Source organism: Oncorhynchus nerka, linkage group LG25 (assembly GCF_034236695.1).
Source record: "Oncorhynchus nerka isolate Pitt River linkage group LG25, Oner_Uvic_2.0, whole genome shotgun sequence".
NCBI classification, from domain to species: domain Eukaryota; kingdom Metazoa; phylum Chordata; class Actinopteri; order Salmoniformes; family Salmonidae; genus Oncorhynchus; species Oncorhynchus nerka.
The window spans coordinates 7,611,528-7,683,616 of NC_088420.1; positions in this window are offsets into that span (position 1 = coordinate 7,611,528).

Below are 72,089 nucleotides of genomic sequence, written 5' to 3' on the forward strand. Positions count from 1 at the left end.
CAAAATGGAGTCGTGGTCAGCTTTTCCGAAAGGAGGGCGGGGCAGGGCCTTATATGCGTCGCGGAAGTTGGAATAGCAATGATCCAAGGTCTTTCCCGCCCTGGTTGCGCAATCGATATGCTGATAAAATTTAGGGAGTCTTGTTTTCAGATTAGCCTTGTTAAAATCCCCAGCTACAATGAATGCAGCCTCCGGATATATGGATTCCAGTTTGCAAAGAGTCAAATAAAGTTCGTTCAGAGCCATCGATGTGTCTGCTTGGGGGGGAATATATACGGCTGTGATTATAATCGAAGAGAATTCCCTTGGTAGATAATGCGGTCTACATTTGATTGTGAGGAATTCTAAATCAGGTGAACAGAAGGACTTGAGTTCCTGTATGTTGTTTTGGCCACACCAAGTCACGTTAACCATAAAGCATACGCCCCCGCCCCTCTTCTTACCAGAAAGATGTTTGTTTCTGTCGGCGCGATGCATGGAGAAACCAGCTGGCTGCACCGTCTCCGATAGCGTCTCTCCAGTGAGCCATGTTTCCGTGAAGCAAAGAACGTTACAGTCTCTGATGTCCCTCTGGAATGCTACCCTTGCTCGGATTTCATCAACCTTGTTGTCAAGAGACTGGACATTGGCGAGGAGAATGCTAGGGAGTGGTGCACCATGTGCCCGTCTCCGGAGTCTGACCAGAAGACCGCTTCGTTTTCCCCTTTTTCAAAGTCGTTTTTTGGGGTCGCCGGCTGGGATCCATTCCGTTGTCCTGGGTGAAAGGCAGAACACAGGGTCCGCTTCGCGAAAGTCATATTCTTGGTCGTACTGATGGTGAGTTGACGCTGCTCTTATGTTCAGTAGTTCTTCTCGAATGTATGTAATGAAACCTAAGATGACCTGGGGTACCAATGTAAGAAATAATACGTAAAAAAAACAAAAAAATGCATAGTTTCCTAGGAACGCGAAGCGAGGCGGCCATCTCTGTCGGCGCCGGAACAGCAGCATTGTGGTGGTAATAAATCAGATCAATATATGAGGGGAATCAGTTGTTAGCCAGGGGATGGAAGCTGTTCAGGAGTCTGTTGGTCTGAGCCTTGATCCACCGGTACCGCCTGCCAGACAGGAGCACGGAGAACAGTCCATGTCTCGGGTAGCTGGAAGCTTTGGCGATGTTATGGGCCTTTCTCAGACACGTCCTGGATGGCTGGGAGCTCACCCCCAGTGATGCGCTGGGACTTTTGGTCAAGGGTGATGCAGGTGCCATACCAGACTGTGATACAACCACCTACACCATGCTCTCGATGGTGCAGCTGTATTGTTTCAGTGGGACAAGAGACGTTGCCGTGCCTTCTTTACGACTGTGTTGGTGTGAGAAGACCATGTTAAGTCCTCAGTCATGTGGACACAGAGAGCAACTTGAAGTTCTTGACCCTGTCCACTGCACCCTGTCGATGTGGATGGGGTAGTGCACCCGCCACTGTTCCTATAGTCCACAGTCAGCTTCTTGGTCTTGCAGTCATTGAGGTAGAGGTTGTTGTCCTGGCACCACACTGCCAGGTCTCTGACCTCCTCCCTATAGGCTGTCTCATCGCCGTCGGTGATCAGGCCAAGCACCATCATGTCGTCAGAAAACTTGATGATGGAGTTGGAGTCGTGAGATGCCTGACAAAGCCAGTGATGGAGGTGGTTATCTTCGTCGACGCTGTCGGTGATACCTGCTCCAAGCCCTGTCCTGTATAGCGTTAGCTGATATCTGCCATTCATCCGAATATAATCACACAAAGTGGTACCACTCCCACTTCAACTGGTAACACAATTATTAGTTAATCCTCTGAAGTTAGAGTGGCTTTATATAAAACCATGCACTCACTCACTCACGCACCCTCACACAAACACACAGACACACAGACTCACACACACACACAAACACACACTCACAGTGAACCTGAGAAGGAGACCACTCAGGGTGAGTTTCCCTAAAATATTTCCATCAAACAAAATGACCGCTATAATCTCAGCAAAACATCAACACACAAAGCCAGGATCAATCCCTCTAATCCCTTTGTGTGCAGGGTAGCCGCTAACAGTGGCTCCGCTTTCTATCCTTCTCTATACTCTCTCCCCCTGTCATTTAGCACCTGTTGGAACAAGTGCTTTCACCTGAAAGGAATGGAAGCATTGAAGCCTGCAGGAAGCACAGATTGAGTTTCATTGTTGTGTCTTTCGGTGGCCTGGGTAGTTTATCAGTTAGTGCTGCTGCCTACAGCACACCAATCAGTGTTGGAGTGGGTTCGAATCCAACCCACTGCCTTTGTGGCTCTCTCTCCTACTATCCTTCCTAATGTATTTCCTTTATCCTGCAAAATGTGCTTTAGACACAGAGTGTTGAATGTCGGTGGCAAACTATACAGTATTTAAAATGAATTAACAGATTACAGCGTCAAGGATTTACTGATGTTTTAGGTGTAATTGTGACTTTCCACAACTAATTGAGCACATCATTGATAATTACCCAGGTGTAAAATCAAATTATATATTACATAACATCTATGGTATGAGGAGAAATTGTAACCCAACTAGGGCTTTTAAGTATAATTTACATGGATCATGTTTCAAAGTTTAATGGTGATGGAAATTGACAATTTTAGGAAAACAGATTCTCAGTTTCCATGGCTACGAGCTATAAACTTAACTTGAAGGCAGTGTTATTTGAAGGATTTAAAAATAGTCATTCTAGTAATAGTCATTCTTGTTAACACTGACTAAAGTACCACCTGTTATTTGATTATGGAAAGTGTGTCAGCTTAATATGTTATATCAATGTCATTGAAATCAGATTTTTGGTGAATTAGTGGACAAGTTTTGAATATAAATGGAAAAGTAAATATATTGTGAAGGGGCAGTTTTTAGCCACAGATGGTGTTCAGCCAGCACAGTTATCTTTTTATTAATATATTCTAGGTACAGAATGTGGGGACCAGGCTAGATGTGGGGACCAGGCTACATGTGGGGATGTGGCTAGATGTGGGGACCAGGCTAGATGTGGGGACCTGGCTAGATGTGGGGACCAGGCTACATGTGGGGATGTGGCTAGATGTGGGGACCAGGCTAGATGTGGGGACCAGGCTAGATGTGGGGACCAGGCTACATGTGGGGATGTGGCTAGATGTGGGGACCAGGCTAGATGTGGGGACCAGGCTAGATGTGGGGACCTGGCTAGATGTGGGGACCAGGCTAGATGTGGGGACCTGGCTAGATGTGGGGACCAGGCTAGATATGGGGACCAGGTTAGATGTGGGGACCTGGCTAGATGTGGGGACCTGGCTAGATGTGGGGACCAGGCTAGATGTGGGGACCTGGCTAGATATGGGGACCAAGCTAGATATGGGGACCAGGCTAGATATGGGGACCAGGCTAGATGTGGGGACCAAGCTAGATGTGGGGACCAGGCTAGATGTGGGGACCTGGCTAGATGTGGGAAGCAGGCTAGATGTGGGGACCAGGCTAGATGTGGGGACCTGGCTAGATGTGGGGAGCAGGCTAGGTGTGGGGACCAGGCTAGATGTCGGGACCAGGCTAGATGTCGGGAACAGTCTAGATGTGGGGACCTGGCTAGATGTCGGGACCTGGCTAGATGCAATACTCAATACGTTTCAGAGATGAACTTATCTGGTTAACTCAGATATAGTTCATGGGATGTCAATGGTAGACCATGACCCTGATGTGCGTCATTGTAGCTGTGGATCAGTCACATATTCTAATTATTTTAATGAGGTCAATTGACTGTTAGTTCAAATTGCAGATCTGCTGTTGTACCTTTAAGCTATGAATTAGCATTTCTACACTGCTGTTGAACCTTTAAGCTATGAATTAGCATTTCTACACTGCTGTTGAACCTTTAAGCTATGAATTAGCATTCCTACACTGCTGTTGAACCTTTAAGCTATGAATTAGCATTTCTACACTGCTGTTGAACCTTTAAGCTATGAATTAGCATTTCTACACTGCTGTTGTACCTTTAAGCTATGAATTAGCATTTCTACACTGCTGTTGTAACTTTAAGCTATGAATCAGCGTTTCAACGATGTTCTACTTGTATACTGTTGACATGTACAGTTGAAGTCATAAGTTTACATACACCTTAGCCAAATACATTTAAACTCAGTTTTCACATTTAACCCTAGTAAAAATCCCCTAGCTTATATCAGTTAGGATCACCACTTTAATTTAAGAATGAGCAATGTCAGAATTATAGTAGAGAGAATTATTGATTTCAGCTTTTATTTCATTCACCACATTCCCATTGGGTCAGAAGTATACATGCACTCAGTTAGTATTTGGTAGCATTGCCTTTAAATTGTTAAACTTTAGTTAAAAGTTTCAGGTAGCCTTCCACAAGCTTCCCACAATAAGTTTTGGCCCATTCCTCCTGACAGAGCTGGTGTAACTGAGTAGGTTTTTAGGCCTCCTTGCTTGCACACGCTTTTTAAGTTCTGCTGGCAAATGTTTTATAGGATTGAGGTCAGGGCTTTGTGATGGCCACACCAGTAACTTGACTTGGCTTGGGGTCATATTCCATTTGGAAAACCGATTTGCGACCAAGCTTTAATTTCCTGAATGGTGTCTTGAGATGTTGCTAAAATATAGCCACATAATTTCCCTTCCTCATGACGCCATCTATTTGTGAAGTGCACCAGTCCCTCCTACAGCAAAGCACCCCCACAATATGATGCTGCCACCACCGTGCTTCACGGTTGGGATAGTGTTCTTCGGCTTGCAAGCCTCTCCCTTTTTCCTCCAAACATAACGATGGTCATTATGGGCAAACAGTTCTATTTTTGTTTCATCAGACCAGAGGACATTTCTCCAAAAAGTATGATCTTTGTCCCCATGTGCAGTTGCAAACTGTAGTCTGTATTTTTATGGCAGTTTTGTGGCAGTTTTGGAGCAGTGTCTTCTTCCTTGCTGAGCAGCCTTTTAGGTTATGTCGATATAGGACTCATTTTACTGTGGCTATCGATACTTTTGTACCTGTTTCCTCCAGCATCTTCACAAGGTCCTATGCTGTTGTTCTAGGATTAATTTGCACTTTTTGCACCAAAGTACGTTCATCTCCAGGAGACAGAACGCGTCTCCTTCCTATGCGGAATGATGGCTGCGTGGTCCCATGGTGTTTATACTTGCGTACTATTGTTTGTACAGATGAACGTGGAACCTTCAGGCGTCTGGAAATTGCTCCCAAGGATGAACCAGACTTGTGGAGGTCTACGAATTTTTTTCTGAGGTCTTGGCTGATTTCTTTTGATTTTCCCATGATGTCAAGCCAAGAGGCACTGAGTTTGAAGCTAGGCCTTGTAATACATCCACAGGTACACCTCCAATTGACTCAAATGATGTCAATTAGCCTCTCGGAAGCTTCTAAAGCTATGACATCATTTTCTGGAATTTTCCAAGCTGTTTAAAAGCACAGTCAACTTAGTGTATGTAAACTTCTGACCCACTGGAACTGTGATACAGTGAATTATAAGTGAAATAATCTGTCTGTAAACAATTGTTGGAAAAATGACTTGTGCCATGCACAAAGTAGATGTCAAAACTTGCCAAAACTATAGTTTGTTAACAAGAAATTTGTGGAGTGGTTGAAAAACCAGTGTTAATGACTACAACCTAAGTGAATGTAAACTTCCGACTTCAACTGTATAGGCGATGCTTTGAATAAAATCATAAGTAAACAAATACCAAGCAAACCAAACCTCTCTACCCTGCCTCTCTAACAGTGTATAACCCTAGCCTGTACTACCCTGCTTCTCTAACAGTGTATAACCATGCCCCCTACTACCCTGCCTCTCTAACAGTGTATAACCCTACCCCCTACTACCCTGCCTCTCTAACAGTGTATAACCCTAGCCTGTACTACCCTGCCTCTCTAACAGTGTATAACCCTAGCCTGTACTACCCTGCCTCTCTAACAGTGTATAACCCTAGCCTGTACTACCCTGCCTCTCTAACAGTGTATAACCCTAGCCTGTACTACCCTGCCTCTCTAACAGTGTATAACCCTACCCCCTACTACCCTGCCTCTCTAACAGTGTATAAACCTACCCCCTACTACCCTGCCTCTCTAACAGTGTATAACCCTAGCCTGTACTACCCTGCCTCTCTAACCCTACCCCCTACTACCCTGCCTCTCTAACAGTGTATAACCCTAGCCTGTACTACCCTGCCTCTCTAACAGTGTATAACCCTAGCCTGTACTACCCTGCCTCTCTAACAATGTATAACCCTAGCCTGCCTCTCTAACAGTGTATAACCCTACCCCCTACTACCCTGCCTCTCTAACAGTGTATAACCCTAGCCTGTACTACCCTGCCTCTCTAACAGTGTATAACCCTACCCCCTACTACCCTGCCTCTCTAACCCTACCCCCTACTACCCTGCCTCTCTAACAGTGTATAACCCTACCCCCTACTACCCTGCCTCTCTAACAGTGTATAAACCTACCCCCTACTACCCTGCCTCTCTAACAGTGTATAACCCTACCCTGCCTCTCTAACAGTGTATAACCCTACCCCCTACTACCCTGCCTCTCTAACAGTGTATAACCCTAGCCTGTACTACCCTGCCTCTCTAACCCTACCCCCTACTACCCTGCCTCTCTAACAGTGTATAACCCTAGCCTGTACTACCCTGCCTCTCTAACCCTACCCCCTACTACCCTGCCTCTCTAACAGTGTATAACCCTAGCCTGCCTCTCTAACAGTGTATAACCCTACCCCCTACTACCCTGCCTCTCTAACAGTGTATAACCCTAGCCTGTACTACCCTGCCTCTCTAACAGTGTATAACCCTAGCCTGTACTACCCTGCCTCTCTAACTGTGTATAACCCTAGCCTGTACTACCCTGCCTCTCTAACAGTGTATAACCCTACCCCCTACTACCCTGCCTCTCTAACAGTGTATAACCTTAGCCTGCCTCTCTAACAGTGTATAACCCTAGCCAGCCTCTCTAACAGTGTATAACCCTACCCCCTACTACCCTGCCTCTCTAACAGTGTATAACCCTACCCCCTACTACCCTGCCTCTCTAACAGTGTATAACCCTAGCCTGTACTACCCTGCCTCTCTAACAGTGTATAACCCTAGCCTGTACTACCCTGCCTCTCTAACAGTGTATAACCCTAGCCTGTACTACCCTGCCTCTCTAACAGTGTATAACCCTAGCCTGTACTACCCTGCCTCTCTAACAGTGTATAACCCTAGCCCCTACTACCCTGCCTCTCTAACAGTGTATAACCCTAGCCTGTACTACCCTGCCTCTCTAACCCTACCCCCTACTACCCTGCCTCTCTAACAGTGTATAACCCTACCCCCTACTACCCTGCCTCTCTAACAGTGTATAACCCTACCCCCTACTACCCTGCCTCTCTAACAGTGTATAACCCTAGCCTGTACTACCCTGCCTCTCTAACAGTGTATAACCCTACCCCCTAATACCCTGCCTCTATAACAGTGTATAACCCTACCTCCTACTACCCTGCCTCTCTAACAGTGTATAACCCTAGCCTGTACTACCCTGCCTCTCTAACAGTGTATAACCCTACCCCCTACTACCCTGCCTCTCTAACAGTGTATAACCCTAGCCTGTACTACCCTGCCTCTCTAACAGTGTATAACCCTACCCCCAACTACCCTGCCTCTCTAACAGTGTATAAGCCTGTACTACCCTAGCCTGTACTACCCTGCCTCTCTAACAGTGTATAGTCCTACCCTGCCTCTCTAACAGTGTATAACCCTAGCCTGTACTACCCTGCCTCTCTAACAGTGTATAACCCTAGCCCCTACTACCCTGCCTCTCTAACAGTGTATAACCCTAGCCCCTACTACCCTGCCTCTCTAACAGTGTATAACCCTAGCCTGTACTACCCTGCCTCTCTAACAGTGTATAACCCTAGCCTGTACTACCCTGCCTCTCTAACAGTGTATAACCCTAGCCCCTACTACCCTGCCTCTCTAACAGTGTATAACCCTACCCCCTACTACCCTGCCTCTCTAACAGTGTATAACCCTAGCCTGTACTACCCTGCCTCTCTAACAGTGTATAACCCTAGCCTGTACTACCCTGCCTCTCTAACAGTGTATAACCCTAGCCTGTACTACCCTGCCTCTCTAACAGTGTATAACCCTAGCCTGTACTACCCTGCCTCTCTAACAGTGTATAACCCTACCCCCTACTACCCTGCCTCTCTAACAGTGTATAAACCTACCCCCTACTACCCTGCCTCTCTAACAGTGTATAACCCTAGCCTGTACTACCCTGCCTCTCTAACCCTACCCCCTACTACCCTGCCTCTCTAACAGTGTATAACCCTAGCCTGTACTACCCTGCCTCTCTAACAGTGTATAACCCTAGCCTGTACTACCCTGCCTCTCTAACCCTACCCCCTACTACCCTGCCTCTCTAACAGTGTATAACCCTAGCCTGTACTACCCTGCCTCTCTAACAGTGTATAACCCTACCCCCTACTACCCTGCCTCTCTAACAGTGTATAACCCTAGCCTGTACTACCCTGCCTCTCTAACAGTGTATAACCCTAGCCTGTACTACCCTGCTTCTCTAACAGTGTATAACCCTACCCCCTACTACCCTGCCTCTCTAACAGTGTATAAGCCTGTACTACCCTAGCCTGTACTACCCTGCCTCTCTAACAGTGTATAGTCCTACCCTGCCTCTCTAACAGTGTATAACCCTAGCCTGTACTACCCTGCCTCTCTAACAGTGTATAACCCTAGCCCCTACTACCCTGCCTCTCTAACAGTGTATAACCCTAGCCCCTACTACCCTGCCTCTCTAACAGTGTATAACCCTAGCCTGTACTACCCTGGCTCTCTAACAGTGTATAACCCTAGCCTGTACTACCCTGCCTCTCTAACAGTGTATAACCCTAGCCCCTACTACCCTGCCTCTAACAGTGTATAACCCTAGCCCCTACTACCCTGCCTCTCTAACAGTGTATAACCCTAGCCTGTACTACCCTGCCTCTCTAACAGTGTATAACCCTAGCCCCTACTACCCTGCCTCTCTAACAGTGTATAACCCTAGCCCCTACTACCCTGCCTCTCTAACAGTGTATAAACCTAGCCTGTACTACCCTGCCTCTCTAACAGTGTATAACCCTAGCCTGTACTACCCTGCCTCTCTAACAGTGTATAACCCTAGCCCCTACTACCCTGCCTCTCTAACAGTGTATAACCCTAGCCTGTACTACCCTGCCTCTCTAACCCTAACCCCCTACTACCCTGCCTCTCTAACAGTGTATAACCCTAGCCCCTACTACCCTGCCTCTCTAACAGTGTATAACCCTACCCCCTACTACCCTGCCTCTCTAACAGTGTATAACCCTAGCCTGTACTACCCTGCCTCTCTAACAGTGTATAACCCTACCCCCTAATACCCTGCCTCTATAACAGTGTATAACCCTACCCCCTACTACCCTGCCTCTCTAACAGTGTATAACCCTAGCCTGTACTACCCTGCCTCTCTAACAGTGTATAACCCTACCCCCTACTACCCTGCCTCTCTAACAGTGTATAACCCTAGCCTGTACTACCCTGCCTCTCTAACAGTGTATAACCCTACCCCCAACTACCCTGCCTCTCTAACAGTGTATAAGCCTGTACTACCCTAGCCTGTACTACCCTGCCTCTCTAACAGTGTATAGTCCTACCCTGCCTCTCTAACAGTGTATAACCCTAGCCTGTACTACCCTGCCTCTCTAACAGTGTATAACCCTAGCCCCTACTACCCTGCCTCTCTAACAGTGTATAACCCTAGCCCCTACTACCCTGCCTCTCTAACAGTGTATAACCCTAGCCTGTACTACCCTGCCTCTCTAACAGTGTATAACCCTAGCCTGTACTACCCTGCCTCTCTAACAGTGTATAACCCTAGCCCCTACTACCCTGCCTCTCTAACAGTGTATAACCCTACCCCCTACTACCCTGCCTCTCTAACAGTGTATAACCCTAGCCTGTACTACCCTGCCTCTCTAACAGTGTATAACCCTAGCCTGTACTACCCTGCCTCTCTAACAGTGTATAACCCTAGCCTGTACTACCCTGCCTCTCTAACAGTGTATAACCCTAGCCTGTACTACCCTGCTTCTCTAACAGTGTATAACCCTACCCCCTACTACCCTGCCTCTCTAACAGTGTATAAACCTACCCCCTACTACCCTGCCTCTCTAACAGTGTATAACCCTAGCCTGTACTACCCTGCCTCTCTAACCCTACCCCCTACTACCCTGCCTCTCTAACAGTGTTTAACCCTAGCCTGTACTACCCTGCCTCTCTAACAGTGTATAACCCTAGCCTGTACTACCCTGCCTCTCTAACCCTACCCCCTACTACCCTGCCTCTCTAACAGTGTATAACCCTAGCCTGTACTACCCTGCCTCTCTAACAGTGTATAACCCTACCCCTACTACCCTGCCTCTCTAACAGTGTATAACCCTAGCCTGTACTACCCTGCCTCTCTAACAGTGTATAACCCTAGCCTGTACTACCCTGCTTCTCTAACAGTGTATAACCCTACCCCCTACTACCCTGCCTCTCTAACAGTGTATAAGCCTGTACTACCCTAGCCTGTACTACCCTGCCTCTCTAACAGTGTATAGTCCTACCCTGCCTCTCTAACAGTGTATAACCCTAGCCTGTACTACCCTGCCTCTCTAACAGTGTATAACCCTAGCCCCTACTACCCTGCCTCTCTAACAGTGTATAACCCTAGCCCCTACTACCCTGTCTCTATAACAGTGTATAACCCTAGCCTGTACTACCCTGGCTCTCTAACAGTGTATAACCCTAGCCTGTACTACCCTGCCTCTCTAACAGTGTATAACCCTAGCCCCTACTACCCTGCCTCTCTAACAGTGTATAACCCTAGCCCCTACTACCCTGCCTCTCTAACAGTGTATAACCCTAGCCTGTACTACCCTGCCTCTCTAACAGTGTATAACCCTAGCCTGTACTACCCTGCCTCTCTAACCCTACCCCTACTACCCTGCCTCTCTAACAGTGTATAACCCTAGCCTGTACTACCCTGCCTCTCTAACAGTGTATAACCCTAGCCTGTACTACCCTGCCTCTCTAACCCTACCCCTACTACCCTGCCTCTCTAACAGTGTATAACCCTAGCCTGTACTACCCTGCCTCTCTAACAGTGTATAACCCTACCCCCTACTACCCTGCCTCTCTAACAGTGTATAACCCTAGCCTGTACTACCCTGCCTCTCTAACAGTGTATAACCCTAGCCCCTACTACCCTGCCTCTCTAACAGTGTATAACCCTAGCCCCTACTACCCTGTCTCTATAACAGTGTATAACCCTAGCCTGTACTACCCTGGCTCTCTAACAGTGTATAACCCTAGCCTGTACTACCCTGCCTCTCTAACAGTGTATAACCCTAGCCCCTACTACCCTGCCTCTCTAACAGTGTATAACCCTAGCCCCTACTACCCTGCCTCTCTAACAGTGTATAACCCTAGCCTGTACTACCCTGCCTCTCTAACAGTGTATAACCCTAGCCTGTACTACCCTGCCTCTCTAACCCTACCCCCTACTACCCTGCCTCTCTAACAGTGTATAACCCTAGCCTGTACTACCCTGCCTCTCTAACAGTGTATAACCCTAGCCTGTACTACCCTGCCTCTCTAACCCTACCCCCTACTACCCTGCCTCTCTAACAGTGTATAACCCTAGCCTGTACTACCCTGCCTCTCTAACAGTGTATAACCCTAGCCCCTACTACCCTGCCTCTCTAACAGTGTATAACCCTAGCCTGTACTACCCTGCCTCTCTAACAGTGTATAACCCTAGCCTGTACTACCCTGCTTCTCTAACAGTGTATAACCCTACCCCTACTACCCTGCCTCTCTAACAGTGTATAAGCCTGTACTACCCTAGCCTGTACTACCCTGCCTCTCTAACAGTGTATAGTCCTACCCTGCCTCTCTAACAGTGTATAACCCTAGCCTGTACTACCTGCCTCTCTAACAGTGTATAACCCTAGCCCCTACTACCCTGCCTCTCTAACAGTGTATAACCCTAGCCCCTACTACCCTGTCTCTATAACAGTGTATAACCCTAGCCTGTACTACCCTGGCTCTCTAACAGTGTATAACCCTAGCCTGTACTACCCTGCCTCTCTAACAGTGTATAACCCTAGCCCCTACTACCCTGCCTCTCTAACAGTGTATAACCCTAGCCCCTACTACCCTGCCTCTCTAACAGTGTATAACCCTAGCCTGTACTACCCTGCCTCTCTAACAGTGTATAACCCTAGCCCCTACTACCCTGCCTCTCTAACAGTGTATAACCCTAGCCCCTACTACCCTGCCTCTCTAACAGTGTATAACCCTAGCCCCTACTACCCTGCCTCTCTAACAGTGTATAACCCTACCCCCTACTACCCTGCCTCTCTAACAGTGTATAACCCTAGCCTGTACTACCCTGCCTCTCTAACAGTGTATAACCCTAGCCTGTACTACCCTGCCTCTCTAACAGTGTATAACCCTAACCTGTACTACCCTGCCTCTCTAACAGTGTATAACCCTAGCCTGTACTACCCTGCCTCTCTAACAGTGTATAACCCTACCCCCTACTACCCTGCCTCTCTAACAGTGTATAAGCCTGTACTACCCTAGCCTGTACTACCCTGCCTCTCTAACAGTGTATAGTCCTACCCTGCCTCTCTAACAGTGTATAACCCTAGCCTGTACTACCCTGCCTCTCTAACAGTGTATAACCCTAGCCCCTACTACCCTGCCTCTCTAACAGTGTATAACCCTAGCCCCTACTACCCTGTCTCTATAACAGTGTATAACCCTAGCCTGTACTACCCTGCCTCTCTAACAGTGTATAACCCTAGCCCCTACTACCCTGCCTCTCTAACAGTGTATAACCCTAGCCCCTACTACCCTGCCTCTCTAACAGTGTATAACCCTAGCCTGTACTACCCTGCCTCTCTAACAGTGTATAACCCTAGCCTGTACTACCCTGCCTCTCTAACCCTACCCCCTACTACCCTGCCTCTCTAACAGTGTATAACCCTAGCCTGTACTACCCTGCCTCTCTAACAGTGTATAACCCTAGCCTGTACTACCCTGCCTCTCTAACCCTACCCCCTACTACCCTGCCTCTCTAACAGTGTATAACCCTAGCCTGTACTACCCTGCCTCTCTAACAGTGTATAACCCTACCCCCTACTACCCTGCCTCTCTAACAGTGTATAACCCTAGCCTGTACTACCCTGCCTCTCTAACAGTGTATAACCCTAGCCTGTACTACCCTGCTTCTCTAACAGTGTATAACCCTACCCCCTACTACCCTGCCTCTCTAACAGTGTATAAGCCTGTACTACCCTAGCCTGTACTACCCTGCCTCTCTAACAGTGTATAGTCCTACCCTGCCTCTCTAACAGTGTATAACCCTAGCCTGTACTACGCTGCCTCTCTAACAGTGTATAACCCTAGCCCCTACTACCCTGCCTCTCTAACAGTGTATAACCCTAGCCCCTACTACCCTGTCTCTATAACAGTGTATAACCCTAGCCTGTACTACCCTGGCTCTCTAACAGTGTATAACCCTAGCCTGTACTACCCTGCCTCTCTAACAGTGTATAACCCTAGCCCTACTACCCTGCCTCTCTAACAGTGTATAACCCTAGCCCCTACTACCCTGCCTCTCTAACAGTGTATAACCCTAGCCCCTACTACCCTGCCTCTCTAACAGTGTATAACCCTAGCCACTACTACCCTGCCTCTCTAACAGTGTATAACCCTAGCCCCTACTACCCTGCCTCTCTAACAGTGTATAACCCTACCCCCTACTACCCTGCCTCTCTAACAGTGTATAACCCTAGCCTGTACTACCCTGCCTCTCTAACAGTGTATAACCCTAGCCTGTACTACCCTGCCTCTCTAACAGTGTATAACCCTAACCTGTACTACCCTGCCTCTCTAACAGTGTATAACCCTAGCCTGTACTACCCTGCCTCTCTAACAGTGTATAACCCTACCCCCTACTACCCTGCCTCTCTAACAGTGTATAACCCTAGCCTGTACTACCCTGCCTCTCTAACAGTGTATAACCCTAGCCTGTACTACCCTGCTTCTCTAACAGTGTATAACCCTACCCCCTACTACCCTGCCTCTCTAACAGTGTATAACCCTAGCCTGTACTACCCTGCCTCTCTAACAGTGTATAACCCTAGCCTGTACTACCCTGCCTCTCTAACAGTGTATAACCCTAGCCTGTACTACCCTGCCTCTCTAACAGTGTATAACCCTACCCCCTACTACCCTGCCTCTCTAACAGTGTATAACCCTAGCCTGTACTACCCTGCCTCTCTAACCCTACCCCCTACTACCCTGCCTCTCTAACAGTGTATAACCCTAGCCTGTACTACCCTGCCTCTCTAACCCTACCCCCTACTACCCTGCCTCTCTAACAGTGTATAACCCTAGCCTGTACTACCCTGCCTCTCTAACAGTGTATAACCCTAGCCTGTACTACCCTGCCTCTCTAACAGTGTATAACCCTAGCCTGCCTCTCTAACAGTGTATAACCCTACCCCCTACTACCCTGCCTCTCTAACAGTGTATAACCCTAGCCTGTACTACCCTGCCTCTCTAACAGTGTATAACCCTACCCCCTACTACCCTGCCTCTCTAACCCTACCCCCTACTACCCTGCCTCTCTAACAGTGTATAACCCTACCCCCTACTACCCTGCCTCTCTAACAGTGTATAACCCTACCCTGCCTCTCTAACAGTGTATAACCCTACCCCCTACTACCCTGCCTCTCTAACAGTGTATAACCCTAGCCTGTACTACCCTGCCTCTCTAACCCTACCCCCTACTACCCTGCCTCTCTAACAGTGTATAACCCTAGCCTGTACTACCCTGCCTCTCTAACCCTACCCCCTACTACCCTGCCTCTCTAACAGTGTATAACCCTAGCCTGCCTCTCTAACAGTGTATAACCCTACCCCCTACTACCCTGCCTCTCTAACAGTGTATAACCCTAGCCTGTACTACCCTGCCTCTCTAACAGTGTATAACCCTAGCCTGTACTACCCTGCCTCTCTAACTGTGTATAACCCTAGCCTGTACTACCCTGCCTCTCTAACAGTGTATAACCCTACCCCCTACTACCCTGCCTCTCTAACAGTGTATAACCTTAGCCTGCCTCTCTAACAGTGTATAACCCTAGCCAGCCTCTCTAACAGTGTATAACCCTACCACCTACTACCCTGCCTCTCTAACAGTGTATAACCCTACCCCCTACTACCCTGCCTCTCTAACAGTGTATAACCCTACCCCCTACTACCCTGCCTCTCTAACAGTGTATAACCCTAGCCTGTACTACCCTGCCTCTCTAACAGTGTATAACCCTAGCCTGTACTACCCTGCCTCTCTAACAGTGTATAACCCTAGCCTGTACTACCCTGCCTCTCTAACAGTGTATAACCCTAGCCTGTACTACCCTGCCTCTCTAACAGTGTATAACCCTAGCCCCTACTACCCTGCCTCTCTAACAGTGTATAACCCTAGCCTGTACTACCCTGCCTGTCTAACCCTACCCCTACTACCCTGCCTCTCTAACAGTGTATAACCCTACCCCTACTACCCTGCCTCTCTAACAGTGTATAACCCTACCCCCTACTACCCTGCCTCTCTAACAGTGTATAACCCTAGCCTGTACTACCCTGCCTCTCTAACAGTGTATAACCCTACCCCCAACTACCCTGCCTCTCTAACAGTGTATAAGCCTGTACTACCCTAGCCTGTACTACCCTGCCTCTCTAACAGTGTATAGTCCTACCCTGCCTCTCTAACAGTGTATAACCCTAGCCTGTACTACCCTGCCTCTCTAACAGTGTATATCCCTAGCCCCTACTACCCTGCCTCTCTAACAGTGTATAACCCTAGCCTGTACTACCCTGCCTCTCTAACAGTGTATAACCCTAGCCTGTACTACCCTGCCTCTCTAACAGTGTATAACCCTAGCCCCTACTACCCTGCCTCTCTAACAGTGTATAACCCTAGCCCCTACTACCCTGCCTCTCTAACAGTGTATAACCCTAGCCTGTACTACCCTGCCTCTCTAACAGTGTATAACCCTAGCCCCTACTACCCTGCCTCTCTAACAGTGTATAACCCTAGCCCCTACTACCCTGCCTCTCTAACAGTGTATAACCCTAGCCCCTACTACCCTGCCTCTCTAACAGTGTATAACCCTAGCCCCTACTACCCTGCCTCTCTAACAGTGTATAACCCTAGCCTGTACTACCCTGCCTCTCTAACAGTGTATAACCCTACCCCCTAATACCCTGCCTCTCTAACAGTGTATAACCCTAGCCTGTACTACCCTGCCTCTCTAACAGTGTATAACCCTAGCCTGTACTACCCTGCCTCTCTAACAGTGTATAACCCTACCCCCTAATACCCTGCCTCTCTAACAGTGTATAACCCTAGCCTGTACTACCCTGCCTCTCTAACATTGTATAACCCTACCCCCTACTACCCTGCCTCTCTAACAGTGTATAACCCTACCCCCTACTACCCTGCCTCTCTAACAGTGTATAACCCTAGCCTGTACTACCCTGCCTCTCTAACCCTACCCCCTAATACCCTGCCTCTCTAACAGTGTATAACCCTAGCCTGTACTACCCTGCCTCTCTAACCCTACCCCCTACTACCCTGCCTCTCTAACAGTGTATAACCCTACCCCCTACTACCCTGCCTCTCTAACAGTGTATAACCCTACCCCCTACTACCCTGCCTCTCTAACAGTGTATAACCCTACCCCCTACTACACTGCCTCTCTAACAGTGTATAGTCCTACCCTGCCTCTCTAACAGTGTATAGTCCTACCCTGCCTATCTCATGCCAATCCAACATGGATGCCGTCCATTTCAGTGTGTGATATTCTGAAGCTCCATTCTCCGGGAACGGCAGTGATGTGTCTACTAGGTGTTTGGTGCTGCCTGGCAGAGGTTTCACCCGGGGTTGGCACAGCTGGGAGGAACAGGTGCCGCGGCCCGTGTGTGTCAGTCCTGATAAGGCTGTGTCGTGGCAGAATTAAGCGGTGATTAGCGATGCCAATGCCCCCTGGTAAATCTATGTACCTCCCTGTCTCCTGGTTGCAGGATCTGCCGGTTAATACCGTTCTGTCATGTTTTGGCACAGAGCTTTACTCGTGCAAAAGAGAGCGAGGGGCAGGAGGACACACTTCACACACCGTGAAGACAAAAGAACAGTGTGTGTAGAGTGCCATGGGTGGGGTTTGGGACTATTCCATTGTTTCTGTTGCGCAAGACAACCTTGAATCAATCGAGGCTAATATTTAGAAAACAAATCAATATGATTTGAACCCCAGTCAGTTAATTGGACACCAAACTGTTGTTTCACTCCCATGTAGTTTGATTCCCATGGGGGACTAGTATAAACATGTTTGACTCACTACTGTAGTGGCTCTGGATAAGAGAGTCTGTTAAATGACTCACTACTGTAGTGGCTCTGGATAAGAGAGTCTGCTAAATGACTCATTACTGTAGTGGCTCTGGATGAGAGTGTCGGCTAAATGACTCACTACTTTAGAGGCTCTGGATAAGAGAGTCGGCTAAATGACTCATTACTGTAGTGGCTCTGGATAAGAGAGTCTGCTAAATGACTCATTACTGTAGAGGCTCTGGATAAGAGTGTCGGCTAAATGACTCACTACTGTAGTGGCTCTGGATAAGAGAGTCTGTTAAATGACTCATTACTGTAGTGGCTCTGGATAAGAGAGTCTGCTAAATGACTCATTACTGTAGAGGCTCTGGATAAGAGAGTCTGCTAAATGACTCCCTACTGTAGTGGCTCTGGATGAGAGTGTCGGCTAAATGACTCACTACTGTAGTGGCTCTGGATGAGAGTCTGCTAAATGACTCCCTACTGTAGTGGCTCTGGATAAGAGTGTCTGCTAAATAACTCATTACTGTAGTGGCTCTGGATAAGAGAGTCTGTTAAATGACTCCCTACTGTAGTGGCTCTGGATAAGAGAGTCTGCTAAATTACTCATTACTGTAGTGGCTCTGGATGAGAGTCTGCTAAATGACTCCCTACTGTAGTGGCTCTGGATAAGAGAGTCTGCTAAATGACTCACTACCCTAGTGGCTCTGGATAAGAGAGTCTGTTAAATGACTCCCTACTGTAGTGGCTCTGGATAAGAGAGTCTGCTAAATTACTCATTACTGTAGTGGCTCTGGATGAGAGTCTGCTAAATGACTCCCTACTGTAGTGGCTCTGGATAAGAGAGTCTGTTAAATGACTCCCTACTGTAGTGGCTCTGGATAAGAGAGTCTGCTAAATGACTCACTACTGTAGTGGCTCTGGATAAGATAGTCTGTTAAATGACTCATTACTGTAGTGGCTCTGGATGAGAGTCTGCTAAATGACTCCCTACTGTAGTGGCTCTGGATAAGAGAGTCTGTTAAATGACTCCCTACTGTAGTGGCTCTGGATAAGAGAGTCTGCTAAATGACTCATTACTGTAGTGAGTCAAACATGTTTATACTAGTCCCCCATGGGAATCAAACTACATGCGAGTGAAACAACAGTTTGGTGTCCAATTAACTAACTGGGGTTCAAATCATTTTGTTTCGTTTTCAAAATATTAGCCGTAATTGATTTAAAGCTTGTCTTGTGCAACGGAGGAAACAATGGACTAGTCCCAAAAGTGCAAACCCCACCCATGGAACTCTACAGAGGTTGAATGAAACACTCAAAATATTGCGTAAGTCATTCATGTATGTTCATGGGAGACTTTGACTTACCACCTTATGAGCGCAGTATAGTAGAGGCAGTGCGCAGTATGAGCACAGTATAGTAGAGGCAGTGCGCAGTATGAGCGCAGTATAGTAGAGGCAGTGCGCAGTATGAGCGCAGTATAGTAGAGGCAGTGCGCAGTATGAGCGCAGTATGGTAGAGGCAGTGCGCAGTATGAGCGCAGTATAGTAGAGGCAGTGCGATAGAGCGTAGGCCGTGAACATGGACACACTCGATCAGTCTTAGCAAGGTGTGAGGGTGTGTGTGTGTGTGTGTGGGGGGGGGGAGGTTTCTTCACCTGAATGACATTGTCTTATCTCATATCTCAGAGAAGGTTGAAAGATAACCTCTCTCCTCTCCACGTAATGTGGTGCACAACAAGGTTACACTTCCGGACACCTAATTTATATCATACCGTGGCCTTCAAAGTCCACACATACAGATAGGCATCACCGATGTCAGCTGACAAGCTTAACCTCTGGGAAACCTGAGAACCACACAGTGTTTCAGGGAAGGCAGCTTGAGAGGATCAACGGAAGCAGAGCTGAAAGAAACAGGGATTTCCTGGAAAGAATTTGAAGAAATATCACCCAACACAGTTCGCTCTGGAGGACATTTGACCTATGACCTCCCTCACAATGGAAAGAAGATTTAAGTCAAGCCCTCAAGAGTCAACATCCAACGATGACCTTTGACCCCACAGTATCCCAAGAGGGATACACTTGATTTTTGAGATGGGGCTAAACAGCTTTATCATACAGTATGTCTGTCTGCCTCCCAAATGGGCACAATTTGGCTTCAAACAGACCATGGATACCTGCTGTGATGCCAATGGCCTTTTCATTTGCTCATTAAAAACACAGAAACCATTTAGGAACATGTCCCGCAACTTATCCCCACGACGAAGGCACATGAAAGATCTAACACACAGCGCCCAGAAATTGAATTTGTGTGTCTCTGTGTGTGTGTGTATATGGAAGCATATGTGTGCGTATGTGTGTGTTTGTGTGTTGACGAGCTGACGAAACCAGGACAGTGCAGTGTTCCCATGGGCTATGGGAGGGGAGTAATTGCAGATTGACATCAGAGTAATTGCGTGGCGATGGGAGCACTTTAGCGGTGGCTAATGGGCAGTTAAAAGGCCTGTTAATCAGAAACTAAGCACACCAAGCGCTTATTTGTTCCAATTGACCTCCTCTGGCTCTCCAGCTGCTTTTTAGAACCCAGGCAAGACTCTCCACAGCTGGCTAAAAGGCATCACTTCATCAACTGCGACTACCCATAAAGCCCCACACACACACAGGCGCGCACACACACACAAAAGGCATTGCTACCACACGTACAGTATACGCAGCATTCAACAACATAACATGTACACCGCTGACTAGTTGTAGCCTCGTGTTATTTTGTGTGTTTATGTCCAATAAGACAATCTGGTCAGCACATTACCAAACGGATGTTAATGGTGTAAAAGTCACACGGTATGTCCGTTACATGTCTTTATATGGGGCGGCAGGGTAGCCTAGTGGTTAGAGCGTTGGACTAGTAACCGAAAGGTTGCAAGTTCGAATCCCCGAGCTGACAAGGTACAAATCTGTCGTTCTGCCCCTGATCAGGCAGTTAACCCACTGTTCCTAGGCTGTCATTGAAAATAAAAATTTGTTCTTAACTGACTTGCCTAGTTAAATAAAGGTAAAATAAAAATAAGTGATTTTAATGAAACTGCAAATGCCATTCTAAACGACTCCCATGTAGCAAAATCAGATTCCTTCCTTCTTTCATGAGCTCATGAACCTCAATTCATGTCTTCACCAGCTCCCAAATATCTTCATTATATCTTTATTTTATTATTCCTCTCTTTCTTTGACTACTATATACCGTGTATATATAAACTCTGTCAACTGTTTATTTTCAGCTAACTTAACATGTGTAAATATTTGTATGAACATAAGAAGAATCAACAACTGAGACATAAACTGAACAAGTTCCACAGACATGTGACCAACAGAAATGAAATAATGTGTCCCTGAACAAAGGGGGGTCAAAATCCAAAGTAACAGTCAGTATCTGGTGTGGCCACCAGCTGCATTAAGTACTGCAGTGCATCTCCTCCTCATGGACTGGCACCAGATTTGCCAGTTCTTGCTGTGAGATGTTACCCCACTCTTACGCCAAGGAACCTGCAAATTCCCGGACATTTCTGGGGGGAATGGCCTTAGCCCTCACCCTCCGATCCAACAGGTCCCAGACGTGCTCAATAGGATTGAGATCCAGGCTCTTCGCTGGCCATGGCAGAACACTGACATTTCTGTCTTGCAGAAAATCAGGCACAGAACTAGCAGTATGGCTGGTGGCAATGTCATGCTGGAGGGTCATGTCAGGATGAGCCTGCAGGAAGTGTACCACCTGAGGGAGGAGGATGTCTTCCCTGTAACGCACAGCGTTGAGATTGTATGCAATGACAACAAGCTCAGTCCGATGATGCTGTGACACACCGACCCAGACCATGACGGATCCTCCACCTCCAAATTGGGGTGGTTCGTCTATGTTCTTTTTTCTATGTTGTTATATTTCTATGTGTTTGGCCTAGTATGGTTCTCAATCAGAGGCAGGTGTCGTTCGTTGTCTGTGATTGAGAATCATACTTAGGTAGCCTGTTTTCCCCATTTTGGTTGTGGGTGTTTAATGTCTATTTAGTGTCTGTTCACCTGGCATAACTGTTTCGTTTTCTCTTTGTGGTTATTTTGTGTAGTGTTCAGTTTTTCAATTATAATATGACGACCACTTACCACGCTGCATTTTGGTCCTCCTCTCTTTCCAACAACGAGAATCGTTACAGACTTTGCCAGAGGATCAGCAGTACTGACATGTAGAGGTTACAGGATACCTCCATCATGTGTCCCCAGTAAGGACCAGGGCAGGACAAGAAGCCATTCTTCACAGCCACTTTGCCAGAGGATCAACACTACTGACATGTTGTTTTTTGTATTTAAACTGTATTTCATCACTGTTACAAAAGACAAAGTAAGCAACCGTTTCAAACAGACCTGTATAGTGGACAAACCTTTTCTCAAAACATCTATCATTACTTCCCTAAATGTGCCAATAATGTATGCCTCTGTTCCAAACCACTTGAAATCACCCACTACATGTATTCAAGAGGTCAATATTCTCCGTCGCTACGAGGGGATTGTGGAAAAGTTGTTTTTGAGATCAGTGTAGATCCTAATACAGGCAGAAGCATGTCTGTTCAATGAAATACATTCCCAAATAAATATATTTCTAAAAATTGTACATTTTCTCTGTGACGCTGTGTGCACTGAACTGACATGCATGATTATTGCTGACATTCCCATGTTCAGATGAAGGGAATTAAAGAGTCTGTAATGCACACCACTGCGGCGCCCAACTCAGACAGCTGTATATAAAGCCTTCTGTAGCTGCTGGGAAAGTCATTCAAAGCCTTTAACTTTATCACTCAGGATGGAACTTTCAGTGCTCCTATTTCTGTCATGTAATGGTGGTATTATAGTAAACCAGACAACTCCATAGTAGAATAGTTGATCTATTTACCTAGTCATGTAATGGTGGTATTATAGTAAACCAGACAACTCCATAGTAGAATAATTGATCTATTTACCTAGTCATGTAATGGTGGTATTAAACTAAACCAGACAATAGTTGATCTATTTACCTAGTCATGTAATGGTGGTATTATAGTAAACCAGACAACTCCATAGTAGAATAGTTGATCTATTTACCTAGTCGTGTAATGGTGGTATTATAGTAAACCAGACAACTCCATAGTAGAATAGTTGATCTATTTACCTAGTTATGTAATGGTGGTATTATAGTAAACCAGACAATAGTTGATCTATTTACCTAGTCATGTAATGGTGGTATTATAGTAAACCAGACAACTCCATAGTAGAATAGTTGATCTATTTACCTAGTTATGTAATGGTGGTATTATAGTAAACCAGACAATAGTTGATCTATTTACCTAGTCATGTAATGGTGGTATTATAGTAAACCAGACAACTCCATAGTAGAATAGTTGATCTATTTACCTAGTCGTGTAATGGTGGTATTATAGTAAACCAGACAACTCCATAGTAGAATAGTTGATCTATTTACCTAGTTATGTAATGGTGGTATTATAGTAAACCAGACAATAGTTGATCTATTTACCTAGTCATGTAATGGTGTTATTAAACTAAACCAGACAATAGTTGATCTATTTACCTAGTCATGTAATGGTGGTATTATAGTAAACCAGACAACTCCATAGTAGAATAGTTGATCTATTTACCTAGTCATGTAATGGTGGTATTATAGTAAACCAGACAACTCCATAGTAGAATAGTTGATCTATTTACCTAGTCATGTAATGGTGGTATTAAACTAAACCAGACAATAGTTGATCTATTTACCTAGTACTGTAATGGTGTTATTAAACTAAACCAGACAATCCCCTTAGTGAATAGTTTACCTGTTTACCTAGTTATTCTCGAGGTGCATTCTAGTTGTGAGAGCAACAGGATGGAAAAGTGTATTCTGAAAAGGAGTCAATGCACAGCAATTAATTAAATGAAATCACAAGAAAACACTTTTGGCAAATGCATTTTGAAAGTAGATTTGGCCTTTCTTAAGGAAAAGGGGGATCTCAGTTTTCCATTGCTACCACGTGTATTTATCTCCTCCAATTGTGCAGGTGGCATAATTTTACAACCTGAGATTCAAGCATAGTTTAGGTACAGCTGTGGAACAGAGCTCTTAAAGGGGAAATATCTTAAAGGGGAAATATCTTAAAGGGGACATATCTTAAAGGGGAAATATCTTAAAGGGGACATATCTTAAAGGGGAAATATCTTAAAGGGGAAATATCTTAAAGGGGAAATATCTTAAAGGGGAAATATCTTAAAGTTGAAATATCTTAAAGGGGACATTTATTAAAGGGGAAATATCTTAAAGGGGAAATATCTTAAAGGGGAAATATCTTAAAGTTGAAATATCTTAAAGGGGACATTTATTAAAAGGGAAATATCTTAAAGGGGACATATCTTAAAGGGGAAATATCTTAAAGGGGAAATATCGTCCTAGAAGGGCAATGACATACTTTGTAATAGAAGCCCCCAAAAATGTAGTGAATCATCTTTAATAATAATAATAATTTATTATTTATACATTAATATTGATAAAATAATAATAAATAATAATAACAATCAGAATGCGGTGTACAATAAGGTAAATGCAGATGGACAAACCCAACATTTTAGAGAAACACGACACCCAACATCAAAACATGTTATGACGTGTTCATAACCATGTCGTAATGTGTCATAACAGCTGACGTAACTTGGTCATAACACCTTCATGACACAGATGTCGTTCCCATAGCAACGATAAAAACATTCCCAAACCAGAAACCGTGGATTGATGGCAGCATTCGCGTGAAACTGAAAGCGCGAACCACTGCTTTTAATCAGGGCAAGGTGTCTGGTAATATGTCCGAATATAAACAATGCAGCTATTCCCTCCGCAAGGCTATTAAACAAGCTAAGCGTCAGTACAGGGACAAAGTGGAATCTCAATTCAATGGCTCAGACACAAGAGGCATGTGGCAGGGTCTACAGTCAATCACGGACTACAAGAAGAAACCCAGCCCAGTCACGGACCAGGATGTCTTGCTCCCAGGCAGACTAAATAACTTTTTTGCCCGCTTTGAGGACAATACAGTGCCACTGACACGGCCTGCAACGAAAACATGCGGTCTCTCCTTCACTGCAGCCGAGGTGAGTAAGACATTTAAACGTGTTAACCCTCGCAAGGCTGCAGGCCCAGACGGCATCCCCAGCCGCGCCCTCAGAGCATGCGCAGACCAGCTGGCCGGTGTGTTTACGGACATATTCAATCAATCCCTATACCAGTCTGCTGTTCCCACATGCTTCAAGAGGGCCACCATTGTTCCTGTTCCCAAGAAAGCTAAGGTAACTGAGCTAAACGACTACCGCCCCCGTAGCACTCACTTCCGTCATCATGAAGTGCTTTGAGAGACTAGTCAAGGACCATATCACCTCCACCCTACCTGACACCCTAGACCCACTCCAATTTGCTTACCGCCCAAATAGGTCCACAGACGATGCAATCTCAACCACACTGCACACTGCCCTAACCCATCTGGACAAGAGGAATACCTATGTGAGAATGCTGTTCATCGACTACAGCTCGGCATTCAACACCATAGTACCCTCCAAGCTCGTCATCAAGCTCGAGACCCTGGGTCTCGACCCCGCCCTGTGCAACTGGGTACTGGACTTCCTGACGGGCCGCCCCAGGTGGTGAGGGTAGGCAACAACATCTCCTCCCCGCTGATCCTCAACACGGGGCCCCACAAGGGTGCGTTCTGAGCCCTCTCCTGTACTCCCTGTTCACCCACGACTGCGTGGCCACGCACGCCTCCAACTCAATCATCAAGTTTGCGGACGACACAACAGTGGTAGGCTTGATTACCAACAACGACGAGACGGCCTACAGGGAGGAGGTGAGGGCCCTCGGAGTGTGGTGTCAGGAAAATAACCTCACACTCAACGTCAACAAAACTAAGGAGATGATTGTGGACTTCAGGAAACAGCAGAGGGAACACCCCCTATCCACATCGATGGAACAGTAGTGGAGAGGGTAGCAAGTTTTAAGTTCCTCGGCATACACATCACAGACAAACTGAATTGGTCCACTCACACTGACAGCGTCGTGAAGAAGGCGCAGCAGCGCCTCTTCAACCTCAGGAGGCTGAAGAAATTCGGCTTGTCACCAAAAGCACTCACGAACTTCTACAGATGCACAATCGAGAGCATCCTGGCGGGCTGTATCACCGCCTGGTACGGCAACTGCTCCGCCCTCAACCGTAAGGCTCTCCAGAGGGTAGTGAGGTCTGCACAACGCATCACCGGGGGCAAACTACCTGCCCTCCAGGACACCTACACCACCCGATGTTACAGGAAGGCCATAAAGATCATCAAGGACATCAACCACCCGAACCACTGCCTGTTCACCCCGCTATCATCCAGAAGGCGAGGTCAGTACAGGTGCATCAAAGCTGGGACTGAGAGACTGAAAAACAGCTTCTATCTCAAGGCTATCAGACTGTTAAACAGCCACCATTGAGTGGCTGCTGACCCAACTCCAGCCACTTTAATAATGGGAATTGATGGGAAATGATGTAAATATATCACTAGCCACTTTAAACAATGCTACCTTATATAATGTTACTTACCCTACATTATTCATCTCATATGCATACTGTACTCTACATCATCGACTGCATCCTTATGTAATACATGTATCACTAGCCACTTTAACTATGCCACTTTGTTTACTTTGTCTACATACTCATCTCATATGTATATACTGTACTCGATACCATCTACTGTATGCTGCTCTGTACCATCACTCACTCATATATCCTTATGTACATATTCTTTATCCCCTTACACTGTGTATAAGACAGTAGTTTTAGAATTGTTAGTTAGATTACTTGTTGGTTATCACTGCATTGTCGGAACTAGAAGCACAAGCATTTCGCTACACTCGCATTAACATCTGCTAACCATGTGTATGTGACAAATAAAATTTGATTTGATTTGATTTGATTTAGACCTGTTGTGACATATACTACGTTATTTTACATCTGGTTATGACAAAGAGTGTCCAAACCACACAAAACCTACCACGGTAGATATTTTACGTCTGGTAATGACACCTACATAAGAGTGTCCAAACCTACCACACAAAACCTACCACGGTAGATATTTTACATCATAAGAGTGTCAAAACCACACAAAACCTACCACGGTAGATATTTTACGTCAAAAGAGTGTCAAAACCACACAAAACCTACCACGGTAGATATTTTACGTCTGGTAATGACACCTACATAAGAGTGTCCAAACCTACCACACAAAACCTACCACGGTAGATATTTTATGTCATAAGAGTGTCAAAGCCACACAAAACCTACCACGGTAGATATTTTATGTCATAAGAGTGTCAAAACCACACAAAACCTACCACGGTAGATATTTTACGTCTGGTTATGACACCTACATAAGAGTGTCCAAACCTACCACACAAGGCAAACATTCCAATACACCATAAACTACTTGTCTAACCCTATGTTTATGTTACGTAACATTTTCTGAAATTCACCATATTGAATTATCATTGTAATTGCGCACACTTTGATATGAGATTTGCACCTACCCTAATGCTCTGTTTCTAAATATATATATATATATATTACACACATATATAACCCCATATATTTCCTGATCTTTCTTATATATCCTAGTTTTTTGGACAGACACTTCCAAACCTTGTTTCTTATTATAGATGTGTTACAGTCCCCTTTAGGCTTCATGAATGTGTTGTTCAATGCATTTCTCTGGACTTACAAGGGGTTAAAATACGATTTTAAAAAAACATATCTGTAAAGAATTCAATGCAACAATAGTTAAGCACTTAAGAAACAATCTTTCAAAGGGAAAAGGAATCTTCTTGGCAGGGAAAAAAAACAAAACATATTTGAGTAAATATGTGTTTTGACACTCTTATGTAGGTGTCATAACACGGAATATATGTCTCAACAGACATGGTTATGACACGTTATGTCAGCCGTTATGACATATTATAACAGGTTATGACACGTTATGTCAGCCGTTGGGACATATTATGACATGGTTATGACACGTTATGTCAGCCGTTAAGACATATTATGACATGGTTATGACACATTATGTCAGCCGATATGACATATTATGACATGGTCATGACACGTTATGTCAGCCGTTGGGACATATTATGACACGTTATGTCAGCCGTTGGGACATATTATGACACGGTTATGACACGTTATGTCAGCCGTTATGACATATTATGACATGGTTATGACACGTTATGTCAGCCGTTGGGACATATTATGACACGGTTATGACACGTTATGTCAGCCGTTGGGACATATTATGACATGGTTATGACACGTTATGTCAGCCGTTGGGACATATTATGACATGGTTATGACACGTTATGTCAGCCGTTGGGACATGGTTATGACATGGTTATGACACGTTATGTCAGCCGTTGGGACATATCATGACACGTTATGTCAGCCGTTATGACATATTATAACAGTTTATGACATGTTATGTCAGCCGTTGGGACATATTATGACATGGTTATGTCAGCCGTTATGACATATTATGACACGGTTATGACACGTTATGTCAGCCGTTGGGACATATTATGACACGTTATGTCAGCCGTTATGACATATTATGACACGGTTATGACACGTTATGTCAGCCGTTGGGACATATTATGACATGGTTATGACACGTTATGTCAGCCGTTATGACATATTATGACATGGTTATGACACGTGTCATAATGGTGTTATGACGCTGGGTGTCAAATAAAGTGTTACCGATCTTTTTGTAAATATGGAACATTTCTGGGATCTTTTATTTCAACTCATGGAACATGGTTACTAACACTTTTATATTTATATTTTGTTCAGTGTACCGTTTTATAGTCACAACGCTGCATCAGTTGGGATACAGGTGATAATGAGTATTGCTAATAACATATCTGATAATATTCACCATTCACAGGCTATATGCACGGTCCAATTCTGTTTAAAATAATCATTTTTACCAAATACGTTATTGTGCCCATTTTCTGTAGCTGGAAATCATATTTTAGATGGTATAAGCATCATTGGAATGTCTTTTTAAAAAGTACCAAGAACAATAATTTTCACATTGACTGGATGACTGGCTAAGTGATATCTCTCTGAGTGAATTTCACAAGTTATTAAAAAATACCTGCAGATTAGCATATTACTGTAGTGGAAAGCTGCCACCTCCAGTGACCACATTTGCGAGAGTCAACCCTCACTAAGCATTTCAGTGTAAAAAGAAAAATGTATCAGCCGATATATATTGTGGTCACGTGAGATGTGTAGATTCAGAGGTCAAAGGACGCTTTTTAAGGTACCGTTTACTCTATATACAGATGGTTGTCCGAGAGAAAATCCCTTCCGCGTAGCGAAATGAGTACGCATGGACCTGATCCAGTGCGTCAGATAAAGCTTGGGGATCTCCGTTTGGTGAAACGATCAGTGAGTCTAGTGAGGTTGGAGCAGCATTAACAAAAGAAAGAAATCAACATTGAGATGTATGTAGGGTTGCTTGAACATGGCCACCATCACTACAGTATGTGATTTGGCTGACATTGACCTCATTGACCTCCTTTCTTGTTCACTCCAGGTGGCAGAGCATCAAAAAAACACGATATGAGGTGATCGTAGAGATGAACGCCAAAGACCGAAGAGAGGGAGAGATGGAGCGCCATACAACGCACCGATGAGGCTGTAAGGGAGAAAATAAGAGAGCTTGGTGAATTCACCGTCTCAAGAAAGGGCAGGTCGAGATGGACTGGTAGCTTGTGTTCAACTTCTCTGCCGTTATGGATCGTAAGCTCAGAAGCGCTGGCCCGATTCCCCCACGTACCTGCTCCTCATCAAGCACGATCCCCAACGCTCCTGCTCCTCATCAGGCCTGATGCCCCTCCACCCCCCACCCCCCTCCCAGGTACCTGCTCCTCATCAAGCACGATCCCCAACGCTCCTGCTCCTCATCAGGCCTGATGCCCCCACCCCCTCCCAGGTACCTGCTCCTCATCAAGCACGATCCCCAACGCTCCTGCTCCTCATCAGGCTCCCTCATCAAGCACGATCCCCAACGCTCCTGCTCCCTGATGCCCCCCACCCCCTCCCAGGTACCTGCTCCTCATCAAGCACGATCCCCAACGCTCCTGCTCCTCATCAGGCCTGATGCCCCCCACCCCCCTCCCATGTACCTGCTCCTCATCAAGCACGATCCCCAACGCTCCTGCTCCTCATCAGGCCTGATGGCCCCCCACCCCTCCCAGGTACCTGCTCCTCATCAAGCACGATCCCCAACGCTCCTGCTCCTCATCAGGCCTGATGCCCCCCCACCCTCCCAGGTACCCCCTCCCATGTACCTGCTCCTCATCAAGCACGATCCCCAACGCTCCTGCTCCTCATCAGGCCTGATGCCCCCCACCCCCTCCCAGGTACCTGCTCCTCATCAAGCACGATCCCCAACGCTCCTGCTCCTCATCAGGCCTGATGCCCCCCACCCCCTCCCATGTACCTGCTCCTCATCAAGCACGATCCCCAACGCTCCTGCTCCTCATCAGGCCTGATGCCCCCCACCCCCTCCCAGGTACCTGCTCCTCATCAAGCACGATCCCCAACGCTCCTGCTCCTCATCAGGCCTGATGCCCCCCACCCCCCCTCCCAGGTACCTGCTCCTCATCAAGCACGATCCCCAACGCTCCTGCTCCTCATCAGGCCTGATGCCCCCCACCCCCCCCTCCCAGGTACCTGCTCCTCATCAAGCACGATCCCCAACGCTCCTGCTCCTCATCAGGCCTGATGCCCCCCACCCCCCTCCCATGTACCTGCTCCTCATCAAGCACGATCCCCAACGCTCCTGCTCCTCATCAGGCCTGATGCCCCCCACCCCCCTCCCAGGTACCTGCTCCTCATCAAGCACGATCCCCAACGCTCCTGCTCCTCATCAGGCCTGATGCCCCCCCCCCCCTCCCAGGTACCTGCTCCTCATCAAGCACGATCCCCAACGCTCCTGCTCCTCATCAGGCCTGATGCCCCCCACACCCCTCCCAGGTACCTGCTCCTCATCAAGCACGATCCCCAACGCTCCTGCAAGCCGATTGGGGTTTTGTGTGTGATAGAATCGATGACTCAGGGAGTCGTGATGTGTTGCTGTTTAAAAGACAAAGTGGATCTTGGTTTTAAGAAATGCACCCAGGGCGCCTGTTCCAGAGGCAATCCTTTATACTGTGATTGAATCAATAGACGTCTGTGAATCCGAGCGCCGCCCACTACTGAATACCATCACGTCCTCCCCCTGGGCTTCACCCTAATGGAGTCACACTGATGTCAAATGGAAAGGATACGATAACAGACACCTAGATAAATTGAGTTATTTCATGCAGAAAGATGAACACGCTACTACACACACTACCCAGACATTTGATTTCTATTTCGTCTGTAATATTGTTAGATGTGTTGGCGGGAAAGCAGGAATCCTTAGGTGAGAGCTTAAATAAAGAGCTTGTTAGATGTTTTAATCAGATTTGATCTCTTTTTTTTTATAGAGAATATGAGATTATAGTGAGGTTTCCTGTGTGAAGGCAGGTAGGTCAGAGAAAGTTTGTTTTGAATCAAGTCTTGAGGATAATAAGGAAAGGGTTGAGATTTGATTTTTATTTTTATTTTATTTCACCTTTATTTAACCAGGTTGACTAGTTGAGAACAAGTTCTCATTTACAACTGTGACCTGGCCAAGATAAAGCAAAGCAATTCTGTACAGATAATGTACAGGACTGTCTCAGAGTTACCAAGTCCTTAGGACTGGGATTGTCCTAATACAGACACCGTACATGTGGGTGTGAGTCATGTGAGTCATGTGCCACACGATTAGAGAATAGGACTTACGTGAGGTCAGAGAATATGGACTTTCACCTTGAGTGTTTAGGACAGTGGCCGTGTCCAAAAACCCATACTAGCGTGCCAGGTCACATTTGTAAATGAGAACTTGTTCTCAACTAGCCTACCTGGTTAAATAAAGGTGAAATAAAATATATATTTTTAAATAACATATTTAAACTGCATACTATGTACTCATCGTCACATAATATTTAGCACGTAACGTTTGGTGAAAAATATCCAAGATGCCAAGGACGCAACACAATAGTGGCTCCTGACTGGCTGAGTAGCTGGGGCAGGGGTCAAGTACAGGGTGGATTTTTCCAAATTTAACAGACATTATCAGCCTGATAAAAGCAAATGTTCAGTTTGATTCATTTCTCCAAACTGGTTATAGGATGACTGTCACATGTGCCTATGTAATCCATCTATCCTATTTTAAAAATTGACTGAAAGCAGAACCAGATCATTTAGTTCCGTTTCCAAATAGTTATCAGTGAAACCAAAGTGCTGTAACATATATACATTCAATCAAACAGCCTAGTACACAAACCAAAACGCAAAGATAATGGTCAAATCAAAAGGCTATTGCACAGAAAATACATTCTTAAAATTCACAACTGCTGGAACATAATAAACAAAAGCACTGATCGTTGGGAACGAGATCAGAATGACTGCTAAGGCCTGATCCATAAATTCAATAGGTAGCCTACTCTACAAAACTAAAATGTTCAAATCAAAAGGTGTGATTAAACATGAACACCCAGAATCCCCGGTGCCGACTCAGAAATCTAAGATGGTTCAGTATTTAGTTTAAAGGCTCTGACAAAGGCCATCAGAATAAGAAACCATTTTCAATCAGAAAACAGAAATCCACTTTGGGTAAAAAAAATATATTTAAAAAATCTGTTTTCAAAGATGTAGCCAACGATGCAATACTTGTGATCATTTTAAGGAGAACAAAAACTAGATAGCCTACATTTGAACCGCAGAGGTTTGTCTCTTTGGTATCTTTCCTAATGTTTGTGTTTTGGCAACTTGAAGAGGGCCTATCACTCACAGTTGTGGAAAAGTGTGCATCAAATTCCACTAGAATATTCAGTTACTATAAAAACATTCTAGAATGCGCAATCGTGTGGTTTCACAATAATTGTTTCATTTTCAGTAGCACACCCCCATGCCTGATGATCAACTGTTGTCAAAGCCTAAATGAGTATATGACATCCGGGAATTTAAAGTTTCTTGATTATCAAAATGTCACAAACTAGATTTTTGTCACAATCAAACGGCCTCCAGTTTAGGACGCAAGTATGGTCATTTGGACACAATCAGTGTATAATTATGAAACTAGGTCGAGGAGGTATGGTATATGGCCAGTATACCATGACTAAGGGATGTTGTTATGCATAACGCAAGGCGGAGTGCCTGGATACAGCCCTTAGCCATGGTATATTGGCCATATATCACAAACCCCCGAGGTGCCTTATTGCTATTATAAACTGGTTACCAACGTAATTAGAGTTTTGTCATACCCGTGGTATACGGTCTGATATACCACGGCTTTCAGCCAATCAGCATTCAGGGCTCAAACCACCCAGTTTATAATCAGTATTTGAGTATCTATTAAATCCATTCTGACGTGTGGAGAAATGCACTAGATAATCTGTCTTAATTCCAACTCTAATCCAATCCAGGACAGGGGGGTCAATTCCATTTAGAGTCCAGAGCATTCAGGAATTCTGTAAATGGGCCATTTTCATTTTGTAATTACACATACAATCAGATCGCTGGATTGAACTGAAGAGGAATTGACCACTACTCCTGGCATCAACTGGAAAATTATTGTTTAAAAGATCATACCTCAAAGTGCCACCCAAGACATGCCTTTGGGTTCAAGGAGAGAGCCAATTGCTGTGTCATTGCCTCTGATAGGTCAACCAACCATGACTCACTCAGTATTAAGACATCTGATTGGTCATTCCAATGTCATTGCAAGCCAAAAGCAGAGAACCTTCATTGGCACGACGAGTTGGGAATAGGTTGTTTTATAGTCCGAGGTAAGGGGGTGACATTGGCTTTACAGTGCAGTCCTAAAAGGTGAGTTTGAGCGGTAGTATAAAAGACCGTAAATGGATCGTAAACGCTGACGATCAAGTGTTTACCATCAACAGCATGACATCATAGCGCTCTTGAAGTCGGTCGAAGGACATAAAACTAGGGCTAAAAAGTTCACTGGTTCTAGACTGACTATCAAACAAAGCAAAAGGTTTAATTATATGCAATGCGATACCCCTGTGAATGAGAAATGGTTGTCTCAGGGAGTAGTTTAGGATTGACAATGACTATGCTATTGTGTTCAGTGCACAGCTCATTCAGTCTAAGACATGGTAATTAGCAACAATAGCTGTCAAAACATGAGAAATAAAGCCAGAGGGAGAGGGAGAGAGAGACGTAGAAGATGTAGGAATAGGAAGCACTATATGCGTTGCTTTTCTTAGCTCAGCTTCTAAGGTAATGGAATTACCAACACTAGTGAACATGTGAGAAGAACCAGAGAGAGCGGGAGGAATCCCTAGACTACAGAGAGAAGCATTTGAACTTGTCTTGCTTTACATTGTGGGTGCTTGCTCTCATATTGACAGTGACGTGCACATCACTTCAGGACATAAACACGCTGATCGGGGCTGGAGATGTACTTACATCCTAAATCCAGGTAAAGCCTTGTCATCTGACTGCAGCACTTGACATGAATCAGTGGCTCATAAATTGAGATATATTCCCCCCTTTATTAAAAGATAATCTGCGCCCAGAGATGAATTTGCTGATGCAGGAAAGGAGAAAGGGTAGCACAGCAATGCTGTGGCGCAGTGTTCTAAGCCACTGCATCTCAGTGCAAGAGGCGTCACTACAGTCCCTGGTTCGGATCCAGGCTGTATCACATCCAGTCGTGATTGGGAGTCCCACAGGGCTGCGCATAATTGGCCCAGCGTTGTTCGTGTTTGGCCGGGGCAGACTGTCATTTGCAAAGAAGAATTTGCTCTTAACTGACTGGCCTAGTTAAATAGGTTACATTTTGTGGCTTTGCTTCTCTCTTCGTCTTTCCCCCATATCTCCTAAGGGTTTATAAAATATTATATTATAAATTATAAATATATTTCCTATAAAATAGAAACTCATAATTTCATCCTCTTGTTGAATATATTTACAATGTAGACATTTTTCAGTGACATTTTTTTTATGTCATGACTTGACTACAGTAATTAGTATTACTGCTACACATGTATCACTGAATGTACAAAAAAAATAACTAACAAACAATCATATCCACATTTTTGGTTTGTTTAGTAGACTTGAGAATCAAGCATTGCATTCACGTACGTAGTCGTAAACGAGTGTCAACCATCAGGCCACTAAAGTCGAAGCTTGATAATCCGGAACAAATGCCAGGGCTATGGGGCTCAGCCTTCAAGACTCCTTAGCTGGTGTTTTCTCCTGAGACAGGGAGAGGGTATTATAGCGAGGGAGAAGTTGGGGGGTCAATTACCTGAACACAATTACTGTATCTAACAACCATCGTCCATCACCCTCGTGATTCCCCCAGTGCTGCAGCCACCGTCACCCTCGTCCTCCCCCAGTAACGCTGCAACCATTCCATCCCCTTATTTTGGTTAGCTTTCCCGCCGGATAGCCCAGACACTCAGTCACCCCGAAGATGAGGTGTCTTCTGAGTCCCAGGACGAGAGCAAGGAGAAGTGAATAAGCCCTGGCTGTCTGGTGGAGATGTGTAAATAATAGGGAAAACACTTACATTCCCAAACCTTAGCACTGGAAGGTAAATTAATGGGAAAAAATGGGACTGCAGGGCCACACCTCCTAATGACAAAGTAACCAACAGGAGATTGGGTGGTGTGGGATCTGCCCAGTGGTCACACTTGAGGCGATGTTTCTGTAGGTGTGGTATTACGAGGTGATGCTACTGTAGGTGAGGTATTACCAGGTGATGCTACTGTAGGTGAGGCAATACGAGGTGATGCTACTATAGGTGAGGAATTACCAGGTGATGATACTGTAGGTGAGGTATTACCAGGTGATGATACTGTAGGTGAGGTATTACGAGGTGATGCTACTGTAGGTGAGGTATTACGAGGTGATGCTACTGTAGGTGAGGTATTACGAGGTGATGCTACTGTAGGTGAGGTATTACGTACTGTAGGTGAGGAATTACCAGGTGATGCTACTGTAGGTGAGGAATTACCAGGTGATGATACTGTAGGTGAGGTATTACCAGGTGATGATACTGTAGGTGAGGTATTACGAGGTGATGCTACTGTAGGTGAGGTATTACGTACTGTAGGTGAGGAATTACCAGGTGATGCTACTGTAGGTGAGGAATTACCAGGTGATGATACTGTAGGTGAGGTATTACCAGGTGATGATACTGTAGGTGAGGTATTACGAGGTGATGATACTGTAGGTGAGTTCCATAACATCTTGACCTTGCATATTGCTTGACATTATTAAGACATTATCAATAAATTCAGGGGATTCCTCTGACCTCCGTCACACAATTTCAACCAAACATCTAGGCATGTTTCACAATGTCCGGTCAATCCGTTCTGAATGACCACTTGGAATAAACAGAGGATAATAAGCATCCTCCATCTTTTCCTCTCTTTCCCGTAGCAGGAAGTAGAGTTCAGTCCTGTTCTGATTGGAGGAGGATTAATGAGAGCCTCCAATAAGAAAACAGAGGACAGAGCCAATACAAGAGTCAGAGCCAGTGAGGGCAGGGGGGGTTGCTTTATCTGTAATAAAACAATGAGGTGTCATATGGAGCTGCGCAACATTATTTAGGTGATACGGCCACCCAGGCCAAATTAGATGGGGATTATATTGGAGGCAAATTCCCTTTTAACCGAGCCCCGAGGAGAGCTGTAAAACAGCTCACCATTGTTCCTCCTCCCCCGCCCCCCTTTCTCTTGCTTTCACAGCAGACTTTGAGAACAGCAGCCTGGTCTGAATGCTGATCCTGGCCCAGAGAGACAGAACAGGAACAGGTACTGCTGGGAGACAGGGAGAGTGGGTGAGAAAGTGAGGCTGGAGTGAATGCCTGATGTGTTCCTGTAGCGGTAGGCTCCTGAGCCATGAGGTTGAAGCTTTGGCTGTTGCCTGATTAATAATTACACCATTCTGGTTAGCTGCAGGCAGGAGCAGGATGCTGTGTGTGTGTGTGTGTTTACACGATCCTAACTCATCAATTCAAGTCCCTCATGTCTGCCTTTGAGATGCAGAACAGTTGAAAGTGATGTTAAGGCCAATACATCTATACATGAATACTGAAACGCTACGCACACAAACACACACACACTCACTGACTATTACACTTACATACTGTAGCTAGCAAAACACAAAACACACAACACACAAGTCACAACACACAACACCCAACACCTACTGTAGCTCATTCCTCTCCTGGACTAGAATCTTTACAAGCTTGACTGCAGTTTCTGTTCTCTATTCTAATGTTCTCCATTCCCATCCTTCTCTATTCTAGAGCTTCATTCCTCACCAGAACATGGTGATCCTATCACAAAGCCCTGCAGGTCACGCTCTAGCGGACACAAACACATTCTCAGCATACCTGCTACCGCCTAGGGCGTGTCGATACAGCTAGTGGCCATGGAGCACACCTTTGATCCGGTGTCATGTCAGACTTCGCCGGCGTCACCCGGACTTCAGACACGTTCGCCGACAGCAGATTTTGGCTAATTGGAGCTCATATCTTTCTCGATCAAATCTTGTCGCCTGAATTGCTTGTTAGCTCAGTTCCCACTGGAATTGAGCAACAGTTTGAGTATTGTGTGTGGAAGTCTATACTGTACTTAGAAAACATTTACATATTTTTTTCCCCCGGTGCTTTTTAAATGTACTTGTTACCTTGTGTTTTATTTGATGTGGAATTGGGATGTGTGGGAGAGGAGACCAATGTAGTGTGTAAATGTTGCTAGAGCGCTTGTTTTTTAAGCCCTTTCTTCTAAGCCACTCATGCCCTGCCTAGTTAATTAGGATTCCTACACAGGCCAGATGAGCTCATTGCGAGATTTTATCATAAAAGATCATTGTTTCTTAAATAACATGTAGACCTAATGAACTACGAGGGTTGCTGCCAGGTTACGATCACGACGACGGGTGTTAGGTAGACATGGACAGCACAGGGAAACTCGGGCCAAGACTCCATGATTCCCACAAAGGTCAATCACCTCGGGCCACAGCCTTTGTTGTCAGGTCACCCGCCTCGGGCCACAGCCTAGGTTGTCAGGTCACCTGGCTCGGGCCACAGCCTTGGTTGTCAGGTCACCCAGCTCGGGCCCCAGCCTTGGTTGTCAAGTCACCCGGCTCGGGCCACAGCCTTGGTTGTGCATGGACTCTGAGTTCTAGAAGAGGAGCCAGAGTTGACTGTGTGTGGCAAAGCGTGGCAGGGCAGCAGAGATAGGACAGCTGGGCCTATACGACCCGTCCACTTGCATATGGCTCTGCTCTCTCTCAGTATCTAGGTCCACTGCCCCAGATTCAGGTCCCTGAATGGCAGTAAGCTTTAGTACAGCATGGATGCCCCAGCACCAAGTCTGATGACTGATGCTGTGTTCCGAAATGCATTGCTGCATTCTGAGTTCTCCCGTTCTTCGATGAGTGATCTTCCATGAACACCTGAGAGAGATATTGTCTCGTATGGGAGAATGCAGAGCACTTAAAATCCATAACATTTTAAATGTACTTCGACGTGACCTCTAACCTAAACAGGAAAGTGCATCACGCAGCCGGCGTCAACAAAGCTAGCTTTTATGCTAGCTAGCTACATCTGTTTCCATTGTAGCCAATGTAGCAGTGTGAGGGAACACGACGTAGAGTGTGTTTCAAATGGCCACCTATTCCCTACATAGTGCACTACTGGTCATAGGCTCTGGTCTAAAGTAGTGCACTACTGGTCATAGGCTCTGGTATAAAGTATTGCACTACTGGTCAGACTGCACTACTTTAGACCAGAGCCCTATGACCCAGAATGGAAATATTTCAAATGTAAATGTGGCTTTTGCTGTTCTATTCAGTGAATTTCCAAGACTACTATGACATGGACGTCACGGCCGGCTCTAAAAAGGTCCTGGGGAGAGGTGGCGCGAAGGAGTGCACAGACAAGTGTGTTGCAAAAAAGAAGAGCGAGAGAGAGAGAGAATGCGATAACAAGTAGAGAGGAGCTGAATTCATAAAGTCACTTACGTCGTCAGACAATCGTTGGAGAAGAGGATGTACTAGTTCTGGAAGAGGATTGTTCCATACCACTGAATGACATTTTCGCCTTCGGGATTAACACGAATTCCATCCATGGATTTAGCTACCAGCCGGAGTGATGCTAGCTAGCTAGCTAGCTAGCTACCTACCTGAGTGATGGACATCAAATACCACTGAATAACATTTTCAACTTCGGGATTAACACGAATTCCATCGATGGATTTAGCTACCAGCCAGAGTGATGCTAGCTAGCAAGCTAGCTACCCACCTGAGTGATGGACATCAAATAATTGCTACCAACACCAGAAGAGAACCGTCAGTTGATGTGATTTAATTATAAAAGATTCCCGCAGAGGTAATTGAACGTTCTGTTTATGTCCTGACAGAAGAGGACATCTAAAGTTGTTGACTTTTCAGTTGCTTGGCATTGATAAGGATAAGAAGGGACACTGTTAATAAGGAAGTTAGTTTGTTTATTTGTTATCGGGATATCAGAAATAAATGCTGTAAAACTGCTAGGTTGCATTGCTATGTTTTCATTGGTTGTCTTCAAGTTTAGGCTACACGCGCACGTGAGGTAAATTACAGTAGGCTATTCTGTGAATTGCCTAAAACTGTCAATGTATTTTCATTATTTTAAAGCAGAACTGTCTTTTCATTACTACTGCCGTGGGGTAGGGGCCTAACCTGTTTTAGGTATTGGGGGTGTATTGCAGGTGGATGCTGCATGCTATTAACCACATAATCTGAGGAGCTGCATATAGTTATTTGTAACGTTTCAACCTATGCTATTAGGAAAGGTGCCACTACTACTAAGTACTGTGATGAGGTTAAATGTGTAACAGAGACACAGCTCTGGTTGTTACCTTCCAGACTAAAACAGCTATTTCCTGTTACATAAACAAGCAACATAATCCCATTTCCTGTTAGAGCAGCAATTCCCAAACTCAGTTCATGGGGATCTCAAAGGGGTGCATGTTTTTTTTTGCCAGCTGATTCAAATCATGAAATCCTCATCAATCATTGATTTTTTTTGAATCAGCTATATACTGCAATTGCAACAACCAAAACGCGCACCCTTTGGGGTTCCCAGGATCGAGTTTGAGACTCACTGTGCTAATGAATTAAGCTGACACCGACCAGAATAATTTTATGTGGGGTTCTCTTCTCCCAAAATTGTCTGGTCTGCTTTTACATTGTTGAGGACGTATGACATACGTACGAAGGTTGAAGCAAAATAAAAAATAAAAAATAGCGAAATAAACTATTTGCTTATTGTTTGAGAATGATAAAGAGTCAGAGTAGTGTTTCACTGTGCATTTGATACAAAACAAACACTGGCATATTGTAAAGGAGAACATGTCCAATTTAATTATATTCATGCATATATATTACATAAAATGAATACACCATTGTAATGTTGTTATTGCCTTTCTCTCTCCTTGCAGGGAATTAGACAGATGAACTACAGTCCCCAGATGCCCAAGCCTCAAAACCAGAACCGTGGGGAGACTTCATCACTTTTTCATAATATTAACCATTGTAATATTGTTATTGCCTTTCTCTCTCCTTGAAGAGGAATTAGACAGATATATGGCAAGTTTGAAGTTTTATTTGTCGTATGTACAGGATACACTTGGTCCAACGAAATGCTTAATTGCAGGTTCCTTCTCAACAATGCAACAACAAGAAATAAAAGATAATACAAACATAAAGTAGAATAGAATGAACATTTTGGCAAAATTATGATTGATAATAAAAAGATTGTGGAGACTGTTTTGGTATACTTCAGTGTGGCTTTTGACATTATCGATCATAGTCTGTTGCTGGAAAAACTTGTTATGGCTTTACACCCCATGCTATATTGTGGATAAAGAGTTACCTGTCTAACAGAACACAGAGGGTGTTCTTTTCGAAAATCCAACAAAATCCAGGAAGAATCAGGAATTCCCCAGGGCAGCTGTCTAGGCCCCTTACTTTTTTCAATCTTTACTAATGACATACCACTGGGTTTGAGTAAAGCCAGTGTGTCTATGTGTGAGGATGACTCAACACTATACGCATCAGCTACCACAGCGACTGAAATGACTGCAACACTTAACAAAGAGCTACAGTTAGTTTCAGAATGGGTGGAATAAGGAATAAGTTAACCCTAAATATTTCACAAACTAAAAGCATTGTATTTGGGACAAATCATTCACCAAACCCTAAACCTCAAATACATATTGTAATGACTAATGTGGAAATTGAGCAAGTTGAGGAGAATAAATTGCTTGGAGTATCCCTGGATTGTAAACTGTCATGGTCAAAACATATTGGTACAACAGTAGCTAAGATGGGGAGAAGTCCGTCCATAATAAAGCGCTGCTCTACCTTCTTAACAGCACTATCAACAAGGCAGGTCCTACAGGCTCTAGTTTTGTAGCACCTAGACCACTGTTCAGTTGGGTGGTCAGGTGCCACAAAGATGGACTTAGGAAACTTTACATTTTTAATAACAGGGCAACATTGGTGGCCCTTGGATGTACAGAGAGCTAACAATAATATGCATGTCAATCTCTCCTGGCTGAAAGTGGAGGAGAGATCACTACTTGTATGTGTGAGAGCTGTTGAAAACATGTTGAATACACCGAGCTGTGTTTGTGGCCTAAATTGTAGACCATTAATAGTTGAGTTTGTGCTGGGCAGGAATACAAACTTACACAGCAGTACCCTGGGGCATAAATCACCCATGTCTGTATTTTAGAATGAGCTTCACAAGTTACAAAGAGCTAACAATTCTGCCCCAGGATACTGATAGAGAATAACATGTGGATCTAATTCTAACATAGTGATGTTGCACACTGCTGACTAAACTCCTAAATAAACTCCTGGGATAGGGTGATTTTCCTGCTGGACGGGAGGTTCCCAAGTTCTTTCTATCTGTCTAGGTGGAAGGCTGGGGTGTGCTTGGACCTGGGTGTTGGGCTGGGATGTGCTTGGACCTGGGTGTTGGGCTGGGATGTGCTTGGACCTGGGTTTTGGGCTGGGATGTGCTTGGACCTGGGTGTTGGGCTGGGATGTGCTTGGACCTGAGTGTTGGGCTGGGATGTGCTTGGACCTGGGTGTTGGGCTGGGAGGTGCTTGGACCTGGGTGTTGGGCTGGGATGTGCTTGGACCTGGGTGTTGGGCTGGGATGTGCTTGGACCTGGGTGTTGGGCTGGGATGTGCTTGGACCTGGGTGTTGGGCTGGGATGTGCTTGGACCTGGGTGTTGGGCTGGGATGTGCTTGGACCTGAGTGTTGGGCTGGGATGTGCTTGGACCTGGGTGTTGGGCTGGGATGTGCTTGGGCCTGGGTGTTGGGCTGGGATGTGCTTGGACCTAGGTGTTGGGCTGGGATGTGCTTGGACCTGGGTGTTGAGCTGGGGTGTGCTTGGACCTGGGTGTTGGGCTGGGATGTGCTTGGACCTGAGTGTTGGGCTGGGATGTGCTTGGACCTGAGTGTTGGGCTGGGATGGGCTTGGACCTGAGTGTTGGGCTGGGATGTGCTTGGACCTGGGCGTTGGGCTGGGATGTGCTTGGACCTGGGTGTTGGGCTGGGATGTGCTTGGACCTGAGTGTTGGGCTGGGATGTGCTTGGACCTGGGCGTTGGGCTGGGATGTGCTTGGACCTGAGTGTTGGGCTGGGATGTGCTTGGACCTGGGTGTTGGGCTGGGATGTGCTTGGACCTGGGTGTTGGGCTGGGATGTGCTTGGACCTGGGTGTTGGGCTGGGATGTGCTTGGACCTGGGTGTTGGGCTGGGATGTGCTTGGACCTGGGTGTTGGGCTGGGATGTGCTTGGACCTGAGTGTTGGGCTGGGATGTGCTTGGACCTGGGTGTAGGGCTGGGATGTGCTTGGACCTGGGTGTTGGGCTGGGTGTTGGGCTGGGTGTTGGGCTGGGATGTGCTTGGACCTGGATGTTGGGCTGGGATGTGCTTGGACCTGGGTGTTGGGCTGGGATGTGCTTGGACCTGGGTGTTGGGCTGGGATGTGCTTGGACCTGAGGAGAACAGCGCGGAAACATAAGGACATGGGGTGGAGAAATTAACCGCTGCTCAGAATTTCAGTTGCTGAGAACCACAACTACCTTTGTCAAAGTGCAATGGTTTTGTCAACAGTTTTGCATATTCATAGCCTTGACAAATTCTTACTTTTAATTGATAATTGATTTATTTACAACATTGTCTTGATATGCAATGGTGAAACAAGAGGGGAGGGGAAATTGACAAGAAGAAAGTTAGCTAACATTAGGTTAACAGACACTGCATGCATGTATTACCTGATGATGTCAGAATGCACAAATAACTTGGCTGGCTAACAAGCTTAGATTGGAGAGACCACAGCTAGCTGCATTGCCTAGGTTTTTAATCAGATGTTAAAATATATTACCTCTAAACCAGTGGGGCCTGACTGTTTTGTCCTGACAAGCCAGTGACAGAGTGAAATCTGTCCCTTAAAAACAAATTGATAAAAAATGATTTGATATATTTGTCATTATCTGGCTAGCAAGTCCATCACTTCAGGATGTAGAAAACTGACAGTCTTTACAATTGACACTGCTTATTTTCCGATTAGTTTGCTTAGTTGTTTATCCCTAAACAGCTGAATACCAGGACGAGATCAAGCTAACTTCGCTTGGCTAGCAGGCTGATTGTAAGTCAGGAAGCAAGTTCAGGGAGTGAGTGTTTTAATAAATGAACACAACTAAATACAAAACAAGAACCACAAACAACACACAGGCATGACACGGGAACAGAAACAATGACGCCTGGGGAAGGAACCAAAAGGAGTGACATATATAGGGAAGGAACCAATGGGAGGGACATATATAGGGAAGGAACCAATGGGAGGGACATATATAGGGAAGGAACCAAAAGGAGTGACATATATAGGGAAGGAACCAAAAGGAGTGACATATATAGGGAAGGAACCAATGGGAGTGACATATATAGGGAAGGAACCAATGGGAGGGACATATATAGGGAAGGAACCAAAAGGAGTGACATATATAGGGAAGGAACCAATGGGAGGGACATATATAGGGAAGGAACCAAAAGGAGTGACATATATAGGGAAGGAACCAATGGGAGTGACATATATAGGGAAGGAACCAATGGGAGTGACAATAGGGAAGGAACCAATGGGAGGGACATATATAGGGAAGGAACCAATGGGAGGGACATATATAGGGAAGGAACCAATGGGAGGGACATATATAGGGAAGGAACCAATGGGAGGGACATATATAGGGAAGGAACCAATGGGAGGGACATATATAGGAAAGGAACCAAAAGGAGTGACATATATAGGGAAGGAACCAATGGGAGGGACATATATAGGGAAGGAACCAAAAGGAGTGACATATATAGGGAAGGAACCAATGGGAGTGACATATATAGGGAAGGAACCAATGGGAGGGACATATATAGGGAAGGAACCAATGGGAGGGACATATATAGGGAATGAACCAATGGGAGTGACATATATAGGGAAGGAACCAATGGGAGTGACATATATAGGGAAGGAACCAATGGGAGGGACATATAGGGAAGGAACCAATGGGAGGGACATATATAGGGAAGGAACCAATGGGAGGGACATATAGGGAATGAACCAATGGGAGTGACATATATAGGGAAGGAACCAATGGGAGGGACATATATAGGGAAGGAACCAATGGGAGGGACATATATAGGGAAGGAACCAATGGGAGGGACATATATAGGGAAGGAACCAATGGGAGGGACATATATAGGGAAGGAACCAATGGGAGGGACATATATAGGAAAGGAACCAAAAGGAGTGACATATATAGGGAAGGAACCAATGGGAAGGACATATATAGGGAAGGAACCAAAAGGAGTGACATATATAGGGAAGGAACCAATGGGAGTGACATATATAGGGAAGGAACCAATGGGAGGGACATATATAGGGAAGGAACCAATGGGAGGGACATATATAGGGAATGAACCAATGGGAGTGACATATATAGGGAAGGAACCAATGGGAGTGACATATATAGGGAAGGAACCAATGGGAGGGACATATATAGGGAAGGAACCAATGGGAGGGACATATATAGGGAAGGAACCAATGGGAGGGACATATATAGGGAATGAACCAATGGGAGTGACATATATAGGGAAGGAACCAATGGGAGGGACATATATAGGGAAGGAACCAATGGGAGGGACATATATAGGGAATGAACTAAAAGGAGTGACATAAATAGGGAAGGTATTTAGGGAAATGATGGAGTCCAGGTGAGTCTTATGACGCGCAGGTGCGAGTAACGATGGTGACAGGTGTGCACCATAACGAGCAGCCTGGTGACCTAGAGGCCAGAGAGGGAGCACACGTTACACTGATAAACAGTAGTGACTCAACATTTTAATTCGAAATTCATATGAAAGTAATTTGTTTAACATTTTAACATCATTCAAACAAACTAATGAACCTAATACTTAAATTTTACTAAATTAATCCTCATTCCTCTGGAAAACCTTTTCCCAAGCAGGGATTTCAGTCCGCCATTCATTCAGAAGTTTTGGGGAATTTTCGCTGTGTCACAAGGTGTGATGCAATAGGGAAGAGGAAAGCTGCTTTGCTTTCCAGACCTCCCAAATAGCTTAAAAAACTTCCAGTAACCTTAGATACTTTCCTTCTCGCGTTCCTTTATACAATTGTTAATATTTATAAAAAATTACTTCTCTATAGAGGACTTGCAGTTATGTCACAAATCACCTAGCAACTGTACGAGGCGCCATGTTGGAAGACCAAAGTCAGACTCCAATCGTCCACATGGCTGGCTGCATTTAGCTTCCGGAAAGATCTCCCATTATTTAGTTTTTATAAGGACCCAGAAAACAGAGGCAGTAGGAGAACCTATTACAGTAGGTAAATATATTTGGAAAATTATAAAGAACTAGTTAGCTTGCTACAGAAACTTAGTGTGTAGACTAACTCAAATGAGCTGCTAACGTAATGTTCACTAGTCAGCTAGCTATGTTAAGATAGCTTTGAGAGCATCCTGTCGGGCTGTATCACTGCCTGGTATGGCAACTGCACTGCCCACATCCGCAAGGCTCTCCAGAGGGTGGGGTGGTCGGCACAACTCTTCACCAGGGGCAAACCACCTGCCCTCCAGGACACCTACAGCACCTGATGGCACAGGAAGGCCAAAAATGTCATCAAGGACAACAACCACCCGAGCCACTGCCTGTTCACCCTGTTACCATCCAGAAGGCGAGGTCAGTACAGGTGCATCAAAGCAGGGACCGAGAGACTGAAAAACAGCGTCTATCTCAAGGCCATCAGACTGTTAAACAGCCATCACTAACACAGAGAGGCTGCTGCCTACATACAGACTTGAAATCATTGGCCACTTTAATAAATGAAACACTAGTCACTTTAATAATGCCAATTCAATAATGTTTACATATCTTGCATTACTCATCTCATGTTTATATACTGTATTTTATACCATCTATTGCATCTTGCCTATGCCGCTATGTCATTGCTCATCCATCTATTTATATGTATATATTCTTATTCCATTCCTTTACTTAGATTGTGTGTATTAGGTTGTTGTTGTAGAATTGTTAGATTACATTGTTAGATATTACTGCACTGTCGGGAACTAGAAGCACAAGCATTTCGCTACACTCCCAAAAACATCTGCTAACCATGTGTATGTGACCAATAAAATTGGATTTGTTTTGATTAGCTACGTGAAATAAATATCACCAGCTTGCTAGCTTCATATTAGCCAGTTAGCTAGTTATCTTGATGTATTTTGTCATTGTAACTCTAAATGCATATGTATCTAGGTACCTAATTAACAGCCATGGAAGAGGGAGAAATGATTAGCTAGTAGTTCCAGGTGTCAGAAAAGGGAGACTAGGTTACTCTGGATAGGACAAGTGATAATCAGTGGTATCATTTTCTAGTTTGTTCAGCGGAATCATGGATGCAATTAAACATAGCTATGTTTGTTTTCTCCACAGTAAGTGTGCTGTACAGGACGTGAGGGCCAAGGGTTATTTGTATTTCGGACGCACTAAACACTCGGCTACCTGCCGCCCCTATGTATGAATTGGGCACCTTTCTAGGAGGACATTCTGATTATATTCTCCAGTTCCAGTCAATAGAGAGAAAAACTACGACGACAGAGAGATATAGCAACACAACATTCAGAGATCTGAGTATAATAATGCCAGTTTTCTGTTTTCAGGTACAGAGAGATATAGCAACACAACATTCAGAGATTTGAGTATAATAATGCCAGTTTTCTGTTTTCAGGTACAGAGTGATATAGCAACACAACATTCAGAGATTTGAGTATAATAACGCCAGTTTTCTGTTTTCAGGTACAGAGAGCTGTGAAACTCTGTCCGCAGATGAAGAGATCCCAAATAATGTCCCAAGAAAATAAGAGCATATCGTTGTATACCATGGATTATACCGTATGTGTAGCTATGTTAGCACATTTTTGTGAACTAAAATACAGTTTAAAAGTAACGCACAATGTCTAAACCTATTACAACTGCAGCAGGCCAACCTTGCTGGTTGTGCAGGCTTCTGTTCCAACCCAGCGCTAAGACACCTGACTCAATGTATCAAACCTAATTAGTTGATAATTAAATGTGCTATTACTGGACTGGAACAGAGGTCTGCTCCCCCCAGTAGATCAGGGATCAATGGGAGTGAGGTTGGCCACCTCTGGTATTATCTCTTAGTAACCAGTAATAGCCTACTTGTTACTAAGACGTCTAACCTTTTATATACGAGTTAACTTACTTGTACAGTTGAAAATAATATGAAATAGTGTTGATTTAGATGAAGTTCACTGTTTAAACTTTAAAATGAATTTATTTATTTATTTATTTTTATTTTTTTTTATTTTTTATTCAAGATTATCTAGTGTTGATGTTGACAAATCACAGATCACAATCCTGCAATGAAGAGGGGAAGGGAATCTGTCTCTAATTTGTCTGTTTCTGTGTTGTATTCTCAAATGAACATGACCTTGTTGTTCAGCCGTAAGCTCTCCAACTAGTTTTATTTGATTTTCCTTCTTTTTTTTTCAGGATATCAGCCATGTGAACCCATTTTGCAGCTGATAATGGCAATGCAATGCCAATGCAGACAAATGCCTACAGCCGTGGATCACAACTCCAGTCCTTCAGTATCCACAACAGCACACATTATTTTGTTGAATCAGGTGTGTTTATCCGGGGCTACAATAAACTGTACTGTTGGGGGTAGTCCAGGACCTGAGATAGGAACCACTGTCCTTCAGTATGATGGCATTAGCCTTATGAGCATTTGCAATGCACCCCTTGACATTATGCATCTGAACCAAAGACAATAGCTTAACTCACACGCTGTTTACATAGTGTTCAGTTATATGTTCTCAATTTAAAAACCATACCAGTAGACAATGTATATGAGGATAATCAAATAGACAGCATTTTGTACATGCCTTGTTCTGACATTAAATTGTTTAGTGCAAATCCAAACTTTGTAATCTAGGTGTTGAAATGTCCGGATCAGGATACGATGGGATTCTTAGCTTAAAACATACAAATAGTATAATTACTACCACCAAGCTCAATGCCAGATACTTGTCTCCCAGAAGGTCTGATTGGAACATGGAGGTGCCACTGTGATAATGAAGATTGTTTGCCTAAGACTACCACAACAATTACATTGTCTATGCAAAATGTGTTTAAATTGTAAAGAAATAAAATAGTTGGGCTATAAGAAATACTTATTATGGTGGTGCTAGGCAAAGCAGAGAAATACAAAATAGTTTTTATTTCACCCATACAACAATATAACTAAACTCAGCAACAACAAAAAAGAAACTGTGTTTATTTTCAGCAAACTTAACGTGTGTAAATATTTGTATGAACATAAGATTCAACATCTGAGACATAAACTGAACAAGTTCCACAGACATTTAGGAGGAGGAGGATGTCTTCCCTGTAACGAACAGAAATTGAAGTTCCACAGACATGTGACCAACAGAAATGAAATAATGTGTCCCTGAACAAAGGGGGGGGGGTCAAAATCAAAAGTAACAGTCAGTATCTGGCCACCAGATGCATTAAGTACTGCAGTGCATCTCCTCCTCATGGGCTGCACCAGATTTGCCAGTTCTTGCTGTGAGATGTTACCCCACTCTTCCACCAAGGCACCTGCAAGTTCCCGGACATCTCAGGGGGAATGGCCCTAGCCCTCACCCTCCGATCCAACAGGTCCCAGACATCCCTGGGGGGAATGGCCCTAGCCCTCACCCTCCGATCCAACAGGTCCCAGACATCCCTGGGGGGAATGGCCCTAGCCCTCACCCTCCGATCCAACAGGTCCCAGACATACCTGGGGGGAATGGCCCTAGTCCTCACCCTCCGATCCAACAGGTCCCAGACATCCCTGGGGGGAATGGCCCTAGCCCTCACCCTCTGATCCAACAGGTCCCAGACATCCCTGGGGGGAATGGCCCTAGCCCTCACCCTCCAATCCAACGAGTCTCAGACATCCCTGGGGGGAATGGCCCTAGCCCTCACCCTCCGATCCAACAGGTCCCAGACGTGCTCAATGGGATTGAGATCCGGGCTCTTCGATGGCCATGGCAGAACACTGACATTCCTGTCTTACAGGAAATCATACACAGAACGAGCAGTATGGCTGGTGGCATTGTCATGCTGGAGGGTCATGTCAGGATGAGCCTGCAGGAAGGGTACCACATTAGGGAAGAGGATGTCTTCCCTGTAACGCACAGCGTTGAGATTGTCTGCAATGACAACAAGCTCAGTCCGATGATGCTGTGACACACCGCCCCAGGCCATGACGGATCCTCCACCTCCAAATCGATCCCCTGCAGAGTACAGGCCTCGGTGTAACGCTCATTCCTTCAACAATAAACGTGAAACCCGACCATCACCCCTGGTGAGATGAAACCGTAACTCGTCAGTGAAGAGCACTTTTTGCCAGTCCTGTCTGGTCCAGCGACGGTGGGTTTGTGCCCATAGGCAACGTTGTTGCCGGTGATGTCTGGTGAGGACCTGCCTTACAACAGGCCTACAAGCCCTCGGTCCAGCCTCTCTCAGCCTATTGCGGAAAGTCTGAGCACTGATGGAGGGATTGTGCTTTCCTGGTGTAACTCGGGAAGTTGTTGTTGCCATCCTGTACCTGTCCTGCTGGTGTGATGTTCGGATGTACCGATCCTGTGCAGGTGTTGTTACACGTGGTCTGCCACTGCGAGGATGATCAGCTGTCCGTCCTGTCTCCCTGTAGCGCTGTCTTAGGCGTCTCACAGTACGGACATTGCTATTTATTGCCCTGGCCACATCTGCAGTCCTCATGCCTCCTTGCAGCATGCCTAAGGCACATTCACGCAGATGAGCAGGGACCCTGGGCATCTTTCTTTTGGTGTTTTTCAGAGTCAGTAGATAGGCCTCTTTAGTGTCCTAAGGTTTCATAACTGTGACCTTAATTCCCTACCGTCTGTAAGCTGTTAGTGTCTTAACGACCGTTCCACAGGTGCATGTTCATTAATTGTTTATGGTTCATTGAACAAGCATGGGAAACGGTGTTTAAACACTTTACAATGAAGATCTGTGAAGTTATTTTGGATTTTTTACAAATTATCTTTGAAAGACAGGATCCTGAAAAAATGATGTTTATTTTTTTGCTGAGTTTATTATTAAAGTACGGTATTTACAATATCATAAACAATAGTATTTTACAAGTTCCAGATTACATTTTATATATTCATACAGTTTATGGGGATAATTTTGTCATGACGAAAAGGTGAAGGTGCTCTCTTCTCAAATAGCACAGCAGAATCATTCAGACCAAACCACAGCATAAGACAACCATCTCGTATAACTGAGGGATGTCTCCGTTCATATGTGGAAAAGGACAAAGTAGTAGTAGAAACAGATGCAACTGCAGCATTGCCCAGCTTCACAGTGGGAGTTTGATGTTGCTGCACCATTGCTCAGCTTCACAGTGGGAGTTTGATGTTGCTGCAGCATTGCTCATCTTCACAGTGGGAGTCTGATGCTGCTGCACCATTGCTCATCTTCAAGGTGGGAGTCTGATGTTGCTGCACCATTGCTCAGCTTCACAGTGGGAGTCTGATGTACAGTGAAATGCTGAATACAACAGGTGTAGACCGTACAGTGAAATGCTGAATCCAACAGGTGTAGTAGACCTTACAGTGAAATGCTGAATACAACAGGTGTAGTAGACCTTACAGTGAAATGCTGAATACAACAGGTGTAGTAGACCTTACAGTGAAATGCTGAATACAACAGGTGTAGTCACCTTACAGTGAAATGCTGAATACAACAGGTGTAGACCGTACAGTGAAATGCTGAATACAACAGGTGTAGACCGTACAGTGAAATGCTGAATCCAACAGGTGTAGACCGTACAGTGAAATGCTGAATACAACAGGTGTAGACCGTACAGTGAAATGCTGAATACAACAGGTGTAGTAGACCTTACAGTGAAATGCTGAATACAACAGGTGTAGTAGACCTTACAGTGAAATGCTGAATCCAACAGGTGTAGACCGTACAGTGAAATGCTGAATACTACAGGTGTATACCGTACAGTGAAATGCTGAATACAACAGGTGTAGACCATACAGTGAAATGCTGAATACAACAGGTGTAGACCGTACAGTGAAATGCTTACTGACAAGCCCTTAACCAACAATGCAGTTTTAAGAAAAAAATATTTAAAAAGTATAAAAATAAAAGTAACAAATAATTCAAGAGCAGCAGGACCATGATAGTTTGTTGATGATGTGGACGCCAAAGAACTTGAAGCTCTCAACCTTTTTATTTTTATTTTATTTTACCTTTATTTAACTAGGCAAGTCAGTTAAGAACAAATTCTTATTTTGGCTCCACTACAGCCCCATCGATGAGAATGGAGGCATGCTCAGTCCTCCTTTTCCTGTAGTCCACAATCATCTCCTTTGTCGTGATCATGTTGAGAGAGAAGTTGTTGTCCTTGCACCACACGGTCAGGTCTCTGACCTCCTCCCTGTAGGCTGTCTTGTCGTTGTTGTTGTCGGTGATCAGGCCTACCACTGTCATGTCATCGGCAAACTTAATGATGGTGTTGGAGTCGTGCCCGGCCGTGCAGCCATGAGTAAACAGGGAGTACAGGAGTGGACTGAGCATGCACCCCTGAGGGGCTCCCGTGTTGAGAATCAGCGTGGCAGATGTATTTTTACTTACCCTCACCACCTGGGGGCGGCCCGACAGGATGTCCAGGATCCAGTTGTGGGTCTAAAAGGGATATAAACACATTTCTGCACAAAATTTGAGAGTATTCACTTGAGAGAAATATGCTTTTTGTGCGTATGGAACATTTCTGGTAGCTTTTATTTCAACCCATGAAACATGGGACCAACACTTTACATGTTGCGTTTGTATTTTTTGTCAGTGTATTTTAGTTATTTTGGGTTGGGCAGATGTACATTAACACAATTCACTGACATTCAAAGGCTACATTAGGGAGAGGATTCCACTTAATTATAATGTAGCCTATTTTGTGTAGCATGTGGTTGATTACTGCTGCCTTGATACAACCTGTACAAATAAATTAGAAATATATACTTTTTTAAAACTTATTAAGGAGGTAAGGAAAGAAACCTGCAGCATGCGATTGACACACATAAGACACAGCTATCCTGTCTTAACTGACGCACCTATCCTGTCTTAACTGACACAGTCATCCTGTCTTAACTGACACAGTCATCCTGTCTTAACCTTTTACTGCAGTGGGCTAAATCAGGGCCACACAGAGTGATTTTAGGTAGTCTCACTTTGAAACAAAAGTATACAACTCACACACATGGTTACAGTCAGAAAGTGTTGAATTGTATTACATTTTTGAGTTCGATCTCAAGACATGTCAATAGAATGAATGGAACGGGCACTCCTCCCGGGGAAGGACTGCCCGTTCCATGATCTCGCCATCACGGTTGACAACTCCATTGTGTCCTCCTCCCAGAGCGCTAAGAACCTTGGCGTGATCCTGGACAACACCCTGTCGTTCTCAACTAACATCAAGGCGGTGGCCCGTTCCTGTAGGTTCATGCTCTACAACATCCGCAGAGTACGACCCTGCCTCACACAGGAAGCGGCGCAGGTCCTAATCCAGGCACTTGTCATCTCCCGTCTGGATTACTGCAACTCGCTGTTGGCTGGGCTCCCTGCCTGTGCCATTAAACCCCTACAACTCATCCAGAACGCCGCAGCCCGTCTGGTGTTCAACCTTCCCAAGTTCTCTCACGTCACCCCGCTCCTCCGCTCCCTCCACTGGCTTCCAGTTGAAGCTCGCATCCGCTACAAGACCATGGTGCTTGCCTACGGAGCTGTGAGGGGAACGGCACCTCAGTACCTCCAGGCTCTGATCAGGCCCTACACCCAAACAAGGGCACTGCGTTCATCCACCTCTGGCCTGCTCGCCTCCCTACCACTGAGGAAGTACAGTTCCCGCTCAGCCCAGTCAAAACTGTTCGCTGCTCTGGCCCCCAATGGTGGAACAAACTCCCTCACGACGCCAGGACAGCGGAGTCAATCACCACCTTCCGGAGACACCTGAAACCCCACCTCTTTAAGGAATACCTAGGATAGGATAAAGTAATCCCTCTCACCCCCCCTCCCCCTGAAAAGATTTAGATGCACTACTGTTCCACTGGAGGTCATAAGGTGAATGCACCAATTTGTAAGTCGCTCTGGATAAGAGCGTCTGCTAAATGACTTAAATGTTAAATGTACCCTTTATATACATCACAGAAGACTGAAATATAACACAACTGTTTGACAAAGAAACAGCAGATTTGTCTTTTATTTTAGAATCTTTATTAAATTATGAATAATATGAATAACATCTCACCCATGAGGCCAAACAGGGCGATGTTGGTCACTGACGGCAGGAAAGAGGTACCTGTGTGATCATCAGCACCATATGAATGTTTGCTTCCTCTCTTCCTCTCCTCAGCTTATCTGCAACACACAACCACCCTCCCTCCTCAAAGCCTTTGTCATCCTGTACTGGTTTTTTCTGTCACACCTCCATAGCCCTACTGAGGATAGGACATTACAGATTCACCCATTCGCTCAAGATCTATACACGGATGGTTTACGCTGACGGCTATCTTAGCGTACAGGTGTTACATCCCATGGCCAAACATGCTGTCCTATCCGATTCCAGTGGTGCCTCACCGAATCTTGTTTGTTCACTGAAGTGCAATATAGCAAATCGCTTCTGTTATGACTTATGCTGATACCACGGTACAGTAACTCGGTAGCGTTTGTGAAAGACTGGCTCGATTCGGTCCTATGTAGCAAAATTTTGAAATTGTGTTTTTTACATTGGATAAAAGTAGAGACTCAGATCTCGAAAAAAAATGGTGTATCATACACTACAGTTGAGAAACAAACGTAATTCTGCTTTGAAAGTTGATAAATGTGTAACCCGACTTTTGAGAAAATAGCCCTTGAATGTTTTGGTACCTACTGAAGTGCTCCCCTTTGTCTACACACATTCACACCCTCTTAAGCCTTAGCCCCACCCATCTCTTTAAGGATTCACATGTGAGGCCATGTGCTAAACAGAGTGAGTTCTGTAGTGTACTAAACAACCAAAGATTTCAAGACTAAAAGCTGGTTTATACTACATCTATTGACATGTCTGGAGACAGTTGTCACAGTGACATCATGAACATTCTATTGTCATGTCTGTAGACAGTTGTCACAGTGACATCATGAGCATTCTATTGACATGTCTGTAGACAGTTGTCACAGTGACATCATGAGCATTCTATTGACATGTCTGTAGACAGTTGTCACAGTGACATCATGAGCATTCTATTAACATGTCTGTAGACAGTTGTCACAGTGACATCATGAACATTCTATTGTCATGTCTGTAGACAGTTGTCACAGTGACATCATGAACATTCTATTGACATGTCTGGAGACAGTTGTCACAGTGACATCATGAGCATTCTATTGTCGTCCGACATCAAACTTGTCGTTGTCGTTATGAAAAAGTATGAAAAAAAAGTATGAACACAAAAATAATAATAATGAAGACATCAAAACTATGAAATAACACATATGGTATTATCTATTATCCAAAAAAGTGTTAAACAAATCAAATTTTCTTCAAAATAGCCACCCTTTACCTTGATGACAGTTTTGCACACCCTTGAATTCTCTCAACCAGCTTCACCTGGAATGCTTTTCCAACAGTCGTGCATGTATTCCAATTAAAAGTTGTGCCATGTTAAAAGTATAACAATATAATTGTTAAAAGTTTAATTAGTGGAATTTCTTTCCTTAACACGTTTGAGCCAATCAGTTGTGTTATGACAAGGTAGGGTTGGTATACAGAAGAAAGCCCTATTTGGTAAAAGACCAAGTCCATTTTATGGCATGAACAGCTTAAATAAACAAAGACAAACAACAGTTCATCATTACTTTAAGACATGAAGGTCGGTCAATCTGGAAAACTTTGAAAGTTTCTTTAAGTGCAGTCGCAAAAACCATCAAGCGCTATGATGAAACTGGCTCTCATGAGGACCGCCACAGGAAAGGAAAACCCAGAATGTACCTCTGCTGCAGAGGATAAGTTCATTGGAGTTACCAGCCAATTTTCAGCCAAAATAATGTTCAGAAGAGACTGCTTGAATCAGGCCTTCATGGTCTAATTTCTGCAAAGAAACCACTACTTGCTTGGGCCAAGAAACAGGAGCAACATTAGACCAGTGGAAGTCCAATGACTCCAAATTTGAGATTTTTGGTTCCAACCGCCGTATCAAGGCTCAGGAGAGACCCAGATGCAGACAGTTTCGAATTAGCAAAATTTTATTACAGAAACCGGTCGGGCAGGCAAACGACGGGTCAAGGGCAGGCAGAGGTCAGTAGTCCAGACTAGAGTCTGAAAGGTACAGAACGACAGGCAGGTCTCTCAGGTCAAGGGCAGGCGGAGGTCAGTAGTCCAGACTAGAGTCTGAAAGGTACAGAACGACAGGCAGGCTTAGGGTCAGTAATCCAGCGTGGTGTTATAAGATAAATAACTGCAGGCAGGCTCAGTGTCAGGGCAGGTAGAATGGTCAAAAACCGGGAAAGATAGAAAACAAGAACTAGAGAAAGACAGGAGCAGGGGGGAAAGGCTGGTATAAGTACCAACTGCAACCTGGCCAAGATCAAGCAAAGCAGGGTGACGCAAACAACAACACAGAGTTACACATGGAGTAAACAAACATATAGACAATAACACAATAGAAAAAAGTCTATATACAGTGTGTGCAAATTAGGTAGGATAAGTGAGGTAAGCTAATAAATAGGTAATGGTGGCGAAGTAATTACAAACTAGCAATTAAACACTGGAGTGATAGATGTGCAGAAGATGATGATGTGCAAGTAGAGATACTGGGATGTAAAGGACTAAAATAAGTCAAATAAATAACAGTATGAGGATGAGGTAGTTGGATGGGCTATTTACAGATGGGCTATGTACAGGTGCAGTGATCTGTGAGCTGCTCTGACAGCTGGTGTTTAAAGTTAGTGAGGGAGATATGAGTCTCCAGCTTCAGTGATTTTTGCAGTTCGTTCCAGTCATTGGCTGCAGAGAACTGGAAGGAAAGGCGGCCAAAGTAGGAGTTGGCTTTGGGGGTGACCAGTGAAATATACCTGCTGGAGCGCGTGCTACAGGTGGGTGCTGCTATGGTGACCAGTGAGCTGAGGTAGGGTGGGGCTTTACCTAGCAAAGACTTATAGATGACCTGGAGCCAGTTGGTTTGACGATGAATATGAAGCGAGGGCCAGCCAAAGAGAGCATACAGGTCGCAGTGGTGGGTGGTATATGAGGCTTTGGTGACAAAACAGATGGCACTGTGGTAGACTGCATCCAATTTGCTGAGTAGAGTGTTGGAGGCTACTTTGTAAATGACATCGCCGAAGTCAAGGATCGTTAGGATAGTCAGTTTCACAAGGGTATATTTGGCAGCATGAGTGAAGGATGCTTTGTTGTGAAATAGGAAGCCAATTCTAGATTTAATTTTGGATTGGAGATGCTAAATGTGAGTCTGGAAGGAGAGTTTACAGTCTAACCAGACACCTAGGTATTTGTAGTTGTCCACATGTTCAAAGTCAGAACCGTCCAGAGTAGTGATGCTGGACGGGTGGGCAGGTGTGGGCAGCGATTGGTTGAAAAACATGCATTTAGTTTTACTTGCATTTAAGAGCAGTTGGATGCCACGGAAGCAGTGTTGTATGGCATTGAAGCTGTTAGTTAACACAGCGTCCAAAGAAGGGCCAGAAGGAAACAGAATGGTGTTGTCTGCGTAGAGGTGGATCAGAGAATCACCAGCAGCGAGAGCTACATCATTGATGTATACAGAGAAACGAGTCGGCCTGAGGATTGAACCCTGTGGCACCCCCAGAGAGACTACCCGAGGTCCGGACAACAGGTCCTTCGATTTGAAACACTGAACTATGTCTGAGAAGTAGTTAGTGAACCAGGCCAGGCAGTCATTTGAGAAACCAAGGCTGTTGAGTCTGCCAATAAGAATGTGGTGATTGACAGAGTCAAAAGCCTTGGCCAGGTCGATGAATACAGCTGCACAGTATTGCCTCTTATTGATGTCAGTTATGATATTGTTTAGGACCTTGAGCGTGGCTGAGGTGCACCCAAGACCAGCTCGGAAACCAGATTGCATAGCCGAGAAGGTGTGGTGGGATTCTAAATGGTCGGTGATCTATTTGTTAACTTGGCTTTCGAAGACCTTAGAAAGGCAGGGTAGGATAGATATAGGTCTGTAGCAGTTTGGGTCTAGAGTGTCTCCCCCTTTGAAGAGGGGGATGACTGCGGCAGCTTTCCAATCTATGGGGATCTCAGAGAGGTTGAACAGTCTAGTAATAGGGGTTACAACAAAAAAAGCATTTTGATGTGTATGTTCAAATGCCTCTCCGGTGAAGTAGTGACGCATGACATACACTTAGTTTCCTGAAACAAGTCACATTTATTAGACTGATACCGCGGTACAGTAACTCAGTAGCATTTCTTATGCTGATACCGCGGTACAGTAACTCAGTAGCATTTCTTATGCTGATACCACGGTACAGTAACTCAGTAGCATTTCTTATGCTGATACCGCGGTACAGTAACTCAGTAGCATTTCTTATCCTGATACCGCGGTACCGTAACTCAGTAGCATTTCTTATGCTGATACCGCGGTACAGTAACTCAGTAGCATTTCTTATGCTCATTCGGTACAGTAACTCAGTAGCATTTCTTATGCTCATACCGCGGTACAGTAACTCAGTAGCATTTCTTATGCTGATACCACGGTACAGTAACTCAGTAGCATTTCTTATGCTGATACCATGGTACAGTAACTCAGTAGCATTTCAAGCCGGCCAGCAAGTATGCCGACGATAACATCAACACTGGCAAATATCTGAGAACTGATACTTCTGTGATAGCAAAGTCCAGACCAGTTTTCTCAGACACTCCATTTTAAAGTTTATTTTCTCAATTTCCAAACTTGTTGAACCACTGGGCTTATATCGAACAAGGGGACCTTGTGTTCCTGTAACCTTGGACCACTGTTGTCTATTTCTATACTTGAAATACACAACACGTACAGGAAAACAGAGAAATAACAAGTGTTGCATTTATCTAAAGTGTCAACCTTACAGTTTGTACAAAACTAATCAGAGAATGAAATGGTATGTAAAGCCTGTTTCTCTATCTGATTATAGAGGAGAGAGAAGCAATCCTTTGCAATAGCGTATTTTATCTGATGTTGGCTGTGCAGACGTAAGAATACATCAGGATGGTATATGGACGCTAGCCTCCACCACACTGTTCACAGAGATAAGGACGTGATAACACACTGAGATGGCGAGGATGAGCAAGGTTGTTATGGAGGACCAGATTATTTGAAGAGGACCCAATTTAAATGTTGTCTTAGTGTCTAGTGTCTATGTTGGTCCCAATGCTGGTTTGTACCCTGATAAAGACTTGCTTCGCTGTCGAAACATTGGTGATAAATACATTATTGCATCGGAGCGTGTGGCTTTTCCTTTTCTTTTTTAAACGTCTCTTAATTGATTTGTCGGCTTGATACCTGCATGTGTGTCATTGGAAGGTGAAGCTTTTACCAAAAGTTGCAACATTGTCTACGTTGTGGTAGCTTCCAGCCACTGAGCTGGAAGTTACATTAACCAATTCATTAACCAACTGAAGTGGAGTTTTGTTTCCATATGTTTATTTAACTGTAAGATAGGTTAGTTCTTCTTAAGAGATACCCTGGGGTTATTTTAATATGAATAAGTGTTGTTCTTCTTTTTCAGGTTGGAGAGTTGCAGGCAAAAAAGAGACAAAACAAACTATGCTGAAAGCCCATAGTTAAAATATACTGCACGGCCAAAGGTATGTGGACACTCCTTCAAATGAGATTAGATTTGGCTATTTCAGCCACACCCGTTACTGACAGGTATATAGAATCGAGCACACAGACATTAAAAATCCATAGACAAACATTGGCAGTAGAATGGCCCATACTGAAGAGCTCAGTGACTTTCACCCACCTTTCCAACAAGTCAGTTCCTGTCATTTGGATTCAGTTTTGTGTCAGGTGAACTGTTGTGTCCTCACCTTTTAGTCTAATAATTTTCCCATAATCTCAACTGTTTCTTTTAATTACTACAATGTTTATGCATTCCATATTTATTCTGTAAGAAAATGAAATGTAGCCCAAATAGGCCAAATAGGCCAAATAGGCCAAATAGGCCAAATAGGCCAAATCCCACGAGTGTAAATGGTTAAATACATGCTTAAAGTACTTAAGTATTTTTGAAACCACCCACTTTGGGCTGGATGGGTCAATGTGTATTTCATACATGCATAATCTATGAGTAGAATTACTGTTTTAACTCAATTAGCCACGAAATCCCTAGTTTCAACTGGACTCTTTTTCTGGAAGCTATGTTGAACCATTTTCACCAAATCTTTCAGCAATTCGAGTTCAACCAATGAAATTCAGAGCCATTTGAGTTGCAGCTAGTAAGAAGAATATGATGCACACATAGCAGAGCGAGAGAGAGAGCAATGACGTAGCTCAGAAAAACACAAATATTTCCTGACTAATATCTCATAGGTATAGATTGCTTAGGCAAAATCTGTTTTTGCCATTTATGAATGTTTTATTCAATGTTTCTATGGGCTATGATAGTAAAGGAGTTTACTAGTACTAGTAGTTTAGGTCAAAGTCAACATTTTATCAAATTCAAAATATTTGTTTGATACCTAAAGTGGTCCTGCTATCCAAAATCAAATAGCTAAACGATCCAGTGACCATCTTAACCCTTTTTTTGTACGGCTTAATGATTGCATCCTTGTATGACAACATTGTGAATGGTTCCTCAGTCCTTGGAATGCTGACCACCCCTGTCCCATCAAGGTACTGCAGAAGAGAGAGTCCCCTGGTAAAGGCTTGGTTGAAGTTGAGAATGTGTCATTCCCTTTACTCGAGTATTTCAATCGCTGTGCTAGACAGGTTCCACAGTCATGTGTTATCAAGGAACCTGCCTTGTTGCGGGACACGACTCCAATGTTGATCTAGGGTCAGAGGAATTGAAATTTACACTTGCAACATTTTTATGGTTCAACAAGTCTTCTACGTAGCATGCCCCCCCCACCCCCCCACCCCCCACCCCCTACGTCTTAGAATCAAAGGAATTAAAGTTTGCAGTGTAATTGTCCAAATAAGGCCTTCTGAACACTATTTCAACATTGGAGTACCTCTCACATTTGATCAACTCTCCCTGTGGAGAGAGGGGAATCGGCCAGACAGAGACAGCAAGGGTGGTTCGTAGCTCCAGTGCCTTTCCGTTCACCTTCACAGCCCTGGGCCAGACTACACTCAATCATAGGATCTACTGAAGAGATGTGTCTTCAATAAAGACTTAAAGGTCGAGACCGAGTTTGCGTCTCTCTTATGGATAGGCAGACCATTCCATAAAAATGGAGCTCTATAGGAGAAAGCCCTGCCTCCAGCTGTTTGCTTAGAACAAATCTAAGCTAGGGTAGTGTAGGTGTAGCTACACCAGATGCTAGGTTAAGCTTTACAAACTAGCCAGCTACTGTAGTCGAGATTCAAACAAAACTAAGCACCGGATATATATTTTGTTCATCTTATTAATCAGATGATGTTACGCTATAAAATGTTTAATTTGTAAAATAAAAAAAAACGTATCTTTCTCTCTCTTGATATCTCAGTATATATCACAACATTTGCTCTTTACAGAAAATGTGGCAAGTCAAATGAATTGTTTATTCACATCTGTAATGATATGCTAAATTTGATTGGTTGACACACCATCTTTAGATTATGTGATTTTTGATTGGACAATGAGTATTTGGAGGTGAAGGCCTATGTCACCGAAGATTCAATTGGCATCTAAGAACAATGAGGAAACAGTCGATGCTTGTCGTTGATGAACATTTTATTAAAACATATGGATTTCAGCAAAGAAAAGCATGCAGCAACAGAGGTAGGTACCCAGTAAGGTTTTAGTAATGTACTTAAAAAAATATATATATCAACTGACAGTGACCTGATGTAGGTGGAGATACAGTCCACACACTCTCGTCCCCACTCAACTCCTTTTGAGATGTGATTTAGTTGAGGATTCTCAGCTAGGGCCTGTTCACCCCCAACCTTGACTCAATCGCCCTCTTTTTCTTCTCTTTTCCGAAGCGCCTTCTGCTCTTGCCAGAGGGCTAGCTTTTACATTCGTTCATCACCTGCAGTGTCTGAGAAAAAAGAACGAGGGATTTAGAGAGAAAATGAATGTGTGGGATTACATAATATTAGTGGGACTGGATGAAGAGGCATGAGTGTGAATTTGGCTTAGGCTCTAGGATTGTTAGACAAACTCCACAGTTGCAGATAAGAACATACTATAGCTAACTAACATTCAGCCAACTGACCTGCTGAGGTGGATTGAGATCTAGGTGCACCTGGCTGAGCTTCGGGGTTCATCAATCGTGTAGTCATGGTAACGTCTTCCAAATTAATTTTAAAAAAAAACTCCACCCACATTCCACACTAGTTGCAGCAGAATTTCACGACTATGAACTCTCAATGCATTAACTCCCCCGTAAACAGCTGCTTGTACACTCGGCTCTGCCTTTAAAAATAAAAATAAATCAGAATCTGGACAGAGTTCACAAGTAAGCACAGGTGAAAGTAAATAGTGGCATTTCTTGCAAGCTGTTTCACAGCTTCTCCACAGTACATCGTTGGCTGCTTCTTGTATATGTCAAGTCTCGGCGGTTAGTAAATATGTAATAATGGGCCTGACTATCGTGGCTGCGGACTCTGATTTGGGCTTAAGGAATCGGTCCATTTAAGTCAACCCAAACATAAACTAAGTCTTCCAAATGGTCATGTGGCCTCATTCCCCCTTATCTGAGATATCTACTGCAGCCCTCATCCTTCACATACAACACCTGTTCTGCCAGACACTTTCTGTTAAATGTCCTGAAAGCACACACATCCCTGGGTCGCTCCTCTTTTCAGTTCGCTGCAGCTAGCGACTGGAACGAGCTGCAAAAAAACACTCAAACTGAACAGTTTAATCGCTTCATTCAAAGACTCAATCAGGGACACTCTTTCTGACAGTTATGGCTGCTTTGCGTGATGAATTGTTGCCTCTACCTTCTTGCCCTTTGTGCTGTTGTCTGTGCACAATCATGTTTGCACAGTGTTTTGTGCTGCTACCATGTTGTGTTGCTACCATGTTGTTGTCATGTTGTGTTGCTACCATGCTGTGTTGTCATGTGTTGCTGCCTTGCTATGTTGTTGTCTTAGGTCTCTCTTTATGTAGTGTTGTGTTGTCTCTCTTGTCGTGATGTGTGTTTTGCCCTATATTTATTTGACATTTTTAATCCCAGTCCCCGTCCCCACAGAAGGCATTTTGCCTTTTGGTAGGCCATCATTATAAATAATAATTTGTTCTTAAACTGACTTGCCTAGTTAAATAAAGGTTAAATAAAGGTTAAATAAAGGTTAAATAAAGGTTAAATAAATATGGACCTTACCTGTTTTTTCCTCCTTTGAAAAAGTGTATTCCCCCCCCCTCCTCCTCTTTCTCTCTTAGTCATTGGAGGTAATAGACCTGTCGCAGATGTAATGATGATGGATCTTCTCTGGGTTACCGGGCGCAAGATGAGAGATGGGCCCGAAATATGGATGAGGGGCCGAGACAGTAGAACTGGGATCAAACCGAGTGAAGAAAACACTAAGATTATATGACTGTGGCACAGTGTAATAAATCAAACGAACCTCTGCCCCAAGACAAAGACTGTCACACCTACAATAAGACGCCTGGTTTGTGCCAGAAACAGATTGACACTGTTGAATGTAGAGTCCCCAAAATCTCATCGTTATAGAGCCCTCGCCAGGGTAGTAGGTGCTTGTTCCATATTACTTGGTGTGGTTCTGTTCATTTTATTATTCAATCAGATCAGCGGTAACCGGCGTTAGCCGACAAGCGCAAAACTCTTGTTTAGGTGGTGTTGGAGCCGAAACTACGGTATGAGCTGACAAATAGGTGACGTCTGCTCTTTTGAACATAGTCACAAACCACTCCCATTCCTATTATCCACGTTGGCTAGGAAGCTTATGCTCTATCAATGATAGAAATGACAGTCAAATGTTAAAAGTATTATTACTGGCAGTTTATTGGAAAAAATCCCACTGATAACACCAACTGAATAATTAGAACGATACAATTTGACATCTGATACAATAACAATACCTGCATCATTTTGATGTTCCACCTCAAGCACCAGCGAGTGTCGAAAGTAAACATTAGCCAGGATCACCTCCAATTTAGCTGTCCGTGGCTCTGGTGATTATCAAGTCGTTCTGAGAGAAGTGCCGTGTGGTCAGCCTGGTGTTGAAGACCTGGTCGTCCATCATGGTGATTATCAAGTCGTTCTGAGAGAAGTGCCGTGTGGTCAGCCTGGTGTTGAAGACCTGGTCGTCCATCATGGTGAATCTCAAGTCGTTCTGAAAGAAGTGTGGTTTGGTCAGCCTGGTGTTGGAGACCTTGAAGTCCATCATGGTGATGATCAAGTCGTTCTGAGAGATGCGACCTGGTCGTCCATCACGGTGATGATCAAATCGTTCTGAGAGAAGTGCCATGTGGTCATCCTGGTGTTAGAGACCTGGTTGTTCATTATTCATTTGTTTATTAGGATCCCCATTAGCTTTTGCAGAAGCAGCAGCTACACTTCCTGGGGTCCACAAAAAAACAAGTAACAAAATAACGAGTATGATTACATGCACACTAATAATTCATATTAAACTGATTATGGCAGTTGGAAGATTATGCAATAGTTATGTTAACACCTTACTCTGTGCTAGCGCTTAATATACAGATTCTCAGGCTGGCGCTAGCACTTAATATACAGATTCGCTAGGCTGGAGCTAGCACTTAATATACAGATTCGCTAGGCTGGTGCTAGCCCTTAATATACAGATTCGCTAGGCTGGCGCTAGCACTTAATATACAGATTCGCTAGGCTGGCGCTAGCACTTACTATACAGATTCGCTAGGCTGGAGCTAGCACTTAATATACAGATTCGCTAAGCTGGTGCTAGCACATAATCTACAGATTTGCTAGGCTGGTGCTAGCACATAAAATACAGATTCGCTAGGCTGGCGCTAGCACTTAATATACAGATTCGCTAGGCTGGCGCTATCACATACACAGATCTAATACACCAGCCTAGAGATTCTGTATTTTAAGTGCTAGCACCAGCCTAGCGAATGTCTGAATAGACCCCTGGTGGCATGTCTTGTGAGGTATGTATGAATGTCTGAGCTGAATGTTGTTTGATTATGCAGACAATCTGGAATTTTCATCACAGTAATATTTATCATAAAAACTGAAGAGAAACGTTTAATCTCCTGTCAACCCTCAACCAGGAAAGACTGGCATGCATATTGTTGATGTTAGTTCTGTAAGTGCAGTTAAAGGCAAAGCATGTTGCTCTGTTTTGAGCCAGCTGCACTTGACCATATTACCGGATAGTAATTAAGATGAGACAAGACCAGAGCCTGAACAACTAGTACAGTTGCTTTGTGTCAAACGCATAACATATTTTTATAACCAGACGTACCCCTACCAATCGTTAGAACAACTTGGTCAATATATCAATATAACTTGACCATGATAATTGGTCAGTCACCGGGATCGACTCATAACACCGGCCACATTGCATGATAAAGGGTCAACATTTCTGACACTGGCAGAACTTTGTGGGAATCTATGACTGCACATAGTGGTACTTGGTCAGTAGGCCCTTTCAAACTGGACAAGCCAAGATGTCCGACAATTGTTTACGACGTGGAAATCAAAATCGTGCCATAAGACTGTTAAAATCATCCAGTCTCTGCGGGCCTTCAGTAATACTTCATGCTGGAACCTTGAGCCAGGTCGTAGGAGCGTAATTCTCTTTTCAAATCGTCCTGCCCAATCTAAAAGCACTAAACAAAAAATATAGCCAACAAGAGTCCCCTGGCTATATTTACGTTATTTTCATCTTCCTGATCATCTCTTGGCGTCACGTTAGCGATGTGATATTTTAACCAGTTTACAATGCTTGTGACCTTCTGAAAGAATTTGCCCAACACATTGTATTCACACATTCATTGCCCATCTGTAGAGACGAAGGTATGTGTACCCTTAGCGTTTTATGCAAAGTGTCTTCTTTCAAACTACAGTGGGCGACATTGTTGAAGTGAGCCAAGCAACCGTGAACACAGCTGTCACACTCAAGTAACAGATGCACTCCTCGCGGTTCAGTTGCAGTTTGTTAAATCTCCAAAATGTGAGGATCATGAGAAGGTAACACAGGAATTCTATACTATTTTTGGAACTTCTGATTGCATTAGGGTCAAATCACCTGTAAAATCCACATCATTTCATCAATCTCAAACAATACCCCTCAGGTCAAATGTTTTTCTGCTTTTGACAGTTCCTTCTGACATCTTGTCTGCTATCCCCAGCTAGGGCAGGTTTTATTAATACATTTTTTTAACCTTTATTTAACTAGGCAAGTCAGTTAAGAACAATTCTTATTTTTCCAATGATGGCCTACCCCAGCCAAACAGGACAACGCTGGGCCAATTGCACGCAGCCCTGTGGGACTCCCAATCACAACCAGATGTGATGCAGCCTGGATTCGAACCAGTACAGGCCCAGTGCATTCAGAAGTCAGTTTTTGTTGTTGTTTTGTGTCATAGTAGGTAGGGATAAAGTAACTAAGCAACAGGATAGATAATAGACAGTATGTGTGAGTGAGTGTGGATGTGTGTGTGGTGTCAGTATGTTATGTGCTTGTGGGAATATGTAGCGTGTGTGTGGGGGGGGGTATGTAGTGTGTGTGGGTGTGTGTGTGTGTGTGTGTGTGTGTGTGTGTGTGTGTGTGTGTGTGTGTGTGTGTGTGTGTGTGTGTGTTTGTGTGGGTGGGTGGGTAGAGTCCAGCAGGTGTGTGGGTAGAGTCCAGCAGGTGTGTGGGTAGAGTCCAGCAGGTGTGTAGGTAGAGTCCAGCAGGTGGGTGGGTAGAGTCCAGCGTGTGGGTGGGTAGAGTCCAGCAGGTGTGTGGGTAGAGTCCAGCAGGTGTGTGGGTAGAGTCCAGCAGGTGTGTGGGTAGAGTCCAGCAGGTGGGTGGGTAGAGTCCAGCGTGTGGGTGGGTAGAGTCCAGTGTGTGGGAGGGTAGAGTCCAGTGTGTGGGTAGAGTCCAGCAGGTGGGTGGGTAGAGTCCAGCAGGTGTGTGGGTAGAGTCCAGTGTGTGGGTAGAGTCCAGCAGGTGGGTGGGTAGAGTCCAGCGTGTGGGTAGAGTCCAGCAGGTGGGTGGGTAGAGTCCAGTGTGTGGGTAGAGTCCAACAGGTGGGTGGGTAGAGTCCAGCAGGTGGTGGGTAGAGTCCAGCATGTGTGTGAGTAGAGTCCAGCAGGTGGGTGGGTAGAGTCCAGCAGGTGGGTGGGTAGAGACCAGTGTGTGGGTAGAGTGCAGTGTGTGGGTGGGTAGAGTCCAGCAGGTGTGTAGGTAGAGTCCAGCAGGTGGGTGGGTAGAGTCCAGCAGGTGGGTGGGTAGAGTCCAGTGTGTGGGTAGAGTCCAGTGTGTGGGTGGGTAGAGTCCAGTGTGTGGGTAGAGTCCAGCAGGTGTGTGGGTAGAGTCCAGTGTGTGGGTAGAGTCCAGCAGGTGGGTAGAGTCCAGCAGGTGGGTGGTAGAGTCCAGCAGGTGGGTGGGTAGAGTCCAATGTGTGGGTAGAGTCCAGCAGGTGGGTGGGTAGAGTCCAGCAGGTGTGTGGGTAGAGTCCAGCGTGTGGGTGGGTAGAGTCCAGTGTGTGGGTGGGTAGAGTCCAGCAGGTGTGTGGGTAGAGTCCAGCGTGTGGGTGGGTAGAGTCCAGTGTGTGGGTGGGTAGAGTCCAGTGTGTGAGTAGAGTCCAATGTGTTGGTAGAGTCCAGCAGGTGGGTGGATAGAGTCCAGTGTGTGGGTAGAGTCCAGTGTGTGGGTGGGTATAGTCCAGCAGGTGGGTGGGTAGAGTCCAGCAGGTGTGTGGGTAGAGTCCAGCAGGTGTGGGTGGGTAGAGTCCAGCAGGTGGGTGGGTAGAGTCCAGCGTGTGGGTGGGTAGAGTCCAGCGTGTGGGTGGGTAGAGTCCAGCGTGTGGGTGGGTAGAGCACAGCAGGTGGGTGGGTAGAGTCCCGTGTGTGGGTAGAGTCCAGTGTGTGGGTAGAGTCCAGCAGGTGGGTGTTGTAGAGTCCAGCAGGTGTGTGGGTAGAGTCCAGCGTGAGGGTGGGTAGAGTCCAGTGTGTGGGTGGGTAGAGTCCAGCGTGTGGGTGGGTAGAGTCCAGCGTGTGGGTGGGTAGAGTCCAGCGTGTGGGTGGGTAGAGCACAGCAGGTGGGTGGGTAGAGTCCCGTGTGTGGGTAGAGTCCAGTGTGTGGGTAGAGTCCAGCGTGAGGGTGGGTAGAGTCCAGTGTGTGGGTGGGTAGAGTCCAGCGTGTGGGTGGGTAGAGTCCAGTTTGTGGGTAGAGTCCAACGCATGGGTGGGTAGAGTCCAGCATGTGGGCGGGTAGAGTCCAGTGTGTGGGTGGGTAGAGTCCAGCATGTGGGCGGGTAGAGTCCAGCGCATGGGCGGGTAGAGTCCAGCGTGTGGGTGGGTAGAGTCCAGCGTGTGGGTGGGTAGAGTCCAGTGTGTGGGTAGAGTCCAGCAGGTGGGTGGGTAGAGTCCAGTGTGTGGGTAGAGTCCAGCAGGTGGGTGGGTAGAGTCCAGCGTGTGGGTGAGTAGAGTCCAGCGTGTGGGTGGGTAGAGTCCAGTGTGTGGGTAGAGTCCAGCTGGTGAGTGGGTAGAGTCCAGTGTGTAGGTAGAGTCCAGCATGTGGGCGGGTAGAGTCCAGCGTGTGGGTGGGTAGAGTCCAGCAGGTGGGTGGGTAGAGTCCAGCGTGTGGGTGGGTAGTCCAGCGTGTGGGTGGGTAGAGTCCAGTGTGTGGGTAGAGTCCAGTGTGTGGGTAGAGTCCAGCAGGTGGGTGGGTAGAGTCCAGCGTGTGGGTAGAGTCCAGCAGGTGGGTGGGTAGAGTCCAGTGTGTGTGTGAGTAGAGTCCAGCAGGTGGGTGGGTAGAGTCCATCAGGTGGGTGTTGTAGAGTCCAGCAGGTGTGTGGGTAGAGTCCAGCGTGAGGGTGGGTAGAGTCCAGTGTGTGGGTGGGTAGAGTCCCGTGTGTGGGTAGAGTCCAGTGTGTGGGTAGAGTCCAGCAGGTGGGTGTTGTAGAGTCCAGCAGGTGTGTGGGTAGAGTCCAGCGTGAGGGTGGGTAGAGTCCAGTGTGTGGGCGGGTAGAGTCCAGCGCATGGGCGGGTAGAGTCCAGCGTGTGGGTGGGTAGAGTCCAGCGTGTGGGTGGGTAGAGTCCAGTGTGTGGGTAGAGTCCAGCAGGTGGGTGGGTAGAGTCCAGTGTGTGGGTAGAGTCCAGCAGGTGGGTGGGTAGAGTCCAGCGTGTGGGTGAGTAGAGTCCAGCGTGTGGGTGGGTAGAGTCCAGTGTGTGGGTAGAGTCCAGCTGGTGGGTGGGTAGAGTCCAGTGTGTAGGTAGAGTCCAGCATGTGGCCGGGTAGAGTCCAGCGTGTGGGTGGGTAGAGTCCAGCAGGTGGGTGGGTAGAGTCCAGCGTGTGGGTGGGTAGTCCAGCGTGTGGGTGGGTAGAGTCCAGTGTGTGGGTAGAGTCCAGTGTGTGGGTAGAGTCCAGCAGGTGGGTGGGTAGAGTCCAGCGTGTGGGTGAGTAGAGTCCAGTGTGTGGGTAGAGTCCAGCTGGTGGGTGGGTAGAGTCCAGTGTGTAGGTAGAGTCCAGCATGTGGGCGGGTAGAGTCCAGCGTGTGGGTGGGTAGAGTCCAGCAGGTGGGTGGGTAGAGTCCAGCGTGTGGGTGGGTAGTCCAGCGTGTGGGTGGGTAGAGTCCAGTGTGTGGGTAGAGTCCAGTGTGTGGGTAGAGTCCAGCAGGTGGGTGGGTAGAGTCCAGCGTGTGGGTAGAGTCCAGCAGGTGGGTGGGTAGAGTCCAGTGTGTGTGTGAGTAGAGTCCAGCAGGTGGGTGGGTAGAGTCCAGCAGGTGGGTGTTGTAGAGTCCAGCAGGTGTGTGGGTAGAGTCCAGCGTGAGGGTGGGTAGAGTCCAGTGTGTGGGTGGGTAGAGTCCAGCGTGTGGGTGGGTAGAGTCCAGTTTGTGGGTAGAGTCCAGCGTGGGTGGGTAGAGTCCAGTGTGGGTGGGTAGAGTCCAGCGTGTGGGTGGGTAGAGTCCAGCAGGTGGGTGGGTAGAGTCCAGCGTGTGGGTGGGTAGTCCAGCGTGTGGGTGGGTAGAGTCCAGTGTGTGGGTAGAGTCCAGTGTGTGGGTAGAGTCCAGCAGGTGGGTGGGTAGAGTCCAGCGTGTGGGTAGAGTCCAGCAGGTGGGTGGGTAGAGTCCAGTGTGTGTCCAGCAGGTGGGTGGGTGAGTAGAGTCCAGCAGGTGGGTGGGTAGAGTCCAGCAGGTGGGTGTTGTAGAGTCCAGCAGGTGTGTGGGTAGAGTCCAGTGTGTGGGTGGGTAGAGTCCCGTGTGTGGGTAGAGTCCAGTGTGTGGGTAGAGTCCAGCAGGTGGGTGTTGTAGAGTCCAGCAGGTGTGTGGGTAGAGTCCAGCGTGAGGGTGGGTAGAGTCCAGTGTGTGGGTGGGTAGAGTCCAGCGTGTGGGTGGGTAGAGTCCAGTTTGTGGGTAGAGTCCAGCGCATGGGTGGGTAGAGTCCAGCATGTGGGTGGGTAGAGTCCAGCGTGTGGGTGGGTAGAGTCCAGCGTGTGGGTGGGTAGAGTCCAGTGTGTGGGTAGAGTCCAGCAGGTGGGTGGGTAGAGTCCAGTGTGTGGGTAGAGTCCAGCAGGTGGGTGGGTAGAGTCCAGCGTGTGGGTGAGTAGAGTCCAGCGTGTGGGTGGGTAGAGTCCAGTGTGTGGGTAGAGTCCAGCTGGTGGGTGGGTAGAGTCCAGTGTGTAGGTAGAGTCCAGCATGTGGGCGGGTAGAGTCCAGCGTGTGGGTGGGTAGAGTCCAGCAGGTGGGTGGGTAGAGTCCAGCGTGTGGGTGGGTAGTCCAGCGTGTGGGTGGGTAGAGTCCAGTGTGTGGGTAGAGTCCAGTGTGTGGGTAGAGTCCAGCAGGTGGGTGGGTAGAGTCCAGCGTGTGGGTAGAGTCCAGCAGGTGGGTGGGTAGAGTCCAGTGTGTGTGTGAGTAGAGTCCAGCAGGTGGGTGGGTAGAGTCCAGCAGGTGGGTGTTGTAGAGTCCAGCAGGTGTGTGGGTAGAGTCCAGCGTGAGGGTGGGTAGAGTCCAGTGTGTGGGTGGGTAGAGTCCCGTGTGTGGGTAGAGTCCAGTGTGTGGGTAGAGTCCAGCAGGTGGGTGTTGTAGAGTCCAGCAGGTGTGTGGGTAGAGTCCAGCGTGAGGGTGGGTAGAGTCCAGTGTGTGGGTGGGTAGAGTCCAGCGTGTGGGTGGGTAGAGTCCAGTTTGTGGGTAGAGTCCAGCGCATGGGTGGGTAGAGTCCAGCATGTGGGCGGGTAGAGTCCAGTGTGTGGGTGGGTAGAGTCCAGCATGTGGGCGGGTAGAGTCAGCGCATGGGCGGGTAGAGTCCAGCGTGTGGGTGGGTAGAGTCCAGCGTGTGGGTGGGTAGAGTCCAGTGTGTGGGTAGAGTCCAGCAGGTGGGTGGGTAGAGTCCAGTGTGTGGGTAGAGTCCAGCATGTGGGCGGGTAGAGTCCAGCGTGTGGGTGGGTAGAGTCCAGCAGGTGGGTGGGTAGAGTCCAGCGTGTGGGTGGGTAGAGTCCAGCGTGTGGGTGGGTAGAGTCCAGTGTGTGGGTAGAGTCCAGTGTGTGGGTAGAGTCCAGCAGGTGGGTGGGTAGAGTCCAGCGTGTGGGTAGAGTCCAGCAGGTGGGTGGGTAGAGTCCAGTGTGTGGGTAGAGTCCAGCAGGTGGGTGGGTAGAGTCCAGCAGGTGGGTGGGTAGAGTCCAGCATGTGTGGGTAGAGTCCAGCAGGTGGGTGGGTAGATTCCAGCAGGTGGGTGGGTAGAGACCAGTGTGTGGGTAGAGTGCAGTGTGTGGGTGGGTAGAGTCCAGCAGGTGTGTAGGTAGAGTCCAGCAGGTGGGTGGGTAGAGTCCAGCAGGTGGGTGGGTAGAGTCCAGTGTGTGGGTAGAGTCCAGTGTGTGGGTGGGTAGAGTCCAGTGTGTGGGTGGGTGGGAGTCCAGCAGGTGTGTGGGTAGAGTCCAGTGTGTGGGTAGAGTCCAGCAGGTGGGTAGAGTCCAGTGTGTTGGTAGAGTCCAGCAGGTGGGTGGGTAGAGTCCAGTGTGTGGGTAGAGTCCAGCAGGTGGGTGGGTAGAGTCCAGTGTGTGGGTAGAGTCCAGCAGGTGGGTGGGTAGAGTCCAGCGTGTGGGTGGGTAGAGTCCAGCGTGTGGGTGGGTAGAGTCCAGTGTGTGGGTAGAGTCCAGCTGGTGGGTGGGTAGTGTGTGGGTAGAGTCCAGTGTGTAGGTAGAGTCCAGCATGTGGGCGGGTAGAGTCCAGCGTGTGGGTGGGTAGAGTCCAGCAGGTGGGTGGGTAGAGTCCCAGCGTGTGGGTGGGTAGTCCAGCGTGTGGGTGGGTAGAGTCCAGTGTGTGGGTAGAGTCCAGTGTGTGGGTAGAGTCCAGCAGGTGGGTGGGTAGAGTCCAGCGTGTGGGTAGAGTCCAGCAGGTGG